This window comes from Oncorhynchus gorbuscha, unplaced genomic scaffold (assembly GCF_021184085.1).
Source record: "Oncorhynchus gorbuscha isolate QuinsamMale2020 ecotype Even-year unplaced genomic scaffold, OgorEven_v1.0 Un_scaffold_2978, whole genome shotgun sequence".
Taxonomy (NCBI): domain Eukaryota; kingdom Metazoa; phylum Chordata; class Actinopteri; order Salmoniformes; family Salmonidae; genus Oncorhynchus; species Oncorhynchus gorbuscha.
Window position 1 is genome coordinate 1 of NW_025747348.1, and position 59,773 is coordinate 59,773.

The window sequence follows — 59,773 nt, forward strand, 5'->3', positions numbered from 1 at the left end:
AGCTGACAGGGGGAAAGAGAAGAACTGACAGGGGGAAGAGAAGAACTGGGGAAAGAGAAGAACTGACAGGGGGGAAAGAGAAGAGCTGACAAGGGGAAAGAGAAGAGCTGACAGGGGGAAAGAGAAGAGCTGACAGGGGGAAAGAAGAAAAGCTGACAGGGGGAAAGAGAAGAGCTGACAGGGGGGAAAGCTGGAAGAACTGACAGGGGGAAAGAGAAGTGCTGACAGGGGGAAAGCGAAGAGCTGACAGGGGGAAAGAGAAGAAGAAGAGCTGACAGGGGGAAGAACAGGGGGAAAGAGAAGAACTGACAGGGGGAAAGAGAAGAGCTGACAAGGGGAAAGAGAAGAGCTGACAGGGGGAAAGAGAAGAACTGACAGGGGAAAGAGAAGTGCTGACAGGGGAAAGAAGAGCTGACAGGGGAAAGAGAAGAGCTGACAGGGGGAAAGAGAAGAACTGACAGGGGGGAGAAGTGCTGACAGGGGAAAGCAAAGAGCTGACAGGGGGAAAGAGAAGAACTGACAGGGGGAAAGAGAGAACTGACAGGGGGAAAGAGAAGAGCTGACAAGGGGAAAGAGAAGAGCTGACAGGGGGAAAGAGAAGAGCTGACAGGGGGAAAGCGAAAAGCTGACAGGGGGAAAGAGAAGAGCTGACAGGGGGAAAAGAGAATAATTAGACAGAGGGAAGTTGGAGAATAAGAGAGAACAGAAAGAGAGGAGAGGGGAAAGATCGAGAGAAAGAAAGATCAGAGTGGAAACAGGGGGTTTGTGTATATGTATGTGTCTACAACTTCTATTTGGGAGAGCTGCTTACAGAAGCACAAATCTAATGACACTAAGAAACATGGCCGACCCACTGACATAACAAAGAAGTTATCAGAGAGATTTACTGCTTTGATGACAGACTGATTTATGTCATTACATTAGACTAGAATAATGCCCAGGTAACATTCTCGTAACGTTATTAGAATGTTTGTTTGGTCAATGACCAGAGTCTTTGGGCACTTGGACTTTAGCTAAGGGCAAACCCAGATATAGTCCTAACCATGAGGGACAGTCTAGAAATGTAAGCTGATGCAGAAGTCATTGGGTTTAAGAGCTAAGTTAAGAGCTACGAGCTAAGGGATCAGTGACTTGACACTGCAAATTTGTATTTAAGTTTGGATGCACTGCAAGCTCAAGGCAGAAAGAGATGAGAGACAAGAAGAAGGAGAGAAAGAGAGAGAGAAGACGTGTCTAAGACTTGACAGTTCATGCAGCAGTATTTTGATCATACAGTTCTGATCATGGAATTCATGCATCTACTGTACACCTACATTTAAGGTGTACATTTAAGGTGTACACCTACATACACCTACCTTGTCCACTGTCACACCCTTACCTTAGAGAGCCTTTTTTATGTCTCTTTTTGGTTTGGTCAGGGTGTGATTTGGGTGGGCATTCTACTATGTCCTTTATTTCTATGATTTGTGTTTCTATGTGTTGGCCGGTTATGGTTCTCAATCAGGGACAGCTGTCTATCGTTGTCTCTGATTGGGAATCATATTTAGGTAGCCCTTTTTCCCTCCTTTCAGTGTGGGTAGTTGACTTTTGTTAGTGGAACTATAGCTCTGTAAGCTTCACGGTCGTTTCTTTGTTGGCGACATTTACCTAAATAAACAGAAATGTACGCTCACCACGCTGCACTTTGGTCCACTTCTTACGACGCCCGTGACATCCACAGTGGTGTGTCCGGATTCCCTTTCAACGCTATATTCAAATGCTAGTATGCATTCTATAAACATTGAAATAGGCAAAATATGATAACACAACAACTGATTGCAGTAGCTAACTAACTGTAGAGAACTAGCCAGCTAAAGTCTGTAGCTAGCCAGCAAGCTAGCAAGCAACGCTAAAAGGATTGCAAACGGGTTAGCATTATTTTTCTAAATATTAGCTAGCTGGCTAGCATTTATGTGGCCAGTAAACAAGTTCCTTACTCGGTAGGAAGGTATTTCCACCAACATTATAATGAAAAGGTGCCTCTCGGGCACAAAACACACGCTTTCTGGAAACTTGTGGGATGAGTGCTGATGACATCGTCCACTGTATGTGTTTTCGGTGGCCTGATGGCATCCAGCCTGAGGAGAAAACCCGTACACAATGCATCCCTGACCACCTCCTGAAGTGGTCAGACAGATCTGAACACAATCACACCACATTAGAGGTTGACCGATGCTGATACAGATACCGATTAATCGGACGATTTTTATATATTCGTAATAATGAGAATTACAACAATACTGAATGAACACTTATTTTAAGTTAATATAATACATCAATAAAATCAATTTAGTCTCAAATAAATAATGAAACATGTTCCATTTGGTTTAAATAATGCAAAAACAAAGCGTTGAAGAAGAAAGTATAAGTGCAATTATGTGCCATGTATAAAAGCTCACGTTTGAGTTTCTTGCTCAGAACATGAGAACATATGAAAGCTGGTGGTTCCTTTTAACATGAGTCTTCAATATTACCAGGTAAGAAGTTTTAGGTTGTAGTTATTATAGGACTATTTCTCTCTATACCATTTATATTTCATATACCTTTGACTATTGGATGTTCTAATAGGTACTTTGGTATTGCCAGCCTAATCTCGGGAGTTGATAGGCTTGAAGTCATAAACAGCGCAATGCTTGAAGCACAGCGAAGAGCTGCTGGCAAATGCAGGAAAGTACTGTTTGAATAAATGCTTATGAGCCTGCTGCTGCCTACCACCGCTCAGTCAGACTGCTCTATCAAATCATAGACTTAATTGTAATATAATAACACACAGAAATAAGAGCCGTAGGTCATTAATATGGTCAAATCCGGAAACTATCTATACTAAACTAAACTATACTCTAGAAAATATAATGTTTATTCTTTCAGTGAAATACAGAACCGTTCTGTATTTTATCTAATGGGTGGCATCCATCAGTCTAAATATTGCTGTTACATTGCACAACCATCAATGTTATGTCATATTATGTACAATTCTGGCAAATTAAATGGTCTTCACACAGTTCGAAACGAGCCAGGCGGCCCAAACTGCTGCATATACCCTGACTCTGTTGCACAGAACGCAAGAGAAGAGACACAATTTCCCTAGTTAAAATAAATTCATGTTAGCAGGCAATATTAAGTAAATATACAGGTTTAAAAATATATGCTTGTGTGTTTATTTTAAGAAAGGCATTGATGTTTATGGTTAGGTACACATTGGTGCAACGAAGGTGCTTTTTTCGCGAATTTGCTTGTTAAATCACCCGTTTGGCGAAGTAGGCTGTGATTCAATGATAAATTAACAGGCACAGCATTGATTATATGCAACACAGGACAAGCTAGATAAACTAGTAATATCATCAACCATGTGTAGTTAAGAGATTTATTGGTTTTTCTAAGATAAGTTTAATTCTAGCTAGCACCTTACCTTGGCTCCTTGCTGCACTCGCATAACAGGTAGTCAGCCTGCCAAGCAGTCTCCTCGTGGAGTGCAATGTAATCGGCCATAATCTGTGTCCAAAAATGGCAATTACTGATTGTTTTGAAAACATGAGTTCTGCCCTAATTGATCGGCCATTCCGATTAATCGGTCGACCTCTACATCACATAGCCACTTTAGTGCGTCTAGACCCGCCTTTTCAATGCGATTTTCGTATTCTGACAGCAGAAGTCAGAGGTGTAGACACGACCAGAGAGAGATAGAGACAGGGAAGGGGGGGATGCAGGAATGAGAAAAAGAAGGCCCTGCATTATGGGAAAGAATGTGAGCATGACAGGGAGCGAGAGAAAGTGAGGAGGAAGACAGAAAGAGGCAAAGAGCCATGAGGTGAGCCCTGCACACGTACAGCTGGTGCTCATGCCCTCAGGGTGCCTGCACAGTCACAGCGGCATCTGGCACACCATCAGATACCCTGCCAATGTCTGCCAAACAAGCAGACCAGAAAGAGAGAGCTAGAGAGAGAGAGAGAGAGAACGCAAAAAAGGAAAGAAGCGGAAACTGAAAAAGGGAGACAGCAGAGAAGGAGAGATGGAAAGAGAGGAAGTGAGAATATCCAGCCTCTCTCCACCACACCCTGTCCTCCTCATTATATAGCCCTAATTAATGATCAGTGATCTCATCTCAGTCTCCCTCTGTGAGAGTAGGGGAAGCAGGGCGTGTGTGTGTGTGTGTGTGTGTGTGTGTGTGTGTGTGTGTGTGTGTGTGTGTGTGTGTGTGTGTGTGTGTGTGTGTGTGTGTGTGTGTGTGTGTGTGTGTGTGTGTGTGTGTGTGTGTGTGTGTGTGTGTGTGTGTGTGTGTGTGTGTGTGTGTGTGTGTGTGTGTGTGTCTAAAAGTGTCGTAGTATGTGTTTTTAAAAGTGTGAGTGTGTATGCGTGTGCATTTGGGTGTGCATGTGTGTGTGTGTGTTTCCAAAACAGTTGCTCCATCTTCACTTACCCCTTACTACAGGAAGGAAACCCTGTCTATTGCCAACCTCTCCATCTTGACCATCCTCTGTATCACATCACAACAGACCCTGTTATCTCCACATTATCTCTACCTTCACCATCCTCTGTATCACACCACAACAGACCCTGTTATCTCCACCATCCTCTGTATCACACCACAACAGACCCTGTTATCTCCACCATCCTCTATACTTTCACCATCCTCTATATCACACCACAACAGACCCTGTTATCTCCACCATCCTCTCTACCTTCACCATCCTCTGTATCACACCACAACAGACCCTGTTATCTCCACATCCTCTCTACCTTCACCATCCTCCCTACCTCCACCATCCCCCCTACCTCCATCATCCTCTGTATCACACCACAACAGACCCTGTTATCTCCACATCCTCTCTACCTTCACCATCCTCTGTATCACACCACAACAGACCCTGTTATCTCCACCATCCTCTGTATCACACCACAACAGACCCTGTTATCTCCACCATCCTCTGTATCACACCACAACAGACCATGTTATCTCCACCATCCTCTGTATCACACCACAACAGACCCTGTTATCTCCACCATCCTCTGTATCACACCACAACAGACCCTGTTATCTCCACCATCCTCTGTATCACACCACAACAGACCCTGTTATCTCCACCATCCTCTGTATCTCCACCATCCTCTGTATCTTCACCATCCTCTGTATCACACCACAACAGACCCTGTTATCTCCACATCCTCTCTACCTTCACCATCCTCTGTATCACACCACAACAGACCCTGTTATCTCCACCATCCTCTGTATCACACCACAACAGACCCTGTTATCTCCACATCCTCTCTACCTTCACCATCCTCTGTATCACATCACAACAGACCCTGTTATCTCCACCATCCTCTCTATCTTCACCATCCTCTGTATCACATCACAACAGACCCTGTTATCTCCACCATCCTCTCTACCTTCACCATCCTCTGTATCACATCACAACAGACCCTGTTATCTCCACCATCCTCTCTACCTTCACCATCCTCTGTATCACATCACAACAGACCCTGTTATCTCCACCATCCTCTCTACCTTCACCATCCTCTGTATCACATCACAACAGACCCTGTTATCTCCACCATCCTCTCTACCTTCACCATCCTCTGTATCACACCACAACAGACCCTGTTATCTCCACCATCCTCTGTATCACACCACAACAGACCCTGTTATCTCCACCATCCTCTGTATCGCACCACAACAGACCCTGTTATCTCCACCATCCTCCCTACCTCCACCATCCTCTGTATCACACCACAACAGACCCTGTTATCTCCACCATCCTCTGTATCGCACCACAACAGACCCTGTTATCTCCACCATCCTCCCTACCTCCACCATCCTCTGTATCACACCACAACAGACCCTGTCATCTCCACCATCCTCTCTTTGACACCACAACAGACTAGGAAAACGACTTTCCTGAAGCGGATCCTCTGTTTTGCCCTCCACCCAGGACAATGGATCGGATCCCAGCCGGCGAACCAAAACAACGACGCCGTAAAAGGGCCAGACGAAGCGGCTTTCTGGTCAGGCTCCAGAGACGAGCACATCGCGCACCGCTCCCGAGCACACTACTCGCCAATGTCCAGTCTCATGATAACAAGGTTGATGAAATCCGAGCAAGGGTTGCCTTCCAGAGAGACATAAGAGAATGTAACGTTCTTTGCTTCACAGAAACATGGCTCACTCGAGAGACGCTATCGAAGTCGGTACAGCCAGCTGGTTTCCTCACGCAGAAACTAGCATATTGCTCTGGTAAGAAGAGGTGGGGGTATGCCTTATGATTAACGAGACGTGGTGTGATCATATCAACATACATGAATTCAAGTCCTTCTGTTCACCTGACTTAGAATTCCTCACAATCAAATGTGGCTGACATTGAGTGGCCAACATTGACTCAACTCCAGCCACTTTAATATTGGAAAAATAGATGTAAAAAATGTTTCACTAGCCACTTTAAACAATGCCACTTAATATAATGTTTACATACCCTACATTACTCATCTCATATGTATATACTGTCTTCCATACCATCTACTGCATCTTGCCTATGCCATTCTGTACCATCACTCATTCATATATCTTTATGTACATATTCTTCATCCCTTTACACTTGTGTGTATAAGGTAGCTGTTGTGAAATTGTTAGGTTAGATTACTCGTTGGTTATTACTGCATTGTCGAACTAGAAGCACAAGCCAGCATTAACATCTGCTAACCATGTGTATGTGACAAATAAAAAGTGATTTGATTTGAGCATCAAGAGTTGCCACTGAATCAGACTGAAAGAACAGACAAGCATCACATCAACCTGCTCCTAACCCAAAATGGCTGCTTATTAAGTTAATGACAGCAGCCAACATTTTAATTGAATTGTGCCGGCTCGACAATCACATTCGCTCCTCGCGCCTAGCCACCAGAGACGGCTACCATAGTAACAAAAGGGAAATGCCTCTATCAGTTTCTCAGACATCTGGGAAAGGAACAGAATACATCGGGGTGCAAAGATGTACAGAACAGGTTGATCTTTTGGGCACCTAGTCAGTTGCACAACTGAATGCAATCAACTGAAATGTGCCTTCCACATTTAACCCAACCCCTTTGAAACAGGTGTGGGGGCTGCCTAAATCGACGTCATCAGTGCCCGTGGAGCAGTCCTTGCTCAAGGGCAGAACAGCAGATTTTTCCACCTTGCTGGCTCGGGGATGTGAACAAGCAACCTTGCGGTTACTGTCCCAACGCTCTAACTGTTAGGCTACCTGCAGCCTAGTGTGACAGAGAAGAAATGTACTACTGTGCATATCGGACTAAGAGGATAATTCAGTGGGGTCTTCCTTCGAGAAAGTTACATGATGCATTTTTATCTGAACACTCAAAGGTTGCACCTTTCTGAATAAGTTAAGTGATAAGAATAGACTCTACATTTTTCCGGAAATGTGGTTATCAGAGGACATTGTTTTAAATGAATTCAGTTGTACCTTGCCACATTGCACACTATCACATCTAATATGACTAGCTAGCATTGTTGCCATGGCAGCATTGCAAAACATGACCTCTCAAAAGAAACAAACCTAAATGTATTAGATGATACAGAATAACAGCTGAAATGAATTGACTTTCCGTTTCTTCTTTAACAAGTAACACGGACATCCTGTTTTCTTTCCTATGTTCTGTGGTATAGTGTGTAGCAGGCCATTGTGTTGATGGAAGTCTTTGTTACTAGTCTTTCTGCTCTTGAATTGAAGCTTGAGAGAGCTAGCTTGTTCATATTGGAGTATTTGAAGGTAGAGAAGGGAGAGAGACTGTTATAGTGAGAGAGCTAGAGAGAGAGCTAGAGAGAGAGAGCTGTTGAATGGGCCCAAATAGGAACCTGGTGTTGTGAGAGGAGAGTGGTCCTGGATGAATAGTGTAATAGGGCCTGGTGTTGTGAGAGGAGAGTGGTCCTGGTTGAATAGTGTAATAGGAGCCTGGTGTTGTGAGAGGAGAGTGGTCCTGGTTGAATAGTGTAATAGGAGCCTGGTGTTGTGAGAGGAGAGTGGTCCTGGTTGAATAGTGTAATAGGAGCCTGGTGTTGTGAGAGGAGAGTGGTCCTGGTTGAATAGTGTAATAGGAGCCTGGTGTTGTGAGAGGAGAGTGGTCCTGGTTGAATAGTGTAATAGGAGCCTGGTGTTGTGAGAGGAGAGTGGTTCTGGTTGAATAGTGTAGTAGGAGCCTGGTGTTGTGAGAGGAGAGTGGTCCTGGTTGAATAGTGTAATAGGAGCCTGGTGTTGTGAGTGGTCCTGGTTGAATAGTGTAATAGGAGCCTGGTGTTGTGAGAGGAGAGTGGTCCTGGTTGAATAGTGTAGTAGGAGCCTGGTGTTGTGAGAGGAGAGTGGTCCTGGTTGAATAGTGTAATAGGAGCCTGGTGTTGTGAGAGGAGAGTGGTCCTGGTTGAATAGTGTAATAGGAGCCTGGTGTTGTGAGAGGAGAGTGGTCCTGGTTGAATAGTGTAATAGGAGCCTGGTGTTGTGAGAGGAGAGTGGTCCTGGTTGAATAGTGTAATAGGAGCCTGGTGTTGTGAGAGGAGAGTGGTCCTGGTTGAATAGTGTAATAGGAGCCTGGTGTTGTGAGAGGAGAGTGGTCCTGGTTGAATAGTGTAATAGGAGCCTGGTGTTGTGAGAGGAGAGTGGTCCTGGTTGAATAGTGTAATAGGAGCCTGGTGTTGTTGTGAGAGGAGAGTGGTCCTGGTTGAATAGTGTAATAGGAGCCTGAGAGGAGAGTGGTGATAGAATGGTCTGAATAGTGTAATAGGAGCCTGGTGTTGTGAGAGGAGAGTGGTCCTGGTTGAATAGTGTAATTGGGCCTGGTGTTGTTTTCTCACTAAGGGGCCTAATGGATGATAGAATGGTCTGGAACACTACTGTCATGGCCCACACACACAAACAGGAACACATGCAGGTGCACACACTCACAGATGGACAGGCACGTGCATGTACACACAAACACACTCAGTCATCCCTCTCTTTCTGTGAGTAATTATCACACACGCTCAACGCCCTCTCTTTCTCCCACGGTCAGCTCACACTGTGGACCAGGCATCCTAAATCCCCCTTAATGTAGTCTAACTATTGGCAAGTCTACAGTGTACATCTCTAAAACAGTCAGGTCTACATATTGATCTTCAGTCAGGTCTCTATCTATCTACAGTTAGGTCTCTCTCTCTATATACAGTCAGGTCTCTCTATCTATCTACAGTCAGGTCTCTATATCTATCTACAGTCAGGTCTCTCTCTCTATCTACAGTCAGGTCTCTCTATCTATCTACAGTCAGGTCTCTCTATCTATCTACAGTTAGGTCTCTCTCTATCTACAGTCAGGTCTCTCTATCTATCTACAGTCAGGTCTCTCTCTATCTACAGTCAGGTCTCTCTATCTATCTACAGTCAGGTCTCTATATCTATCTACAGTCAGGTCTCTCTCTCTATCTACAGTCAGGTCTCTCTATCTATCTACAGTCAGGTCTCTCTATCTATCTATAGTCAGGTCTCTCTATCTATCTACAGTCAGGTCTCTCTATCTATCTACAGTCAGGTCTCTCTCTCTATCTACAGGCAAGTCTCTCTATATACAGTCAGGTCTCTCTATCTACAGTCAGGTCTCTCTATCTATCTACAGTCAGGTCTCTCTATCTACAGTCAGGTCTCTCTATCTATCTACAGTCAGGTCTCTCTTTCTACAGTCAGGTCTCTCTATCTACAGTCAGGTCTCACTATCTATCTACAGTCAGGTCTCTCTATCTATCTACAGTCAGGTCTCTATATCTATCTACAGGCAGGTCTCTCTATCTATCTACAGTCAGGTCTCTATATCTATCTACAGTCAGGTCTCTCTATCTATCTACAGTCAGGTCTCTATATCTATCTACAGTCAGGTCTCTCTATCTATCTACAGTCAGGTCTCTCTATCTATCTACAGTCAGGTCTCTATATCTATCTACAGTCAGGTCTCTATATCTATCTACAGTCAGGTCTCTATATCTATCTACAGTCAGGTCTCTCTATCTACAGTCAGGTCTCTCTATCTACAGTCAGGTCTCTATATCTATCTACAGTCATATCTCTATATTTATCTACAGTCAGGTCTCTATATCTATCTACAGTCATATCTCTATATCTTTCTACAGTCAGGTCTCTCTATCTATCTACAGTCAGGTCTCTATATCTATCTACAGCCAGGACTCTCTATCTATCTACAGTCAGGTCTCTCTATCTATCTACAGTCAGGTCTCTCTATCTATCTACAGTCAGGTCTCTCTATCTATCTACAGTCAGGTCTCTATATCTATCTACAGTCAGGTCTCTATATCTATCTTACAGTCAGGTCTCTATATCTATCTACAGTCAGGTCTCTCTATCTACAGTCAGGTCTCTCTATCTACAGTCAGGTCTCTATATCTATCTACAGTCATATCTCTATATTTATCTACAGTCAGGTCTCTATATCTATCTACAGTCATATCTCTATATCTTTCTACAGTCAGGTCTCTCTATCTATCTACAGTCAGGTCTCTATATCTATCTACAGTCAGGTCTCTCTATCTATCTACAGTCAGGTCTCTATATCTATCTACAGTCAGGTCTCTCTATCTATCTACAGTCAGGTCTCTATATCTATCTACAGTCAGGTCTCTCTATCTATCTACAGTCAGGTCTCTCTATCTATCTACAGTCAGGTCTCTATATCTATCTACAGTCAGGTCTCTATATCTATCTACAGTCAGGTCTCTCTATCTATCTACAGTCAGGTCTCTCTATCTATCTACAGTCAGGTCTCTATATCTATCTACAGTCAGGTCTCTATATCTATCTTACAGTCAGGTCTCTATATCTATCTACAGTCAGGTCTCTCTATCTACAGTCAGGTCTCTCTATCTACAGTCAGGTCTCTATATCTATCTACAGTCATATCTCTATATTTATCTACAGTCAGGTCTCTATATCTATCTACAGTCATATCTCTATATCTTTCTACAGTCAGGTCTCTCTATCTATCTACAGTCAGGTCTCTATATCTATCTACAGTCAGGTCTCTCTATCTACAGTCAGGTCTCTATATCTTTCTACAGTCAGGTCTCTATATCTATCTACAGTCAGGTCTCTATATCTATCTACAGTCAGGTCTCTATATCTATCTACAGTCAGGTCTATCTCTCTGTCAATCACTATAAGCAGATTCAGTTCCGCCTCATTACCCTGAGGGCCACTGGCAGGTCAGTCTGCTCATTAAGCCTCCATGCTAACACTCCACTGGCTGTTGTTCATCGCCCAACCTGCCTCTCGCCACTTGCCAGGAACTTCATTATAAATAAGAATTTGTTCTTAACCGACTCTCTTGCTTAAATAGAGGTTAAAAAAATAAAATCAGCTGCATGTGTTTATTAATAATGTCTTCTAGTCAAAGTACCTTCAGCCACCCCCCCTTTCTCTCCCTCCATCCCCCTCTTTCTCCATTCCTCTCTTTCTCTCCCTCCATCCCCCCTCCAACCATCTCTCCCACCCTACATCCCTCTCTTTCTCCATCCCTCTCTTTCTCCATTCCTCTCTTTCTCTCCCTCCATCCCCCTCCAACCATCTCTCCAACCCTACATCCCTCTCTTTCTCCATCCCTCTCTTTCTCCATTCCTCTCTTTCTCTCCCTCCATCCCCCTCCAACCATCTCTCCCACCCTACATCCCTCTCTTTCTCCATCCCTCTCTTTCTCCATTCCTCTCTTTCTCTCCCTCCATCCCCCCTCCAACCATGTATCCCACCCTACATCCCTCTCTTTCTCCATTCCTCTCTTCTTATTCCACACATCACTCTCCCCCTTCTCTCTCCTTCCCTCCCTCAATCCACACGTCCAGTGAAGAGTTAAACATTCAGAACTGAACACCCTCTGTGACGCGTGCAGGTGAAACCTGACAGATGGTGTTTATCAGAGCTCAGAACAAATGTTGCATTACATCTCTATCTATCTCCATCTATTTACCCCATTACCTAATCTATCAGCAGTGTGTGTGTGTGTTTAACAGTGTGTGTCAGCATTGTATTTTTATCACAATGCGAAACAAAGAAAACAACTATCTCGTTAAAACCTGACTGCAATTATTGTGATGTGAGAAAAACAAAGGGGCTGATGACTGACAGGGTAATTAACACCTGCTACCACGGCAACCCATAGACTTAATTGAATTCTGGCCCAAGCCAGATCGATCCTGATTGATCGAGACAAACAATGCCAGGGGACTTTAATTGACTTTACTCAGGTGGTGGTAGGAGAAAGTTATGTGAATGGGGATAGGTGTTATACAGAGGGCATCAGGACACAGCGAGGAGAACTTTAAGTCTGACATTGTCTAGTCATAAAGGAAAAGATGGCACTATGATATTTGTTAACCACAAATGGGATTTGCCCCCTTTCGCCCTAAATCAAGTGCGAGTGAGAAACAAAAACCTGCAGACACTGCAGCCCTCCAGGAGATGAGTTTCATACCCTTCTTTCTTGGTATTAAGGTGTGTGTGTGACTTTGTCTGCATCTGTGTGTGTGTGTGACTTTGTCTGCATCTGTGTGTGTGTGTGACTTTGTCTGCATCTGTGTGTGTGTGTGACTTTGTCTGCATCTGTGTGTGTGTGTGTGTGTGTGTGTGTGTGTGTGTGTGTGTGTGTGTGTGTGTGTGTGTGTGTGTGTGTGTGTGTGTGTGTGTGTGTGTGTGTGTGTGTGTGTGTGTGTGTGTGTGTGTGTGTGAAACTGTGTGTGTGTGTGTGTGTGTGTGTGACTTTGTGTGCATCTGTGTGTGTGCGTGTGTGTGTGTGTGTGTGTGTGTGTGTGTGTGTGTGTGTGCGTGTGTGTGTGTGTGTATGGACTGCTATGAACTGGTACTCACCTTGAGAGCACGAGAACGGTTGGCCAGGAGATTCTCAATGTTCCCTGCTGCATTAGCCACCAGCTGGCTGGCATCGTTGGACCCCACACTGAAGTACTTCCTGTGGCTCTGGAAGATCTGCACCAATCAGGAGATAGAGCGTCAAAGGTGACAGTGAAGCAATCAAGAGAGAGAAACAAGGGTCAAAGGTGACACAGGAGAGAGTGATACTTTGATAAAATATTGACATGGTGTATCTTAGAATTGTACCTATGAGGATAGTCACAATAAATGTACTTGATTACATTTATTTGCAGGGACAATGAACACAATAATCCAAATGTATGTAAATATGTGTCAGATGTGTCAAATGTGTCAAATCATGATGTCACCACTGTGTGTACAATGCCAGTGTAAATCAAGCAACATTATGCCACATTGGAGCACAACGGCAAACACCATTTACTGAATATGGAATATGTTTCAGAAAGAGGAATTAAACAATAAAAAAACAGAAATGCCAAACAGCCAATTATACAGCAGCCGGAGGGGCTTTCTAGGTCCGACATTAAAACCACAGGCTTGTAGTGTGTGAATGTGTGTGCGGGCACGCGCGTGTGTGTGTGTGTGCGTGTGTGTGTCTAAGTCTGTGTATCGAAGTGTGTGTTTACTTAGCTAACCTCTGTGGGGCTGTGCTATGTGTTTCTGCTTGTCCATGAGTAATGATACTGATGGTTATTCTCCACATGCTCTTTCTGCTTACAAGCAAACACAATCCCCTCCCCTGTGTAGTAAACAAAGCAGCCATGCTGCCAGAGGTCTCAATGAAGGAAACCTACATTTATTCTACTGCAACAGGACAAAGGAATGTACAGTTGACCATTGATGTTATCCCACTCTCTATCTATATATATGCTATAGGGTCAAGATTAGGTCATAAAGTCTAGCTATTTTCCCTCACCCCATGAGCATCAAATGATGCCTGCGACAGGAAATTAGCTCCAAACGTGGTATAACACCGTCATGGTAAAGATGTCTGCTTTTCTTTTTCTTCTAAATGTCTGTGATGACAAGCAGGGCAAGAGGCAGCCCTGATATGGTGTCTGTTAAGGGTATGTTCCTGAGAATACTGTGTTGCTCAAGGGAAATCATGCCTGTGTGTTGTCCCTGGGACGTCATGCATTGTGTGCGTGTGTGTCTGAAAAATGTCATCCAAAAGGAATCTGAAATCGATCGACAATTACTGTGATGATTATTGTGCATTTCATATTTCTTAATTATTTCTTCTTTTTTTGTTTTCTGGTTATACATTGTTATTGATTATTGCATTGTTGGGCTATAGGTTTGCAAGAAAGACATTTTCACTGTACTTGTGCATGTGACATTTAAACGAGACATAATTACAGAGGCTCCATATCAGGCCTGGCTCGGCAAGAGGAGGAGAGTTGTCATAGGGTTATAGCAATCAACACAAGGGATGTGTCCCAAAAGGCACCCTATTCCCCATATAGTGCACTACTTATGACCAGAGCCCCCTGCATAGGGAATAGGGTGCCATTTGGGATGCAGCCAGAGTAACAGCTCCTCCTCACTGTCCATATCATGTAAGCTTGTTAGGGAAGTGGATAGGGATGTGGTGTTTGGAGTTGACACTGATAGTCCTTGAGTGTGGACATTCCCCTAGCAGAATACTGTAAGCAGATGTCCCACATATCACTAATGAGATGGCACTTTGTAAAGTCCAGATCTGTTGTGACAACCATCATTGTATTGGATGTGACACACATCAAACAGGAGAGGTCAGGAGTATGTGTGCGCATGTGTGTGTGCACGTGTGTGTGTGTGTGTGTGTGTGTGTGTGTGTGTGTGTGTGTGTGTGTGTGTGTGTGTGTGCGCGTATATGTGTGTGCGCGTGTGTATATTGATTGTTGAAATCCAGAGTTGTGGATGTGTGACTATGGGGTTGCAAGCTTCCTGTGCGTTTGAGAGGAGTGTGGTGTTGTGGTATATGCACGTTTGTGCACGTCTGTGTTCCTATGTTTACAAGGTGTTCCTGTGTGTCCCACCTGTATGAGGTTCTGCACTCCGCTGGCTGTGTCCGTCAGTGTGACCAGCTCCTGTTGCATCTGCTCCACCCATTCCTTTATCCTGAGGAAACAATGAAAGCACCAATCAAAATCATTCAAATTCATTTACTTCCTGTAACTCATCGAATCCGATGATGAAATGGTTTTACTTATCCAATCACATTGATATCTCTGAACTGCTGTTTTCAGGATCATTGGTACCAAACAAAAGACAATGGACTGAAACAGGGAGGGAAATACTTTACTGTTCAGTAAGAAACGTTTTTGTTTTTCTGTTGCAAAACAGTTTGCTTCAGTGTGCAATAATAAATAAGACCCTGAAGGTGCAGAACGATCCAATAGAAATACATGTCTGTCAAATAGAATAAGGAATCAAGTTAGCTCTATGTTACATTTCCATCTGCAAAGCTGTGAATGTTCCGCCTCACTGCATAAATAATCTTGACTTACTTGGATTCGCCAATCACCTTGCAGTAGATACTACATGACCACACATTAACAGAGCAGTTGAGTCAGGCAGTAACAGTACTGCTGACTATCACTTTATGCAAAACATATCTCGCCATGCAGGTTAATCAATTCAGTGGTCTATAAAATAGTCATGTTTACCCTGAGTATATGTGTTTTGACTCCCCATTAACTGTGCATTAGAGTATATATAGATATAGAGAGAGTAGAGGATATATTCATGGTTGTCAGTGGGTGAGTAACAAGGACAGGGGTGAGATAGTAGGTCATGTATGCAGGGATAGTAGAGGGAGAAATTAGTTACCCTATACAGAAACGGAACACTAGTTAACTGGCTCAATAAACTGTATTTGTAAGTCGCTCTGGATAAGAGCGTCTGCTAAATGACTTAAATGTAAATGTAAATGTAATGTACCCTATACAGAAACGGAACACTAGTTAACTGGCTCAATAAACGGTCTGTACCCTATACAGAAACAGAACAATATTTAACTGCCTGGCCGGTTCCCCTCTCTCCACTGGGATTCTCTGCCTCTAACCCCATTACAGGGGCTGAGTCATTGGCTTACTGGTGCTCTTCCATGCCGTCCCTAGGAGGAGTGCGTCACTTGAGTAGGTTGAGTCACTGACGTGGTCTTCCTGTCTGGGTTGGCGCAACCCCTTGGGTTGTGCCGTGGCGGAGATCTTTGTGGGCTATATTCGGCCTTGTCTCAGGATGGTAAGTTGCTGGTGGAAGATATCCCTCTAGTGGTGTGGGGGCTGTGCTTTAGCAAAGTGGGTGGGGTTATAGCCTGCCTCTTTGGCCCTGTCCGGGGGTATCATCGGACGGGGCCACAGTGTCTCCTGACCCCTCCTGTCTCAGCCTCCAGTATTTATGCTGCAGTAGTTTATGTGTCGGGGGGCTCGGGTCAGTCTGTTATATCTGGAGTATTTCTCCTGTCTTATCCGGTGTCCAGTGTGAATTTAAGTATGCTCTCTCTAATTCTCTCTTTCTCTCTCTCGGAGGACCTGAGCCCTAGGACCATGCCTCAGGACTACATGCTATGATGACTCCTTGTTGTCCCCAGTCCACCTGGCTGTGCTGCTGCTTCACCTGGCTAATCTGCCTGCAGCAATGGAACCCTGACCTGTTCACTGTGATTACTATTATTTGACCATGCTTGTCATTAATGAACATTTGAACATCTTGGCCATGTTCTGTTATAATCTCCACCCGACACAGCCAGAAGAGGACTGGCCACACCTCATGGCCTGGTTCCTCTCTAGGTTTCTTCCTAGGTTTTGGCCTTTCTAGGGAATTTTTCCTAGCCACTGTGCTTCTACACCTGCATTGCTTGCTGTTTGGGGTTTTAGGCTGGGTTTCTGTACAGCACTTTGATATATCAGCTGATTTAAGAAGGGCTATAGAAATACATTTGATTTGATTTGATCTGCCTCAATAAACTGTCTGTACCCTATCCAGAAACTGAACAATAGTTAATAGGCTCAACGGTGTATACAATATGGATTAAGTAAACACTGAAAGTGTGTCAAGTTCACAGTGAGAGTGAGTGGTTCCTTCATTGTTCTGAGGAGAAAAGGTCCATATGTAACCATAAGACCAAATGTGTTATAAATAAATGGATTGAGACACATTGAATAACCAGCATAGCTGCCATTTTGAACACATTTTTGTCCTCTGTTGAAAATGTTTTGCTACAGCGTGCCCTATTGAACACGAATCTGGTCACATACAATAGCGATGAAATTGACGCATTGTTGACGTGGGGATTGTGGACTGCATTGGCTCATTCATTACACTAGCAGTAGGGAATAGTCTAGAAGTGGGTGAATGGTCCATCCACAGGTAAACACAGTGATTGAGTGTGCAAATTTCCAAACAGCAGGTAAATACATCTACTTGAAACACCTAAATGCAGACCCAGAGGAGACGTGCTGTGTCCAAAATCGCACCCTATTCCTTATATATAGAGAATAGGGTGCCATTTGAGACTCATCCCTGGTTTGAAGGACACCATAGCAGTACATGAACACTCAACATAGTTAGGGGAGGAAGTATGAATTCATATCCATGAACTCATCAAGTGTCAAACACCTAGATGAATCTTATTACTTGACAAGTGAGACGTGGTACAGGCTCATCTTCTAGGAGAAAAACACACACACACACACACACACACACACACACACACACACACACACACACACACACACACACACACACACACACACACACACACACACACACACACACACACACACACACACACACACACACACACACACACACACACACACACACACATGAATAAAAACATGCAGGCAGGCACGCAACTTGCCCCCCCTCTACCAACACACAGAAACGTGTTAAAAATCCTTGTCAATAACCATTAAAATGCATGACTGGGGGTCATAAGGGAAATGAACTATTTTCCCCCAGGTATGTTTTAACCCATTCCACTATACAGAAGTGCATTCGCCCTTGACTTTGGATGCGTGTCATGTTATCCTGTCTAATAACCCACACTGCAATGTGACTAGGGCTCGTGCTGTAAAACGTACACAACCAGTCAAATGTTTGGACACACCTACTCATTCCAGGGATTTTCGTTATTTTTACTATATTCTACATTGTAGAATAACAGTGAAGACATCAAAACAATGAAATAACACATATGGAATCATGTTCTAACCAAAAAAGTGTAAAACAAATCAAAATATATTTTATAATTGATATTCTTCAAAGTATATACAGCTCAGAGAAGCAGCTGTATGGGGGCAAGGCTGGAGTACTATCAGCACATTTCTGATCTCACACACACACACACACACACACACACACACACACACACACACACACACACACACACACACACACACACACACACACACACACACACACACACACACACACACACACACACACACACACACACACACACACACACACACACACACACACACACACACACGGCTGCGCACTCATTCACACTCACACACATACTCACACACACACGCTAACAAACCTTTCATCCTAACCCCTCCATGAAGATATTAGTGCATGACACACCCTTGAGCCATCACCACTGAGTCAGCACCACTGAGCCAGCACCACTGAGCCAGCACCACTGAGCCAGCACCACTGAGCCAGCACCACTGAGCCAGCACCACTGAGCCAGCACCACTGAGTCAGCACCACTGACACACCGCTGCTCAAAGCCCTTAGCTCACAGCAGGAATAGCTTCTAGGGGTCACAGTAAGGTCCTAGCCTGCAGAGTCAGCTTTTATCTGCTATGTGCAACAGGGTGGGCCCTGGAAATGTGTCCCATGGTCCTATCCAACAGCCTAGGCAGATGCAACAGGTGCCCTCGGCAATGAGGTCCTCTGTTAAAATGTAAATGTGTTGCCACTGCACTTAGAATAGCATTTTTACAGGAGATGCAGAGAGAAACATGAATAGACTTCATATTCTCTATGATGAGGCTCTACGACTGAACATATGGGCTGGCTATTTTGAATCCTTCTCTGAATACTGACCTTATGTTCTAGCTTTTATGCCGTGTTCCCTCAGGTAACCAACAACAGGTGGAAGAGCTTAATAAATCTGGCCAAAAGCCAACCCTGCTTCACGATTAAACAATGATTAGTTCTTACAGTATCCAATACTGTATAATAACTACAGACAGACGGTACAGCCTACAGCCAATTTGTTCTGTGTGTGTGTGTGTTCAGCCCCATAACTTGTTTGAAACAGGAGAGGCAGCCGGTAATGAGGAGAGGGGAGCAACAATAAACCTTGTCCCATGGAGGGCCACCGTTTCTGACTAAAGATCCTGTAGCCTGTTGGTTAAAAAATGACACCACATTACTATTGGTACACAGTGAACTAACAACTATGATAAAAGCATTGCGAAAAAGCTTGTTTCATCTGAAGTCAAGGACAAGAAAAGCATTATTATTTGTCTCTAAACAAATAAGGGTTCTTGTATTGTTTAAAAAGACAAGCTCTACCTCAACACATAATGTAAAAAGTGTGATGTTACCACAAAGGAGGAAAAGCAATGCTTTTCTCTCAATGACAAACCATGAAGTAATGTCTAAAAAAGAGGTTTCAACACTTAAAGAGCTCAACAAAGCCCTCTGAGAGGATGGAAACTTGGAGCGGGTCATGGAAAAACGAGATAACATCGCCCTACCCCCTCCCCCTCTCATTTCTCCCTCTCACTCTCCCTAGCGAAGGGGAAACAGAGAGAGGGGGGTGGGCTTTGAGGCGGGGAAAACCTAAAATGGCTGGTGAGCCAGAGAGAGAGAGAGAGAGCCGAGCAATACAGCCAGTTGCACACTCCGGGGCTGGGACTGAGTGGATCCTTGTGAAACTCAGCCAAGTGTAAAGAGAGAGACCCATAACCCCCTAGAGCCTTTTCTCTCGCTGTCTTGCTGCTTGTGTTCTTAACATCCCCCACTTACACAACAGACTGTGCACATTTAGAAAACGGCGGCCGTTTTTCATTTTCTCTTTCTTGCCATCCTCCTCTTGCACAATGTAATGTTTGGGTTTGTTTTGCTCCGTGGAGAGAGCAGAGCGCAGATCAACATGGGTACACTGCCGGAGGTGCGCCCGAGGAGAGAGAAGACTGGTTTTTATTTTGGATGAATATATAATCTGATATGCAGAGGGAAAGCCTCCACTTTAAAATAAATGACATGGACCTCCCACAAGGTTTCTTGCCGAGACATTTCAATTTAAATGCGTGTCTGTGAATTCCAAATGGAGAGGTGGTGATTTTTTAAATATGACTACATGGGAATAAATTTGTATAGGACAGATGGTTACTATTGAATCCGTTAAGACGTGACCTGCTTCGTGCAGTATGGCACTCAGTTATTTTATCAAAGACATATGATATGAGTGTTTTTATTCATTTTCACAATATCAGTAAGCCATCCAAATACACCCCACCACATACAGGTGATTAGATAAAGATATTTAAATTGTTCAGAGAGTTCATTGGAGAGTTCCCCACTACTGGCAATGAGGATCTTTTGGTTAATCTTTTGATTCAATCTTTCAATTGCATCTTAGCCTCACAGAATTAGTCTCTCATATATTTAACCTATTAACCTTGTACAGTAGCTGGTGATTAGACAAATATTTTTCTCTCTCTGTAACAGAAGACGCCTCCCCAGACCAGCTGTCACCTGTGTGTATCGGAAAACATTGAAACCAGAGCACTGGGGCCTTCAGAGGACATAATGGGGTTCAAAGGTGAAGGGGTAAGGTGCTCCTCTTAGCCTAATCTCTGTGCACGAGAGCGAGCGCACGCGTGTGGAGGGTCTGTATTATGTATAGTAACTCATCAACTGAAGTGCTATATTGGGGGTGTGATGAAGCATAAAATAGGACAAATGTTTCCCTGAGTGTTCCCCGAGAGTTCTGAGAGGTCCCCGAACGTTTCCTGACTGTTCCCTGAGTGTTCCCCGAGAGTTCAGAGAGTTCCCAGAGCGTTCCCTGACTGTTCCCTGAGTGTTAGAGTAGGATCTGACCCCAAGTGCCCTAGAAACATAGTATTTAACAGTACTATCCCCAACCAGGCCACCTCTCTGAAAGACTTGGAAACACAACACCATATGTTACAGTATAGCACTAACGAACAATAAAACAAATATATGTTCTGCATGCTATATCATTATTATCACTTAGTAGCTGTGAACTGTGCTGTTTTACAGGGTCAGCCATAGTAGTACAGCGCCCCTGGAGCCAATTAAAGTTAAGTGCCTTGCTCAAGGGCCATAGTGAACAAGTTGCCCAAGAATAACATGTTTAGCCAATAACCACGCACAACACAGAGTGGAGCGTCCAATCCCAGAGCCCGTTACAGAAGAGTGGGAAGCCCAGAATAGCTTGTCTGACTCAGACTGAGAGCATCATTGTCTGACCTCTGGCTGGATTAGCCCTCGGGTTACTTTAGACTACTGAGGCCACTTCTGTTCTCTCCTCTCCATTTCACCCAGCTTCTTTTTCAAAATGATGCAGCCATTTCACTTGGCTTTATGTAGCTACTAACTGAAGCAATGGTTACTTTCCAATATCCAGATAACCATTTAGAATACACACCAGAAGGTAATTGAACCATTCTCCTACACTCTTAGAAAGAAAAGTGCTATCTAGAACCTTTAAGGGTTCTTCGGCTGTCAAAGAGGGTTCTACATGGAACCCGAAAGGGTTCTACAAAGAACCAAGAAGGGTTCTCCTGTGGGGACAGTCAAAAAAACCTTTAAGAACCCTTTTTTTCTAAGAGTGTAGATGTTTAAAATTCAATTTGTACTGCTACAGTGGTAAATCAAAAAATAAAAGCATATTCCAAAAGAAACCAACAGCCCCAACTCTGTGTCATGGTTTAAACTATTTCCCCCCTCATTTGGCTGCACTTGACAGTCCCATATTTCAACAACGTTTCAGGTGTCTCAACTATGTTTCTTCCTACCTTGCTGACAAAAAGGTATTTCCATTGATTAATGGTGCCATTGCACAGTGCACTGTTTGGATGCAGGATTTATTGTGGAGTTGACCAACATGCGCAGGTAGCCTACGTTTTCAAGTGATTTGCTTGACAATAAGATGAAGACATCATGACTGGTCGTGTTCATACCGAAGGTAAAAGGTGATACATTTCTTACCGTTAAATGACATGTCTTTACTGTCGGGCTCAACAACAAAAATAGAAAAATACATGAAAAAAGAAAGAAGACCATCCAAAATGTCACGTGTATTCTGATACACACTTCAATTAGTGTTACAATGCACTAATGTATCATAAGGCCTTATAAATGAACTTATGAGGCATTTTCTGGGTGCCTAATAGAGTGTGTTTGCTTCATGCAAAGTATGCTAGGCTACTGTAAATATGTTTTGATTAGAAAAGTTTTGTTTTATTTCTCTTAGTTGTAAAGGCATTGTACAATATGCTAACTGGCACATGTCGCTGGGTTCGGCTGGAGCTGGCAAGCAGGCAGTAAAGATGAGGGTTGTCCACCGCTGGGTCAATCTTTCTCACAAAAAGATCCCGAGAGTTTTGTCTGGAAAGTCTCCCTTGAAGGATTCCTCTGAACTTAAAATGACTTCCTTCACCTATACCAATAAAGAATTGTATTCCAACCCTCTCTCTTTTCTAAAACCTATTCTCCACAGCCACCGTATGCCCTCCACATAGGCCTTATTCATGACCACTTTTTCTCCATGTTTTCATTTCCACCTGCTCTTCTTTCCTCTGCTTCATTGCTCTGATCTGAATGAACTGACCAGGTGAAATCCAGCCTGATGATGAGCTTCCACCACATGGTTTCCACCTGTGAAGTCTTCTCCAATCATTGCAGACAAGGTGAGAACAGATTCCCAGTGTGAAAGAGCCAAGACTCGCTTCTACAAGAACCCATTTAAACAGCAGAAAGTGATGACTACTCTTCAAGGAGACTTTCTTTCAGAAGTGTTGTGCCATTGTCGTCAGATACTGTTTCGTTTCTATGTCAAGTTAGACGTTTAATTCAGGGTTTGGATCTAAAGACGGTAAGACATCTCACGGAATCTCACCTCTCATTTCAACCTTTCAGTAGTGATCCTCACACTTCTCCTCATTGCCAAGGAAACAGTTCTCAATTAGTACACAGGTAGCCTATAACAGTTACAATGACCCAGAGTAACCACACAGCCACAAGCCATTTCATTTGTATAAAAACACTGAAGTGGCTTCCAACAGAGGCAGCATTCAGTCAAGCCTAACATGTCCAATGTAATGTTTGGACTCCACAGCTGTACTGTTTTTATATTAGTTTACTTGTGTTACTTCTGTTTGTATCAGAGGGCAGAACCTGACACCATGTAAACACCACTAGCCAGTAGAGAGCTCCATCCATTGCAAAGTCAAAAGCCCCATCATTCCTGAGCACTATCATAGAGTAGAAACAGATCGACAAAGAGGTCAAGGCCCCATCCTGAAACAACCCTGAAACAGGCCCCATCCCCGCAGTACTTAATGTAGATCTGAAAGATTTGGATAGGTATGGTAGTAGTTTCATCTTATCCCTGATAGGCTGGGTGTAGATTTTGCCATATCGCTCACACCTATCCAATCTTTTCACATAATCAGATCTAGGGGGTAGGATGTGTTTCTGGACAGGACACAAACCTAGGATTAGCAGTTACATCTCACATGTAACTGAGATAATCAGTGACCTAACTACCGGTGACCAGTAATTTTCAATGAAAGGAGGAGATGAGACACGAGGACATACACAGCGACTTAACGGTCCCAAGGAGAGCTAGCAACCAAAATTCAACATTACCCAAGTTTATGCTAATTGTAGCGACACACCTGCACAGCAGCCAGTTAGACTAAATACACCACTTTCTGAGTCTCTCCTTTCCACCACTCTCTCCTCTTCATTCCTCTCTCTGCTGTTAACACAGGGCTGTTTTGACACTCACACTTTGTCAGCGGAGCCACACTTGATCTCTAAATACTGTCAAACTGTCAGGGAGAAGAAGCACGGCAGCAGGCAGTAACTGCCTGACAGACAGATGCAGACTGGAACGGGGGTGTTTAAAAAAAAAAAAAATTAATATAACATGAGTTATTTATCGGTCTCATACACTGAGTTAGTCTCTGTCCTCAACCCCTTATTAGTGGTGATTTTTCCTTCTGATCTACTCTTAGAGGGATATACCAGTGATATAGGTGTGAGGAGGCGGGAGAGTGCGAGAGAGAGGGAGAGAGAGGCTATAATTTAGCCATCAGATACCAAATAAAAGCTGGTACTGTGGAGCAGCAGGCTTTAATAACCAACCTGACAGAACAATGGCGAAGACAAACAGTCTCTCTCTCTCTTTGGTATCTTTTTCCTCACTGTTTACCTTGCTCTCTCTCTTTTCTCTGTTGCTTCATCTCTCCTTGTTTTTCTATCACTCTTTATCTCTCCTTTGCTCCCCTTGCTTTCCCTCCCTCTCCCTCTTTCTCATTTGACCTCTAACCTCCTCTCTCTCCTTCAGTCTGTTTCACTTTAACCATCTCCTTTGCTCTCTATCACTCTTTTCCCCTCCCCCCTCCCTCCCTCCCTCCCCTCCCTCCCTCCCTCCCTCCCTCCCTCCCTCCCTCCCTCCCTCCCCCTCCCTCCCTCCCTCCCTCCCTCCCTCCCTCCCTGAGAGGCAAAACAGGCAGATAAAGGATAATATCCTCCTTATTTATTGAGATCAATCACACAGTAATTGTAGGCTTTGTAGCTAGCTGTCTTCCGTTCTCATTATCCTGGGCAGCGAGAGATTATTGATGTTCTTCTCTCTTTCACTCTTCTCCCACCATCATTTTCCTGTTAAGAAGTCAGAGTACCGGAACACGGAACCCCTGCTTTGATCTGAGGTGGCTGGTTATGTGGGAACCCATGGCAACCGTGCTTGTTGCACTCCAATGGGTACTTATGGTATAAATAACAACAGAGAGTATATGAGGAGAGGAGAGAATGTCCACTGTTGTCCATGCATGTTCATTTCCCCTACAGTGGAATCTCAATGACATCACAAAATGACGATCATACACGAACAAATACCTTTACTATATCTCACTATACTGCAATACAAGGATTCCTGACACACACACACACACACACACACACACACACACACACACACACACACACACACACACACACACACACACACACACACACACACACACACACACACACACACACACACACACACACACACACACACACACACACACACACACACACACACACACACACACACACAGGGTTCCTGTGGTGGACAGGGCATCGGTCCAAACAGCTGTTAACCATTCCCATTCCCAACGTCTGCTGGGCAACGTCTCGGAACGCAATGGAACATTCTGGGAAGTACCATGTGCCACAGGTGGCAGGGGACGACGTAGCCTAGGTTAGTTTAGCGTTAGCATCGCGCTGGGTGATTACTTCTACTTCCAGTCTTCCCAGTGTACACACATCAGGCCAGGCAAAGTAGTATTTCATTCTTCCCAGAGGCCTGAACCGGAGGAGGGGGTGGAGGAGACACCAGACATTAAAACAACAAACAGGAGGCTGCACATAAAGTGTGGATCCCCCAAGCCTTCAGTGGTGGAACGTGGGGGAGAATTATGGGGTATGGGGGGAACGAGTTAGCGCGGTACAAAGATATCCCAGACCAGTACAACCCACAGGTCTGAGTCAGAGTCAGGACACTCACCCCCTACCCTAGAGGCTAGAGAGATCAAATATAGCCTGTGAGAGAGAGAGAGGGAGGGGGGGAGAGGAGAGTGAGAGCAGAGCAAGAGACAGAGAGAGAGCAGAGAGACAGAGAGAGAGGGGGAGTGAGAGCAGAGAGAGAAAGAGAGAACAAGAGAGAGAGCAGAGACGGAGAGATCAGAGAGAGAGAGAGAGATCAAAGAGAGAGAGTGCAGCAGAGTTTGCTGTGGGCCCAGACCGTGTGCCCTGGTGTCTGGGTAGCTGGGTAACAGATATAGCCTTTAGCAGCTTACGCAGATGGGCGGTGGGCATTCCTCCTGAAATATACCTGCTAACACCAGCTCTCTGATGGGGAGCGGAGTCATACACAGACATACAACCCGAGTTGGCTTCAAACACCTTTCTAAAATATAACACCGTTAATATGGTCCTAAGTAGACTCTTTTTACCTCTGACAGTTGAAAGTTAAAATATTTAGGCAGAATAAGAAACCCATGCGGGATATTAACCCACAACCATGGTGTTAGATGCGCCACACTCCAACCCACTGAGTCAGTGGAACCTCCTAGTCAACAACTCAGCCTCTGAATACACCGTCGACAAACACCATTGTGTTCTAGTCCTTATGCACGGACACAGACAGCTTCTTTAACTCTTTATTAACCGTTGCCTCTGTGAGTGCAGAGAGTGTGGGTGGAGCGGCATTCACATTATGCCAGCAGATCAGTGGAGACAGGGTTGGGAACACGAAAAGGCATATCTATTTAGCTGGTTGAGCATGAAATCTAATTATGCTTTAAAACTGAGAGAGAAACCCGGCGAGGAGGGTGATGGGAACCATGGAAATGGAGGAGAGGGGAGGAGAGAGAGTGGGACACGGAGGAGAGGAGAGAAGGGAGGAGGGGGGAGGGAGAGAGGTGGAGGGAGAGTGGGAGAGGGAGAGAGATGAAGGGAGAGTGGGACACGGAGGAGAGGAGAGAAGGGAGGAGGGGGGAGGAGAGAGAGTGGGACACGGAGGAGAGGAGAGAAGGGATGAGGGGGAGAGGGAGAGAGATGGAGGGAGAGAGATGAGGGGAGAGTGGGAGAGGAAAGGGAGAGAGATGGAGGGAGAGAGATGGAGGGAGAGAGATGAAGGGAGAGTGGGACACGGAGGAGAGGAGAGAAGGGAGGAGGGGGGAGGAGAGAGAGTGGGACACGGAGGAGAGGAGAGAAGGGAGGAGGGGGAGAGGGAGAGAGATGGAGGGAGAGAGATGAGGGGAGAGTGGGAGAGGAAAGGGAGAGAGAGGGGGCAGAGCCTGAGTCAAAAGCAAGACGAATGCGATCACAGGCTTGACTGTAACCAGATAACATGACATGCACCCATCAGGCCAAAATACCATTTATATATAGATAGGGTGAAGCTTTATTTAAACGGGGGTCAATAAAATGCTTATAAAGCACTATTTAATAGCTCATTACTCATGAACAACCGGTTTGTAAATAATTCATTCATCATTCATTTGTGTATTTTGTAGCAAATATATTTTCTAATCATGTATTTTGTAGAAAATACATTTCGTAATCATGTAACCAAGTCACTCAAAGGCCTTATACATGCATTTAAACATATGTATTGATAAATAACTACATTATGATGTTTACTAACTGACTGACTGACTGACTGACTGACTGACTGACTGACTGACTGACTGACTGACTGACTGACTGGTTTACTAACTAAATGACTGGATGACTGACTGACTGGTTTACTAACTAAATGACTGACTGACTAACTGACTGGATGACTGTGACTAACTGACTGGATGACTAACTGACTAACTGACTGGATGACTAATGACTAACTGACTGGATGACTAACTGAATGACTGGATGACTAACTGAATGACTGACTGTGACTAACTGACTGGATGACTAACTGACTGACTGACTAACTGACTGGATGACTAACTGAATGACTGGATGACTAACTGACTAACTGACTGGATGACTAACTGACTGGATGACTAACTGACTAACTGACTGACTAACTGACTGGATGACTAACTGACTGACTAACTGACTGGATGACTAACTGACTGACTAACTGACTGGATGACTAACTGACTGACTAACTGACTGGATGACTAACTGACTGACTAACTGACTGGATGACTAACTGACTGGATGACTAACTGACTGGATGACTAACTGACTAACTGACTGGATGACTAACTGACTGGATGACTAACTGACTAACTGACTGGATGACTAACTGACTAACTGACTGGATGACTAACTGACTAGATGACTAACTGACTGGATGACTAACTGACTGGATGACTAACTGAATGACTGGATGACTAACTGGATGATTGACTGGATGACTAACTGACTGACTGACTAACTGACTGGATGACTAGCTGAATGACTGACTGACTAACTGACAGAATGACTAACTGAATGACTGGCTATCTAACTGACTGGACGACTAGCTGACTGACTAACTGAATGACTGACTAACTAGATGATTAACTGAATAACTGACTGACCAGCTGACTGATTGGATGACTAACTGGATGGCTAACTGAATGGCTGACTAACTGACTGGATGACTAGCTGACTGACTAACTGAATGACTGACTGACTAACTGACTGGATGACAAACTGACTGACTGACTGACTGACTGACTGACTGACTGGATGACAAACTGACTGGATGACTAACTGAATGACTGACTGACTAGATGACTGACTGACTAACTGACTGGATGACTAACTGACTGACTAACTGAATGACTGACTAACTAGATGACTAACTGAATGACTGACTGACTAACTAACTGGATGACTAACTGACTGACTAACTAACTGGATGACTAGCTGAATTACTGACTTGCTGACTGACTGGATTACTGACTGACTGACTAGATGACTGACTGACTGATCGACTGACTGACTAGCTGACTGACAGGTTGACTAACTGACTGACTGGATGACTAACTGGATGACTGACTGACTGACTAGATGACTGACTAACTGACTGGATGACTAACTGGACGACTAACTAACTGACTGATCGACTGACTGACTAGCTGACTGACTAGATGACTAACTAACTGACTGGACGACTAACTGGATGACTGACTGACTGACTAGATGACTGACTAATCGACTGACTGACTAGCTGACTGACTAGATGACTAACTAACTGACTGGATGACTAACTGACTAGATGACTGACTGACTAGATGACTGACTGACTAGATGACTGACTGACTGACTGGATGACTAACTGGATGACTAACTAACTGACTGATCGACTAACTGACTAGATGACTGACTGACTAGATGACTGACTGACTAGATGACTGACTGACTGACTGATCGACTGACTGACTAGCTGACTGACTAGATGACTAACTAACTGACTGGATGACTAACTGGACGACTAACTAACTGACTGGATGACTAACTGGATGACTAACTAACTGACTGGATGACTAACTGGACGACTGACTAACTGACTGGATGACTAACTGGATGACTGACTAACTGACTGGATGACTAACTGGACGACTAACTAACTGACTGGATGACTAACTGGACGACTAACTAACTGACTGGATGACTAACTGGACGACTGACTAACTGACTGGATGACTGACTAACTGAATGACTAACTGATAGACTGACTGACTAACTGACTGGATGACTAACTGTCTGACTGACTAACTAACTAACTGCATGACTAACTGACTAACTGAATAACTGACGGAATGACTGAATGATTGACTGACTGACTAACTAGTTGACTGGATGACTGACTAACTAGCTGAATGACTGACTGACAGGATGACTGACTGACTGGATGACTAGCTGAATTACTGACTTGCTGACTGACTGACTAGCTGACTAACTGACTGACTGGATGACTGAATGGATAACTGACTGACTGACTGGATGAATGACTGACTGACTAGCTGACTGACTGACTGAATGACTAGCTGACTGACTGACTGACTGGATGACTGACTGGATGACTGACTAGATGACTGACTGACTGGATGACTGACTGACTGGATGGCTGACTGATCGACTGACTAACTAGCTGACTGACAGGATGACTAACTGACTGACTGGATGACTGACTGACTGGATGATTGACTAGCTGACTTACTGACTGACTAGCTGACTGACTAACTGACTAACTGACTGGATGACTGACTGACTGACTAACTGACTGGATGACTGACTGACTAACTGACTGGATGACTGACTAGATGACTGGCTAGATGACTGACTAGATGACTGACTGACTGACTGACTGACTGACTGACTAACTGACTGACTGACTGGACGACTGACTAGATGACTGACTAGCTGACTGACTGGATGACTTGCTTACTCACTGACTGACTGAATGACTGACTGATTAGCTGACTGACAGCATGACTGACTGACTAGCTGACTGACAGGATGACTGACTGACTGGATGACTGACTGACTGACAAGCTGACTGACTGACTGGATGACTGACTAGAAGACTGACTGACTGACTAGCTGACTGACTGGCTAGCTGACTGATTGATTACCTGACTGACTGGATGACTGACTAACTGACTGACTAGCTGACTGACTGACTGGATGACTAGCTGAAATTCTGACTTGCTGACTGACTGGATTACTGACTGACTGACAGGATGACTGACTGACTGCCTAGCTGACTGACAGGATGACTAACTGACTGACTGGATGACTGACTGACTGGATGACTGATTGGATGACTGACTAACTGACTGACATGATGACTGACTAGCTGACTGACTAGATGACTGACTGACTGACTGACTAGCTGACTGACTGACTAGCTGACTGACGAGCTGACTGACAGGATGACTGACTGACTGAATGACTGACAGGATGACTGACTGACTAACTGGCTGACTGGATGACTGACTAACTGACTAGCTGATCTGTTTGACTGACTAACTGACTGACTAACTGACTAGCTGACTGACAGGATGACTGACTGACTGGACGACTGACTAACAGGCTGACTGGAGTGACTGACTAGCTAGCTATCTGACTAACTGACTAGCTGACTGACAGACTAGCTGACTGACTGACTAGCTGACTGACTAGATGACTGACTGACTAGCTGACTGACAGGATGACTGGATGACTGACTGACTAACTGACTGACAGGATGACTGACTGACTGACTAGCTATCTGACTGACTAACTGGCTGACTGACAGACTAGCTGACTGACTAGCTAATGGACTGACCTGCTGACTGACTGGATGACTGACTGATTGACTGACTGGCTGCCTAAATAACTGACTGACTAGCTGACTGACTGGTTAAATAACTGACTGGATGACTGACTAACTAACTAGTTGCCTGAATGACTGACTGACTAGCTGAATGACTGACTGACAAGATGACTGACTGACTGGATGACTAGCTGAAATTCTGACTTGCTGACTGACTGGATTACTGACTGACTGACAGGATGACTGACTGAGCTGACTGACAGGATGACTAACTGACTGACTGGATGACTGACTGACTGGATGACTGATTGGATGACTGACTAACTGACTGACATGATGACTGACTAGCTGACTGACTAGATGACTGACTGACTGACTGACTAGCTGACTGACTGACTAGCTGACTGACGAGCTGACTGACAGGATGACTGACTGAATGACTGACAGGATGACTGACTGACTAACTGGCTGACTGGATGACTGACTAACTGACTAGATCTGTTTGACTGACTAACTGACTGACTAACTGACTAGCTGACTGACAGGATGACTGACTGACTGGACGACTGACTAACAGGCTGACTGAGTGACTGACTAGCTAGCTATCTGACTAACTGACTAGCTGACTGACAGACTAGCTGACTGACTGACTAGCTGACTGACTAGATGACTGACTGACTAGCTGACTGACAGGATGACTGGATGACTGACTGACTAACTGACTGACAGGATGACTGACTGACTGACTAGCTATCTGACTGACTAACTGGCTGACTGACAGACTAGCTGACTGACTAGCTAATGGACTGACCTGCTGACTGACTGGATGACTGACTGATTGACTGACTGGCTGCCTAAATAACTGACTGACTAGCTGACTGACTGGTTAAATAACTGACTGGATGACTGACTAACTAACTAGTTGCCTGAATGACTGACTGACTAGCTGAATGACTGACTGACAAGATGACTGACTGACTGGATGACTAGCTGAAATTCTGACTTGCTGACTGACTGGATTACTGACTGACTGACTAGATGACTGACTGATCGACTGACTGACTAGCTGACTAACTGGATGACTGAATGGATGACTGACTGACTGGATGAATGACTGACTGACTAGCTGACTGACTGACTGACTAGCTGACTGACTGACTGGATGACTGACTGGATGACTGACTGGATGACTGACTGGATGGCTGACTGGATGGCTGACTGATCGACTGACTGACTAGCTGACTGACAGGATGACTAACTGACTGACTGGATGACTGACTAGCTGACTTACTGACTGACTAGCTGACTGACTAACTGACTAACTGACTGGATGAATGACTGACTAACTGACTGGATGACTGACTAGATGACTGGCTAGATGACTGACTGACTGACTAACTGACTGACTGACTGGATGACTGACTAGATGACTGACTAGATGACTGACTGACTGACTAGCTGACTGACTGGATGACTTGCTTACTCACTGACTGACTGATTAGCTGACTGACAGCATGACTGACTGACTAGCTGACTGACAGGATGACTGACTGACTGGATGACTGACTGACTGACAAGCTGACTGACTGACTGGATGACTGACTAGATGACTGACTGACTGACTAGCTGACTGACTAACTGACTGGATGACTGACTGACTAGCTGACTGACTGGATGACTTGCTTACTCGCTGACTGACTGAATGACTGACTGACTAGCTGACTGACAGCATGACTGACTGACTGACTGACTAGCTGGCTGACTGACTAGCTGACTGGATGACTGACTGACTAGCTGACTGACTGGCCGACTGGCTGACTGAATAACTGACTGGCTGGATGACTGGCTGACTGATTGACTGGCTGGCACTGGGCCTCTCTGGGGGCACAATCTGTGACATCAGACTTTGCATTTCAGATTCGATGATGTTAATCATCTGCCTCGAAGCCACGGAGCAGCCTAGGAGACATGTTCCATCTCAAGGAGAGAGAGAGAGAGAGAGAGAGAGAGAGAGAGAGAGAGAGAGAGAGAGAGAGAGAGAGAGAGAGAGAGAGAGAGAGAGAGAGAGAGAGAAGAGTGGCTGCAGAAAATCTGAGGCAGACAGACACTGGCATGTGAGGTTAGCGCTGGAGCACAGAGATGCAGTCACGCACTGTGACAGAGAGAGGGATAGAAAGATGGAGAGGGAGGGGGATGAGAGATGGGAGCAATATGAAAAGAGAGGAAAAGTAAGAGAGAAACAATAAGAGAAAGCAAGAGAATGAGAGCGAGAGGCAGGGAGAAAGCAAGAGAGAGAGGAAGGCAAGGGGAAAGAGAGGCGAGGAGAAAGAGCGAGAGAGCGAGCGAGAGAGAGAGGAAGGCAAGGGGAAAGAGCGAGAGAGCGAGAAAGGGAGAAAGAGAGAGGGAGAGAGGCAGGGAGAAAAAGAGAACAGCAGGAAGAGAGATAGAGGCAAGGAGAAAGAGAGAGAGAGCGGCAGAGAGAGACAGGGAGAGAGAGAGGCCGGAAGAAAGAGATGCAGAGAGAAATAAAGATACAGGGAATGGGGAAAGAGAGGCGGGGAGAAAGAGCAAGAGAGCGAGAAAGGGAAAAAGGGAGAGACGTAGGGAGAAAGAGAGGCAGGGAGAAAGAGACAGGGAGAGAGAGATAGAGAGAGGCAGGGACTGTAGAAAGAGTGAGGCAGGGAGAGAGAGAGAGAGAGAGAGAGAGAGAGAGAGAGGCTGAGAGAGAGAGAGAGAGAGAGAGAGAGAGAGAGAGAGAGAGAGAGAGAGAGAGAGAGAGAGAGAGAGAGAGAGGCAGGCAGGCAGGCAGAAAGAGAGAGGCATGAAAAAAGAGAGATAGAGGGGCAAGGGGAAAGAGAGAGAGAGGTAGGCAGAATGAGAGAGAGAGAGGGGCAAGGGGAAAGAGAGAGAGAGGTAGGCAGAATGAGAGAGAGAGAGGGCAAGGGGAAAGAGAGAGAGAGGTAGGCAGAATGAGAGAGAGAGAGGGGCAAGGGGAAAGAGAGAGAGAGATAGGCAGAATGAGAGAGATAGAGGGGCAAGGGGAGAGAGAGAGAGAGGTAGGCAGAATGAGAGAGAGGGGCAAGGGGAAAGAGAGAGAGAGGTAGGCAGAATGAGAGAGATAGAGGGGCAAGGGGAAAGAGAGAGAGAGGTAGGCAGAATGAGAGAGAGAGAGGGGCAAGGGGAAAGAGAGAGAGAGGTAGGCAGAATGAGAGAGAGAGAGGGGCAAGGGGAAAGAGAGAGAGAGATAGGCAGAATGAGAGAGATAGAGGGGCAAGGGGAAGAGAGATAGAGGTAGGCAGAATGAGAGAGAGAGAGGGGCAAGGGGAAAGAGAGAGAGAGATAGGCAGAATGAGAGAGAGAGAGGGGCAAGGGGAAAGAGAGATAGAGGTAGGCAGAATGAGAGAGAGAGAGGGGCAAGGGGAAAGAGAGAGAGAGATAGGCAGAATGAGAGAGAGAGAGGGGCAAGGGGAAAGAGAGAGAGAGATAGGCAGAATGAGAGAGAGAGAGGGGCAAGGGGAAAGAGAGAGAGATAGGCAGAATGAGAGAGAGAGAGGGGCAAGGGGAAAGAGAGAGAGAGATAGGCAGAATGAGAGAGAGAGAGGGGCAAGGGGAAAGAGCAGAGAGATGCAGAATGAGAGAGAGAGAGGGGCAAGGGGAAAGAGAGAGAGAGATAAGAATGAGAGAGAGAGAGGGGCAAGGGGAAGAGAGATAGAGGTAGGCAGAATGAGAGAGAGAGAGGGGAGGGGAAAGAGAGAGAGAGGTAGGCAGAATGAGAGAGAGAGAGGGGCAAGGGGAAAGAGAGAGAGAGATAGGCAGAATGAGAGAGAGAGGGGGCAAGGGGAAGAGAGAGATAGAGGTAGGCAGAATGAGAGAGAGAGGGGCAAGGGGAAAGAGAGAGAGAGATAGGCAGAATGAGAGAGAGAGAGGGGCAAGGGGAAAGAGAGATAGAGGTAGGCAGAATGAGAGAGAGAGGAGGGGCAAGGGGAAGAGAGAGAGATAGGCAGAATGAGAGAGAGAGAGGGGCAAGGGGAAAGAGAGAGAGAGATAGGCAGAATGAGAGAGAGAGAGGGCAAGGGGAGAGAGAGAGAGATAGGCAGAATGAGAGAGAGAGAGGGGCAAGGGGAAAGAGAGAGAGAGATAGGCAGAATGAGAGAGAGAGAGGGCAAGGGGAAAGAGAGAGAGAGATAGGCAGAATGAGAGAGAGAGAGGGGCAAGGGGAAAGAGAGAGAGAGATAGGCAGAATGAGAGAGAGAGGGGCAAGGGGAAAGAGAGAGAGAGATAGGCAGAATGAGAGAGAGAGAGGGGCAAGGGGAAAGAGAGATAGAGGTAGGCAGAATGAGAGAGAGAGAGGGGCAAGGGGGAGAGAGAGAGATAGGCAGAATGGGAGAGAGAGAGGCAAGGGGAAAGAGAGAAGAGGTAGGCAGAATGAGAGAGAGAGAGGGGCAAGGGGAAAGAGAGAGGAGATAGGCAGAATGAGAGAGAGAGAGGGGCAAGGGGAAAGAGAGAGAGAGATAGGCAGAATGAGAGAGAGAGAGGGGCAAGGGGAAAGAGAGATAGAGGTAGGCAGAATGAGAGAGAGAGAGGGGCAAGGGGAAAGAGAGAGAGAGATAGGCAGAATGAGAGAGAGAGAGGGGCAAGGGGAAAGAGAGAGAGAGATAGGCAGAATGAGAGAGAGAGAGAGAGGTAGGCAGAATGAGAGAGAGAGAGGGGCAAGGGGAAGGAGAGAGAGAGGGGCAGGGAGAAAAGTGAGTGAGAGAGAGAGGCAAGGGGAAAGAGAGATAGAGGTAGGCAGAATGAGAGAGAGAGAGGGGCAAGGGGAAAGAGAGATAGAGGTAGGCAGAAGAGAGAGAGAGGGGCAAGGGGAAAGAGAGATAGAGGTAGGCAGAATGAGAGAGAGAGAGGGGCAAGGGGAAAGAGAGATAGAGGTAGGCAGAATGAGAGAGAGAGAGGGGCAAGGGGAAAGAGAGATAGAGGTAGGCAGAATGAGAGAGAGAGAGGGGCAAGGGGAAAGAGAGATAGAGGTAGGCAGAATGAGAGAGAGAGGGGCAAGGGGAAAGAGAGATAGAGGTAGGCAGAATGAGAGAGAGAGAGGGGCAAGGGGAAAGAGAGAGAGAGGTAGGCAGAATGAGAGAGAGAGAGGGGCAAGGGGAAAGAGAGATAGAGGTAGGCAGAGAGAGAGAGAGAGAGGGGCAAGGGGAAAGAGAGATAGAGGTAGGCAGAATGAGAGAGAGAGAGGGGCAAGGGGAAAGAGAGATAGAGGTAGGCAGAATGAGAGAGAGAGAGAGGGGCAAGGGGAAAGAGAGATAGAGGTAGGCAGAATGAGAGAGAGAGAGGGGCAAGGGGAAAGAGAGATAGAGGTAGGCAGAAGAGAGAGAGAGAGGGGCAAGGGAAAGAGAGATAGAGGTAGGCAGAATGAGAGAGAGAGAGGGGCAAGGGGAAAGAGAGATAGAGGTAGGCAGAATGAGAGAGAGAGAGGGGCAAGGGGAAAGAGAGATAGAGGTAGACAGAATGAGAGAGAGAGAGGGACAAGGGGAAAGAGAGATAGAGGTAGGCAGAATGAGAGAGAGAGAGGGGCAAGGGGAAAGAGAGATAGAGGTAGGCAGAATGAGAGAGAGAGAGGGGCAAGGGGAAAGAGAGATAGAGGTAGGCGGAATGAGAGAGAGAGAGGGGCAAGGGGAAGGAGAGAGAGAGGGGCAGGGAGAAAAGTGAGTGAGAGAGAGAGGCAAGGGGAAAGAGAGATAGAGGTAGGCAGAATGAGAGAGAGAGAGGGGCAAGGGGAAAGAGAGATAGAGGTAGGCAGAATGAGAGAGAGAGAGGGGCAAGGGGAAAGAGAGAGAGGTAGGCAGAATGAGAGAGAGAGAGGGGCAAGGGGAAAGAGAGATAGAGGTAGGCAGAATGAGAGAGAGAGAGGGGCAAGGGGAAAGAGAAAGAGGTAGGCAGAATGAGAGAGAGAGAGGGGCAAGGGGAAAGAGAGATAGAGGTAGGCAGAATGAGAGAGAGAGAGGGGCAAGGGGAAAGAGAGATAGAGGTAGACAGAATGAGAGAGAGAGAGGGACAAGGGGAAAGAGAGATAGAGGTAGGCAGAATGAGAGAGAGAGAGGGGATGAAGGTAGGCAGAAAAGAGAGAGAGAGGGGAAAGAGAGATAGAGGGGCAGGGGAAAGTGAGTGAGTAGGAGAGAAGAGAGAGAGAGGCAGACAGACAGGCAGAAAGAGAGAGAGGCAGAGAGAGATAAAGAATGAGACAGAGATGAAGGGAAATAAGAAGAGAAGATAGGGAGGTAGGGAGAAAGAGAGAGAGAGGCAGACAGACAGGCAGAAAGGAGAGAGGCAGAGAGAGATAAAGAATGAGACAGAAGAACAATCTCTAAAGCCAAGATGTTAATTGTGTCTTACCCCTGTCTTACAACTATAGGAGCACTTCAGACAATTTCCAGAGCTCAACAGCCTGTCAACAGTGTGTGTGTGTGTGTGTGTGTGTGTGTGTGTGTGTGTGTGTGTGTGTGTGTGTGTGTGTGTGCGTGCGTGTGTGTGTGTGTGTGTGTGTGTGTGTGTGTGTGTGTGTGTGTGTGTGTGTGTGTGTGTGTGTTCATTCTTTTATTCAACACCTCCATTGTAATAGTCACTCAAAATCACTGTCAAAGTAGTAAAATGAGCAGTATGGTTACACTGCCAACCCGAGGACGGCCAACTGCTGCAGCTCTGATCACGGCAATAGTGAGAAAAAGAGAAACCCAGTCAGCTTTATATGGTAGTCAAGCAGTGGAGGCTCCTCAGAGGAGGAAGGGAGGGCCATCTTCCTCAGTGAATTTCGTTAAAAAAACAATTGTAAAACATCGAAAAATGTATATTTTTGGGATAAAACTATACTAAATATATTCACAAGTCACCAAATAATTTATTAAAACACACTGTTTTGCATTGAAGGTCTACAGTAGCCACAACATCCCTCTGTAGGGTAGCACAATGGTGTAACCGGAGGAGAACTAGCTTCCATCCTCCTCTTGGCACACTGACTTCAATGCAAAACCTAGGAGGCTCATGGTTCTCACCCCCTTCAATAGACTTACACAGTAATTAAGACAACATCTGGAGGACGTCCTCCAACCTGTCAGAACTTATGCAGCATGAACTGACATCTTGTCCACCCAAATCAAAGGATCAAATAACGAAGGGAGAAGGTGAGAGTAGGAGAGTATATAGAGGCTAGAATGAATACAGCGTGGCTGTTTATGAGTGATCAGGGGTGTATTCATTCCATCGATTCTGCTGAAAAATATTTCTTAAATGGAAGCAAATGAAACCGGGATAACATACCTGAATTTGTCCAATAGAAACTCTCATTTGGAACTGTTGGACTAATGATTACACCCTAGATCACCTAGATGCAGGCAAGAGTGTACAAGGCGGTATTGAATGTGTCACTGTCATCTCAACATTTTCTCTCGACCTGTGTGCACCTACATTGTAAACTTTCATTCATAGGCTAGGTTGCAGCAGCCTCATGATGGGTACAGGGAAGATTTGAGTATCATGTAGTAGCCTAAACCTACCAATGTTACATTGAACTGGGTGAATGGAATATGAATGACAGTTATCCAACATGCTGTAATAGAAATAAGGCCTTTTGATTATGAAAAGATGTATTGTCCTCCCTCACGTTAAACGGCACTGACCACCACTGTACATTACATTACATTTAAGTCATTTAGTCAAGTATTATAGCTAACCGGGATGCCAGTCTGTTTATGCCAAGGTTAATACAGTCCTGTGGTGGGTAGAAGACCAGGTTTAAATCCCATCATTCACACTACTTCCTCAACGTCTAAGGAACCAATTGAATACTAGATGCCAGTGCGCGTCAGAAACTCGTCATTCGGCCAGCCCAAAAGGCATTTGAAAGAATTTTGGATTTCTCAATCATTGCCAGTTTAAAAGTCCTTTTTCATAGGGAATAATGTGTCAGTCAATCAACATTTTTAGTCTTTAAAACTCCACGACTACCATCAACCACTCAGTGTCTATAAAATCTCTCTCTATAACACTCAGTGTCTATACATCCTCAATGCCTATGGCTGGACTACTCTGCCAGTATGACATCATCCTCTGGTCGGTGCCATTAGTATGAGAGCCAAATGGATCACTTGATCTCCAGGGAAACAGACCAAAAGAACAGAACATAGTTCAGGCAGTGATGTCACCCTCCCTCACAGGATGCTGCTGAGGGGATGACGGCTCATTATAATGGATGGAATGGAGTGAATGGAACGCTATTAATGCTATTAAATGAATGCCATTGTTATGAGCCCATCCTCCCCAATTAATGTACCACTGGCCACCTGTGCCCTCCATCCATGAGACCTGGGGTGAGGTGATGAGGTGAAACTGTCATAACGTTGCAGATAGAAATGTAACACATAGAACCAACAGGATTCCAAACCTATACCTACCTGATAGACAAACATAGGTCATCTAATCTATACAATACATTCCTATCTGAATGTTCTGTAAAGTTGCACCCTCCTAAACAGACCCCTGAAGTTAGGCAGAACCAGATCGCCCGGAGCTGAGTGGGGTGTCATTTGATTACTAGCTGCATTTGAAGAACAGCTAGTGAGAATAGCAGTGTGGGCATTAATAAACACATAGACAGGTTGGTTTACTGAACCACTGCACCTGCTAGACATGTGAAAGTGAATGGGCATGTCTTCTGTTCTGAGCATGGCAGCTAGACATGTGAAAGTGAATGGGCATGTCTTCTGTTCTGAGAATCTAACTAGACATATTTAGAAATTTGCAGGGATCTAACTTATTTATATTATTATATTATAACTACGTTTTGAATTTTTTAGTAGTCACTGTTCCACCATTACATGCAAGGTATTCAAGGAAAATGGCATGGGTGGGTAGGGATGTACTGCCTAACTCATATTGGGAAGAAGCCTATCCTTCCTAAAGTAATAAATGCCATGTCTTCTGTAGCTCAGTTGGTAGAGCATGGCGCTTCCAGGGTAGTGGGTTTGATCCCGGGACCAAAGTAGAATGTATGCACACATGACTGTAAGTCGCTTTGGATAAAAGCGTCTGCTAAATGGCATATATTATGTCGCCATTGACAATATGATGCCGACAATGAAAGGGTTGGCGTACTGATTTTTCAGTGTAAATGGAATTGCGTGTGTAGAGCATTCTATGGGGGGGGGGCTGAGAATATTTGGTCATTCATTGCTTTGCCTTGTCACTGCACTGAGATGAAAGATTCAAGTTGTCCAATTCATTGAGTTGGACATGATTTACCTGAAGATACGTCAGGGGCGTTGCCAGAAGGGTGCTGAAATATGATTGTCCACACTTAGTGCCCCCCCCCCATCTCTCAATCTGGCTCCGTAATATTTGTTTTGCCTGTTTAGCGGTATTACAGAGGCTGGCTTGGGGACCATGCGGACGGCTCAGAGTTGGCGGGAAGGCTGGTTGATTGGTTGACAAGCGTTTGGACTATGGAAGATGGCTAAACATGATCTCAGAGCATTGAATATTGCAATTCGTACAATACACAACAAATTTGCAAAAAGTATGTTATTTTATTAATTCAAATGCATTGTTGCTAACATGGCTAGGTGGCTAAGGTTAACGTTAGCTAGCAGGCTATGGGTTAGTTGTTAGGGTTAAGGTTAGGAGTTAGGTTATTAAAGAGTTAGGGAAGGGTTAGCTAACATGCTAAGTAGTTGCAAAGTAGCTAAAAGTAGTTAGCAGTTGCAAATTTGCTAAAATTGTCTATGATGTTATTCGAACACAACCTTTGGATTGCTAGGCGTTAGCGTTATATTTTTGCGACAATTAACCTTCTGTCTTATGTAACCATACCAAATGTAACATATCATACTAATTTGAGTGTTGCGGATTTACATGTTCTATGTTACGTCTAGACCAGGCTGGATGGCTAGGTGGCTAGGTATGTTCTATGTTACGTCTAGACCAGGCTGGATGGCTAGGTGGCTAGGTATGTTCTATGTTACGTCTAGACCAGGCTGGATGGCTAGGTTAGGTATGTTCTATGTTACGTCTAGACCAGGCTGGATGGCTAGGTGGCTAGGTATGTTCTATGTTACGTCTAGACCACCAGGCTGGATAGACCAGGCTGGATGGTAGGTGGCTAGGTATGTTCTATGTTACGTCTAGACCAGGCTGGATGGCTAGGTGGCTAGGTATGTTCTATGTTACATCTAGACCAGACTGGATGGCTAGGTGGCTAGGTATGTTCTATGTTACGTCTAGACCAGGCTAGGTGGCTAGGTATGTTCTATGTTACATCTAGACCAGACTGGATGGCTAGGTGGCTAGGTATGTTCTATGTTACGTCTAGACCAGGCTAGGTGGCTAGGTATGTTCTATGTTACGTCTAGACCAGGCTAGGTGGCTAGGTATGTTCTATGTTACGTCTAGACCAGACTGGATGGCTAGGTGGCTAGGTATGTTCTAGACCAGGCTGGATGGCTAGGTGGCTAGGTATGTTCTATGTTACGTCTAGACCAGGCTAGGTGGCTAGGTATGTTCTATGTTACGTCTAGACCAGGCTGGATGGCTAGGTGGCTAGGTATGTTCTATGTTACGTCTAGACCAGGCTGGATGGCTAGGTGGCTAGGTATGTTCTATGTTACGTCTAGACCAGGCTGGATGGCTAGGTGGCTAGGTATGTTCTATGTTACGTCTAGACCAGGCTAGGTGGCTAGGTATGTTCTATGTTACGTCTAGACCAGGCTGGATGGCTAGGTGGCTAGGTATGTTCTATGTTACGTCTAGACCAGGCTAGGTGGCTAGGTATGTTCTATGTTACGTCTAGACCAGGCTAGGTGGCTAGGTAACTCCTGTTTGACTTGGCAGGTGCTGAGCTAGTGTGTAGTTGCTAGCGTGTAGTAGCACATTTCTGTAGGCTATGGCATGTATTTGTTCTAGAATGTTATGCACTACTGAGGTGAATGAAGCTACAACAGCCAAGTTGATAATGGCTGAAGTCATTTTTGACTGTTTTTGTTGTTCTCCAAATATAATTTTTAGAGCTTTTAAATTGTGTAAATCCAGTAAATCAGCTTCCACTTTCAAAAAATGTGTATTGGAGGGGGAGTTACCACTGAACATCTATGAGTATCTAACTTGAATATGGATCACTTCAAATGTATTTATTGAATAAATTAGGGCAGATACAAATTAACAGTTGAAACAGTGATTCAATACAATGCATCATAGTTTAAAGACATTTTCAAAGCTATTTGTGATGTGATTTGCTGATTTCCCATGACCCCCCCCCCCATAGAATCACCCGGGGTAGCCTATGTAATGACAATAGCCTATGTGTAAAGTGTGTTTAATCAAACTAAGTCGGCTATTAACTACAGGCTAAATTCAGCAAGATCCAGAAGCACAATTCAAACACACAGTTTGTCACAGTTTTCGAAGAAGTTATGCATTTCCATTGACTGTTAGTTTTCATAAACCGATGGGTAACCGTTTGCAATGCAAGTTTTTCCAAAAATGTTGTAGGCTATTATTGGGCTATTTGTAAACATAACAACATGGTCAAATAGGCTTATTATAATGATATACTTATTATATTATAATAATATAAATAAAAACTATCCTACATCACAATAGCCATAAATGTATTTTATGAATTTATTGTATTTTGCTTTAGGATTGGGAAAGCAAACAGGCTGTCATCGGAGGACAGGCTGTCATCACAGGACAGGCTGTCTGGTAAGGCTACTTACAGAAGTGGCGACGGGAACTGCACGGTTGACACACTATTTAACGAAGCCAGAAGTAAAAGTAGAGCGGTGAAGGAGCTGTAGGTATCCATGATTGAACGGAGTTCCCAACACACGATAATAAAAAACGACTCAAGACAGGGAAAGAGATGCGTGAAGCAGTCCAAATCCGGGAACCGTGTGCGTCTTCTTGCGCGTTCAGTGGACCTGTCACGCAGCCATCGGGGGACAGTTTGAAAACAAATCTCAGCTGGTTCGTCTCCCCCTGATGAGTTTGTGTTTGTATGTCTTTTTGAAAGAGTGTGTGTCAGATCTCCGGCGGTAACCTTACAAGAAGCGCCCAGTGTGTTTTTAGAAGAGTGGAGAGGGAGGACGCCCGGTTCTCATATCTCCCCCGCTCGTCAGCACGGAACAGTGTGTGTAGGAAATGTGTGTGAGAGAGCCCTCCCGAGCGGATCGGTTTCCGAGCCCCCAACTCCACTTTACCCCCACCCCTTGCCTGAGAACGATCATCATCACGCGTTGCTCTCCATACAAGGCACTCACTCCTCACTGGGGCTGGGCAACGAACGGCCACCGCCTAGCGAGCACACAACACCAGCCAGTCAGACTCAAACTCACTGGCAGACAAAAACTGCATCCCTTTTATTTTAAATGTACATTATATCACATGTGTATGATATTGATGATATTGCTATCGGGACAAAGGAAAGTGTGTTCTAAAATTGTGACTGCATGGCCTATATCAAATAGCAGTTATTTTTTTAAAGGTAACAGATCATTAACAGCCTGACCCCTGCCCCTTTGCTTGCTAAACTGAAGAATTGGGCTGGGGATATATAACCACTCTTATATTTGCATCTATCTATCTATATATCTATCTATCTATCTGGCATTAATACATTTTATACAACGGGTGGGTCTAATGCTGATTGGTTAAAACCGCATTCCAGCTGGTGTCTATTCCACAAGTTACCATCTGCTAAATCTATGACTTTAAAATTACTATTTACTATGTTCTATCTGACTGCGCAATCCACTGTCTCATCAGCCCAGCCAAGCAATTTATCAACTTTATCTCCACTATAAAAAGCATCTAGACATTATCTCACATTTGTTTTTGACTAGCATTTCGTTTTCAACAGCGGAGATTTGTTTAATACTTACTGTCTGTCTCTCCGACATTTGCAACATTGTTTCAATATTCAAATTCAATCTAAAACTGGTCATGCACATGTAATGAACATGCCGGGAGTTGGGACGAGACAGACAGGCGTTTCTCAGCCAGTTGAAATCATGAATCAGCTGGCATAGTTTTTTGGGATATATACAAATAAATGCAATCTTTCCAGCTTCAGTTTGAAGTGATTGTGTTAGCTGTGTTGTTGGCTAGCTCTTCTGAACAACAATATCCTGACAAGTGAGCACATTTTCTTTGCCAGGTGAACTCGCACCTCATTAGCTCATTGTTAAGGATGTATCAAAATAAAAGTCTCTAGAAACTGCTCAAACAAATGCTATTGCAGCTACTTTGCTGGTATTCTGGCTGCACTTTTTTGATGTGACTGTAAGTTAGCCGTAGTTGTCTAGCTGGCAAGCAAACGATAAGAACGTCGACAGCCAGTATGACAATGGAACATTAAGAACGAACGACTGGGCCGCGTCTATAGATACAGAACAAGAAGACTGAATGACTGGGTCACGTCTCTTGCAACCGAACCGATAGAACGAATGACCAGCCGGCTTGGGTAGCAACCCTAGATTTGTGTTGAGACTATATCTTGTGGAAAGATGCAATAGTATGAACAAATGAATCAAAATAATGTTTTTAATGAAAATATGTCAATCGTTATTTGTGACTCGTTTCAGGAAACCAGGGGTATTTTACGAGTCACTACTTCACAGGAGAGCCATTTGAACACAAACATTTTCTTATCAAAAGGTGTTCTTTTGCAGAAATGCCCTCTGGAACATGTGAACTTTCATGTGCCTTAATAAAAAAAACTTGTATGCCATCTGTAAATACAATTGTTAAATTATGAGCCTAGTTGGTTTAGCCACGGAAAAAGTCAGCAACCTTCCCGCTAACCATGATTGGATGAGATAATGAGTGGGATGGACATGCCGAGAGATGTGTTCGGATTGGTCTGCCATGTAGCATGCTTCTGTCTATAGCATGAGCTGGTCAGTATGTGTAGGTAATCCTTTCTACCACAACTATTTTGAAAGATATCATGTAGTGAACTGCATAAATGTTGCTGTCCACCTTGTGGAGGACTAAGGTTTGAAATCACTGGAATTAGAGTATGATAGCTAATGAGATGGAGAATATTCTGGTGTTTGATTGCAAATATGCAGAGAGAGTCGAAAGGGAACACAACAGATGGCTGTTGTATAAAACACCTGTCTCCGGATTACATCTTCAAACTAAGGGCAACCATGGCATCCATGAAAGAGCGGGAGAACTGTTACCCATGTATACGGGTAAGATAGTCTAGCTAGCTACATTTTCAGATGTTACACATTTGTAATTTTGTCAGAAAGTCATTTTCATTTCAAGTTAAAGTGTACTGTTAGCTAGCTAGCTAACGTTAGCTGGCTGGCTCGCTAGCTAACGTTACATGTATAATCTGTGTAGTAATATTATTTGTATCTCAGAGCCATTTGCATTGTTAGTTATAGCCTAATGTTAGCTTGCTAATATTGAACCTGGTTGGTTAGCTACCTGCAGATTCATGCAGGGTAGTAATGTTATGAGTTGGGATTTTGGTTCATTGTTTAGCTAGCCTGCTAGCTACATGTCTAATCAAAAGGCTCCACTGTCTTTTGCAAGTAACCATTTCAATAGAATGTTCATGATGTCACTGCAACAACTGTCTGTAGACATATGAGGTAAATTCACTCTGGCTATCTACTCCGATTTCAGAGCGATTTCGTCTGAGTAACTCACAAATACCTGACAAATGTACAAACGCTCAACACCCGTTGAATATTTCCGGTGTCAGTAAACGTTGGCAAAAGAACGTAACTCAATTGTTGCTAGCAGCTTAGTTGCAGTCACCAATGCTCTGGATAACATAAAAACAGCATAACCAGCTCTGCTACGTCGAGTAAAATGGTTAGCGTGAGCTGTTTTCTCATTTGGAGTCAACATGGGCCAGCATCCCTGTGGAACGCTTTTGAACACCTTGTAGCATCCATGCGCTGATGAATTAAGGCTGTTCTGAGGGCAAAAGGGTTGCAACTCAATATTAGGAAGGTTTATGACTAGAGTTTAAGAGCCTGTGTGAGTGATATAAACCCAGATGGCTGGTTAATCTATGAATAGCTCATAGTTCAAGGCACATCATGATTATTACCCGTCATAGCTATCATTCCTGTGCCATCTGTAGGCCTAGATGTGCAGTGTTTGCCATACAGGGCTGTGGCGGGGAGAGTGGAGCGATCTGAGCGTTCCTCTGCCCCTATTATACCAATCAGAGATATATTTACTGTGCAAATAAGTGGCGTGCTCCTCAGCTCTGCAAATATCAGGTTCCACCAGCAGCCATATTGAATAGTTGTGTAAAGGGACCTCTTCCCAGGGTCCTGGTTCATGAGAGTATTTACCATGCACCACCACCAGACTGTACTGGACATACAGTGCCTTTGGAAGGTATTCAGACCCCTTGACTTTTTCCACATTTTGTTACGTTACAGCCTTATTCTAAAATTGATTCAATCAAAAAAAATCCTCAGGAATCTACACACAATACCCAATAATGACAAAGAGAAAACTGTTTTATTTTATTTTAAATGTTTGCAAATGTATTGAAAACAGAAATACCTTATTTACATAAGTATTCAGACCCTTTTCTATCAAAATTGAGCTCAGGTGCATCCTGTTTCCATTGATCATCCTTGAGATGTTTTAACAAATTGATTGGAGTCCACCTGTGGTAAATTCAATTGATTGGACATGATTTGGAAAGGCACACACCTGTTTATATAAGGTCCCACAGTTGACAGTGCAACCAAGCCATGAGGTAGAAGGAATTGTCCATAGAGCTCAGAGACAGGATTGTGTCGATGCACAGATCTGGGGAAGGGTACTAAAAATGTCTACAGCTTTGAAGGTCCCCAAGAACACAGTGCCTCCATCATTCTTAAATGGAATAAGTTTGGAACCAGCAAGAGTCATCCTGGAGCTGGCTATCTGGCTATACTGAGCAAATGGGGGGAGGGCCTTAGTCAGGTAGGTGACCAAGAACCCAATGGTCACTCAGACAAAGCTCTAGAGTTCCTTTGTGGAGGTCAGAGAACCTTCCAGAAGGACAACCATTTCTGCAGAACTCCACCAATTAGGCCTTTATGGTAGAGTGGTCAGACGGAAGCCACTAGTCAGTATCAAGGCAAAGATGAACGAAGCAAAGTACAGAGAGATCCTTGATGAAAACCTGCTCCAGAGCACTCAGGACCTTAGACTGGGGCAAAGGTTCACCTTCCAACAGGACAAAACCCTAAGCACAAAGCCAAGACAATGCAGGAGTGGTTTCAGGACAAGTCTCTGAATGTCCTTGAGTGGCCCAGCCAGAGCCTGGAATTGAACCCGATCAAACATCTCTGGAGAGACCTAAAAATAGCTGTGCTACAAAACTCTCCATCCAACCTGACAGAGCTTGAGAGGATCTGCAGAGAAGAATGGGAGAAACTCCCCAAATACAGGTGTTCCAAGCTTGTAGCATCATACCCAAGAAGACTTGGTGCTGTAATCGTTGCCATAGGTGCTTCAACAAGTACTGTGTAAAGGGTCTGAATACTTAATTAAATGTCAAAATGGTTGCTTTGTTCTTATGGGGTATTGTGTGTAGATTGATGAGGGAAAAAAACAATTTAATACATTTTAGAATAAGGCTGTAATGTAACAAAATGTGGAAAAGGTCAAGGGGTCTGAAGATTTTCTGAAGGTACTGTAGTTGAAGGGTAGACACATGAGGGCATGCATGCCTGCCCAAATAAATCCTCATTATAGTAATTAACCAATTACATCAGAGCATTTCACAGTATCACATAATGTACAGTTGTCAAGAAGGAATTACTGGAAATGAGTGTCTCACACACACACACAAGCACACACACACAGCTCATTCTTCATGTGTTTAGTCTGTCTTAAACAGCAAGGCAAACAGAAGGCCCCCTTTAACAGGATTACACTGGATTAAATCAGGATTATGTGTTATTACTAAAGCCTTAACTCAACAGCAGCCAGCTGAATTCCCAAAGACATCACATTTGGCAAAGGTACAGCTGATGGATATGCATGTCTTCAATATATTTGAATGATGATATGAGACTGATGATATAATAATTGTTTGATATAATAATTCCTGCTATCAGTGTCAGCTGATAGCATGAAACCTAGAGAACCACCAAGACCTACCATTTACTACGGCAAAAAATACTTCAGGGAATAAACCTCTAGCACTCATAAACCAGTACACAGGTTACTACAGTTCTGAACACGTCTCTGAACATGTCTGTCTCTGTCAGCTTGAAATAAAACAGTTTGTCTATTGATAAAGAGTCAGATCTGAAAGTAAACACTGTCTCTGTGAAATGTACATCCCACCAGTCTTACAGTATTCCTATCAAATATCTAGGAGCAGAGCAATGTATATATAGAGCACTGGATAGGACCTGCTACTGAGAATGCATGTCTATATTGGTGGATATGCACAGTTGGCCTGTGGCATTGTCGCTAATATAACAGAAAGCCAGCTGAACTCAACCACACGTCTATCTGGTCCCTGGTGGGCGAGAGAGAGAGAGAGATAGAGGGAGGATAATGAAGAGAGAGGAGATTGGAAGAGTGAGCGAGAGGAGAGAGAGAGTGGAAGAGTAAGAGGGAGGACTGTTCCGAACTGAATTAGCGACTGCTGGGTGCAGGTGGGGCCACTCTCTCACGACCAGCCCCCTGTCACCCTGTGATTCCACCCTAGCAGCCATTGCCTAGCAACGCCACACCGTCTCACAACGAGCGGCTTCTTCCAAACGAGCGCATGGTGAGGATGGGGGTGTTGCGGCTGAGTGTGGGAGGGAGGTGTGTGTGCCAGGGTTTCGAGTGGCACTCACAGCACTTACGACTCCATTACAGGTTATTTAAGGTTAGTGAAAGCTCAGCAGCCCTCATCTTCAGTTCAAGAATAAACAAACGACAAAAAAAGTTATACTTAATACTGTTTCATTTCCCAAACATGCGGCAGCTCATTAAAATATATTTGCAGGGCAAAGAGTCTTTGCATTTTATTTAAATTACTTTTGAATCCCTTTGGGTCAAAATCATCCTCTGGCCTTTTTCAGATCACATTAAACGTGTAGTGTAATAAAGCACACACACAGTCTCTTCACTCATCACTGGCTTTGTGGCTTTCATTAGTTAAGGCTATTTTAGGGATGTTGACATTGACGACAGTTGGGCAGATTCGTGCATATACAGTTCCGTATCCCAAATGAAAACAACATGCGATATGAAGGTTCAATGCAGCGGTTCTTTAAAAAAAATCTCAATATCTAATCAACACTGGGTCAGAATTAAGTCACTTACTGTGATGGTTTTCAATTAAAATTGTAAAAAAGAAACAAAAATAGTTCATTCGCAAAGAGAAATTTCTCAAGCAACAATTTTGCTGGGACTGTCACGGGGGAGTGGTCCAATATTATTGGCAGAGAGATTTGGAACTCTTTCTTATTGGTCTATTAACTAATTTATGATGTCACCAGGCAGGCCAAAACTCCATTCCACCAAAACAGGCTGAAATTCACATCTGAAAAACACTTCTTACACTAAAAGGGCACTATCATAATTTTCACAATTTCACAGTATTATTCCAATCTCATAGTGTGGACACATATATAAAACACAGAACTGGGCTTTTAATGCAACTAGGCCCATAATGCAACTAGGCCCAGCATTTGGAAACCTCTGCAAAATAGTGCAAAACACAAATGTCATCAAAGAATCTGTTCAGAATAGTAACTCATGTTTCAATAGCTATATTAATTCATGTTTAAGTTAGTAATGAGATTGTGCATCAGGGCTGTATTCATTTATGATTTTTTTTTAAATTGAACCTTTATTTAACCTTATTTTACAATGACGGCCTACCTCGGCCAAACCCTCCCCTAACCCGGACGACGCTGGGTGCACCGCCCTATGGGACTCCCGATCACGGCCTGTTGTGATACTGCCCAGAATCGAACCAAGGTCTGTAGTGAGCCCTCTAGCACTGAGAGGCAGTGCCTTAGACTGCCGGGCCACTCGGGAGCCTCATACAGTCTCATACAGAGACTCAGAGAAAGGAGTGCTGATCTAGGATCAGTTTTGCCTTTTAAAACCCCTTATGGTCGATGTCCGCAACCCCGTGCAAATCTAATTAGCATAATCTAAAATCCCCATTCAAATCTGTCAGTTTAAACTAGAGATCTGTTATCTGTTTTTTGTCTCTGGATGTCTCAATCCACCGCATCTGCCTGTAACACTTCCACATCTGCAGTGAAAGGTGACAGAGCTAGAGCGGTGTTTGTCAGAGCATGAGACATCCTGAAAATCAGTCTTCTCACAAAATGGTCTGTAGCATCCCAACAGTTTGGACTACACACTAACAGTTTGGACTACACACTAACAGTTTGGACTACACACTATCAGTTTGGACTACACACTATCAGTTTGCGCTATACACTATCAGTTTGCGCTACACACTATCAGCTTGGGCTACACACTATCAGTTTGGGCTACACACTATCAGTTTGGGCTACACACTATCAGTTTGCGCTACACACTATCAGTTTGGGCTAAACACTATCAGTTTGGGCTACACCCTCTGTGTAAAGGTAGCCAGTTTGGGCTACACCCTCTGTGTAAAGGTAGCCAGTTTGGGCTACACCCTCTGTGTAAAGGTAGCCAGTTTGGGCTACACCCTCTGTGTAAAGGTAGCCAGTTTGGGCTACACCCTCTGTGTAAAGGTAGCCAGTTTGGGCTACACCCTCTGTGTAAAGGTAGCCAGTTTGGGCTACACCCTCTGTGTAAAGGTAGCCAGTTTGGGCTACACCCTCTCTGTAAAGGTAGCCAGTTTGGGCTACACCCTCTGTGTAAAGGTAGCCAGTTTGGGCTACACCCTCTGTGTAAAGGTAGCCAGTTTGGGCTACACCCTCTGTGTAAAGGTAGCCAGTTTGGGCTACACCCTCTGTGTAAAGGTAGCCAGTTTGGGCTACACCCTTTGGCACACCTTCTGTGTAAAGGTGAGACTTACGAACACATACAGATACACATATCGGTTGTTTTGGCCTCACAAGACTCCTCTGAAGGTCTCCTGGTACCAGTTTAAAAAATGAACACAAGTGTATACATAGAGACTGTTAAGTGACAAAATGAGGGTTTAAATATATGTAAAAACAAATGTTTCCTGATCTTTCTTATATCTCTTAGATATAGGATAGATACTTCAGAACAAACTTCCTTTAGATGTATTTTTTGGGACTATCTGTTGTTCCGTGTAGTGAATCTGTTATTCACTGTGTTTCTATGGGATAATAGCAGTAAGGCCAAACAATATATTTCATCAAATATTTTTTTTTAATTGATACTACAAGGGTTCTTAAAATGCTAAATCAAATAGCAAAATTATCCTTGGTATGATTAAAACAATTCCATACAGTTTTGTAGCCCCCCCTGGCTTAGACAGGGCTTAGACTCTTATGGGTTATGACTACAATTATGTGGACAGGAGGGACCTAGTCCCAGATCAGCCCTATTATTCTGAGACGCTTTATGAATACGGGTCGTGGTTTACCCCTATTTCCCTTTTTTTAATACTTATTGTTATTCTGGATGACAGCGGGACTCTGGAAACGACACTTATGCAACAAATACATTCTCTTGTGGGCCTGCCAAGCGGAATTTATTTAGGAATTAGTCAGTGAGGCGATATTTCATGTCAATGGTCAATGTTAAATTGGTATCCCCTCCACCCCCTCTCCTCCCGTCTTGGGATATTGACAGTATACCCTCACGTGAGATGACACTGATACATTATAGGGTGTGTGATCTGACAATTCCATTGAGATGCACATAGAGACAGAAGGAGACAGAGGGAGGGCATAGGGCCATCTACGATTATCATAAGGGCGTACCCTATGGTGTATCACTGTGATATACAGTAGTCATACTATGTACTATCATTTGTCATCCTAGCATTTTGTCTTGTGTTACTTCAGGTGGGTCAAACCCGATGAGTGTCAGACCATGCAATCTTTCACCTCCTTTATAGACACTGAGTGTACAAAACATTAAGAACACTTGCTCCTTCCTTGACATAGACTGACCAGGTGAATCCAGGTGAAAGCTATGATTCATTATTGATGCCACTTGATAAATCCACTTCAGTCAGTGTAGATGAAGGGGAGGAGATAGGTTAAAGAAGGACTTTTAAGGCTTGAGACAATTGAGACATGGGTTGTGTACGTGTGCAATTCAGAGGGTGAATGGGCAAGACAAAATATTTAAGTGTCTTTGAACAGGGTATAGTAGTAGGTGCCAGGAGTTTTTCACGTTCAACAGTTTCCCGTGCGTATCGAGAATGGTGCACCACCCAAAGGACATCCAGCCAACTTGACACAACTGTGGGAAGCATTGAGTGAACATGGACCAGCATCCATGTGGAACGCTTTCAAGACCTTGTAGAGTCCATGCCCCATCGAATTGAGGCTAGTCTGAGGTCAAAAGGGGAGGCAACTCAGTATTAAGAAGGTGTTCCTAATGTTTTGTGCACTCAGTGTAGATTCCTAATGATTTAAGCTCATAGATAACAGCAAACATATTCCCTTTCATACCATGAGTTATGAATAACAGCACAACGATGTGGTCACTATATTTACATACAAAATGAACAATTTAAAACACTGAAATTCATCATTCCAGGGGATTAGCTTCCTTCTAGAAGAATAATTCAACTTTACTTGGTAAGAACTCAACAAGAGGGGTACATTTTAAAAATTAAAGTAGGTGTATTTGGAGTCAATATATTTTTTGTCTTTTTTGATCATTTTTTCTTTTTTGTCTTTTTTTTGTATAGATTTCAATATATTTTCATTCTCTTTTACATTTTTAAAATGAAATATACTTTCCGGTAACCCGCCTCACCCAATTTGATACAGATCCACTATTTTTAGACCTTTTAGCTAGAACCTCCATCAGAAGCTAGCCATCAGAAGCTAACCAGCTGATTAGCTACTAGCTATTTAGTCATTGTCAGCCACTGCTAGTGGCCTTTACCTTTGGCACAGACTCCAGCCGCTTTTAGCCTGGATCACACTTGCCAGCCTACCAGTATCGGACTGTTTTCTCCACTACAACGCCGGATTCCTGCCGTAAGCCCTGGACCATTACTCCTGATCATCACAGCTAGCTAGCTGCCACCTAGTGCCGTAACCTCATCCTACTCCTCCTCTGTTCCTCGGGTGATGTGGCGGTTAACCCAGGCCCTCTCATTTGTTGACTTCTGTAACCGAAAAAGCCTTGGTTTCATGCATGTTAACATCATAAGCCTCCTCCCTAAGTTTGTTTTACTTACTGCTTTAGCACACTCCGCCAACCCTGATGTCCTTGCATGTCTGAATCCTGGCGGATGGAAATTCTGAGATTTCCATCCCCAACAACAACATGTTCCATCAAGATAGAACTGACAAAGGGGGAGGAGTTGCAATCTACTGCAGAGATAGCTTGCAAAGTTCTGTCATACTTTCCAGGTCTATGCCCAAACAGTTTGAGTTTCTAATTAAAAAAATTAATCTCTCCAGAAATAAGTCTCTCACTGTTGCCGCCTGTTATAGAGCCCCCTCAGCTCCCAGCTGTGCCCTGGACACCATATGTGAATTGATTGTCCCTCATCTATCTTCAGAGTTCATTCAGTTAGGTGACCAAAACTGGGATATGCTTAACATCCCAACAGTCCTACAATCTAAGCTAGATGCCCTCCATCTCACACAAATCATCAAGGAACCCACCAGGTACAACCCAAAATCCGTAAACATGGGCACCCTCATAGATATTATCCTGAACAACTTGCCCTCCAAATACAATTCTGCTGTTTTCAATCAGGATCTCAGCGATCACTGCCTCATTGCCTGCATCTGCTATGGGTCTGGAGTCAAATGACTACCCCTCACCACTGTCAAAAGCTCCCTAAAACACTTCTGCTAGCAGGCCTTTATAATCAACCTGACCCGGGTATCCTGGAAGGATATTGATCTCATCCCGTCAGTCGAGGATGCCTGGTCATTCTTTAAAAGTAATTTCCTCAACATCTTAAATAAGCATGCCCCTTTCAAAAAATGTAGAACTAAGGACAGATATAGCCCTTGGTTCACTCCAGACCTGATTGCCCTCGACCAGCACAAAAACATCTAGTGGCGGACTGCAATAGCATTGAATAGTCGCCTCGATATGCAACTGTTCAGGGAATTAAGGAACCATTACAAGCAGTCAGTCATTACAAGCAAAGGATAGCTTTATCAAATTTGCATCCTGTAGCTCTAACTCCATAAAGTTTTGGGACACTGTAAAGTCCATGGAGAACAAGAGCACCTCCTCCCAGCTGCTCACTGCACTGAGGCTAGGTAACACGGTCACCACCGATAAATCCACAATAATAGAGAATTTCAAGAAACATTTCTCTACGACTGGTCATGCTTTCCTCCTGGCTATCCCAAACCCGGCCAACAGCTCCGCACCCTCCGCAGCTACCTGCCCATGCCTCCCAAGCTTCTCCTTCACCCAAATCCAGATAGCAGATGTTCTGAAAGTGCTGCAAAAGCTAGACCCGTTCAAATGAGCTGGGCTAGACAATCTGGACCCTGTCTTTCTAAATGTATCCACCGCCATTGTTGCAACTCCTGTTACCAGTCTGTTCAACCTCTCTTTTGTATCGTCCGAGATCCTTAAAGATTGGAAAGCTGCCGCGGTCATCCCCCTCATCAAAGGTGGAGACACTCTAGACCCAAACTGTTATAGACCTATATCCATCCTGCCCTGCCTTTCTAAAGTCTTCGAAAGCCAAGTTAATAAACAGATCACTGACCATTTTCTAATCCCACCGTACCTTCTCCGCTGTGCAATCCGGGTTTCCGAGCTGGTCATGGGTGCACCTCAGCCACGCTCAAGGTACTAAACGATATCATAACCGCCATCAATAAAATATTGTACTGTGCAGCCGTCTTCATCGACCTGGCCAAGGCTTTCGACTCTGTCAATCACAGTATTCTTATCGGCAGACTCAAAAGCCTTGGTTTCTCAAATGACTGCCTTGTCTGGTTCACCAACTACTACTCAGACAGAGTTTAGTGTGTTAAATCGGAGGGCTGACTCTTTTCTCTGTATATATCAACGATGTCGCTCTTGCTGCAGGTGATTCCCTGATCCACCTCTACGCAGACGACACCATTCTGTATACATCTGGCCCTTCTTTGGACACTGTGTTAACAAACCTCTAAACGAGCTTCAATGCCATACAACACTCCTTCCGTGGCCTCCAAACTGTTCTTAACCTCTAGTAAAACTAAATGCATGCTTTTCAACCGTTCGCTGCCCACACCCGCCCGACTTGCATCACTACTCTGGATGGTTCGGACAACTACAAACACCTAGGTGTCTGGCTAGACTGTAAACTCTCCTTCCAGACTCATTTTAAACATCTCCAATCCAAAATTAAATATAGAATCAACTTTCTATTCCGCAACAAAGCCTCCTTCACTCACGTTGCCAAACATTCACTAGTAAAACTGACTATCCTACCGATCCTCGACTTCGGCAATGTCATTTACAAAATAGCCTCCAACAATCTACTCAGCAAACTGGGTGCAGTCTATCACAGTGCCATCCGTTTTGTCACCAAAGCCCAATATACCACCCATCATTGCGACCTGTATGCTCTAATCGGCTGCTCCTCGCTACATATTCATTGCCTGACCCACTGGCTTCAGGTCATCTATAAGTCTTTGCTAGGTAAAGCTCCGCCTTATCTCAGCTCACTGGTCACGATAACAACACCCACCCGTACCCACCCGTAGCACGCAGGTATATCTCACTGGTCACCCCCAAAGCCAACACACCCTTTGGCCGCCTTTCCTTCCCGTTCTCTGTTGCCAATGACTGGAACGAATTGCAAAAGTCTCTGAAGCTGAAGACTTATATTTCCTCACTAACTTTAAACATCAGCTATCCGAGCAGCTAAATCACTGCAGCTGTACATAGCCCATCTGTAAGAAGCCCATCCAGTCTACCTACCTCATCCCCATTTTGTTTTTATTTACTTTTCTGCTCTTTTGCACACCAGTATTTCTACTTGCACATCTATCACTCCCAGTGTTAATCTGCTAAATTATAATTACTTGCTACTATGGCCTATGTATTTCTTTACCTCCTCACGTGATTTTCACACGCTGTATATAGATTTTCTTTTTTTTTCTATTGTGTTATTGACTGTACGCTTGTTTATTCCATGTGTAACTCTGTGTTGTTGTTTGTATCACACTGCTTTACTTTATCTTGGCCAGGACACAGTTGTAAATGAAAACTAGCCTCAACTTGCATACCTGGTTAAATAAAGTTGAAAAAAATGCTAAATGTATCTATATAGAATGCAGAAAAGTGGATAGTATAGAGGATATGTTTTGGATATTGAATCAGATCGTGAAACTTTGGGTCGTGCCAATTCATGTACATCTCCAATAGTGTAAGTCCATTGTCTGTTATGATGTTCCACATATTTCAGCATCGTACAATTCCCATAGCTGCCATTAAAATATCATATCCAGGGAGACGTAGTCGCATGGAGGTCACTGCGCCAACCAAATCTATCTCCGTAACCGACCGTCCCAAGTGACAACCGGGGTCGGATATGCTTTGCTGGCTCTCTGAGGGGAACGGATGGTGACTGTCTGGGATATGATGTTTGAGGAATACGACAGTGGTGAATGTCATTCAAGTGACTGTTGGCATTATCATTTTGGAAGGCTTTGCTATAGGAGGGGAACTCGAGGAAGGACAGATACGCCTTTTGGGTATCCGGAGGAGACGGTAGGTTAAGGGAAGAGGTTCCACAGAGACAGATGATGGGAAAAACAAAGATGCTCATTGTCAAATCAACCCCTAGCTCCTAACCCTTAGATCAGGTCTCTCAAACCCTGTTCCTAGAGAGCTATCTTCCTGTAGCTTTTCCCTCCAACCCCAGTTGTAACTAACCTGACTCCTCTTAGCAACCAGGTAATTATTAGAATCAGGTTCGCTAGATTTGGGTTTGAGTGAAAACCTACCGGACAATAGCTCTTCAGGAACAGGGTTGGAGAGCCCTGCCCTAGACACTGAAAGGTTTGGATAGGTTTAAACAATATGGTGAACATTCATTCTAGTCTATCATGGAGCAAGGTAGCGCTACTCCCCTGTTGTTGACACCTGTCCTATCCTTTCCAATCTCGTGACTAGATCTACATGGAATCGGCTAAGAGAAGGCAGTGTTCACCAATAAGTAATTCCCTCATGGAAGAAAGGGAGGAAGGGACAAATTTGATCATTTTAATCTATTTAATCAATTAAAGATCCCAATTGAATCACCACCAATGAGCCAAACGGGCAGATCATGGGTGATTCAGCAATAAACCAGATCAAGTTGGTGCTTCTGTTTCTTGTGTCAGGCCATTAAGAATTATTATACAAGTCATAACTGCCCGGGATGCTGATTAAACTTTAACATTGACCGTTGCCATGGAAACATTGCCTGGCTCTGGAAGAATGACAAAACAAATTCCACTTGGCAGGCCCATAAGAGAATGAAAGAATGCATTATTTGTTGCATGAATGTAATTTCCCATAGTCCGCTGTGTTCCGGAATGTCAGAAGGACATTAAAGTAGAAAAAGAGAAATGGGGGTAAACCAGGACCCGTATGTATTAAGCATCTCAGAATAGTGCTGATCTAGGACCAGGTCTCCCCTGTCTTGAAAGGCAAAGCTAATCGTAGATGAGTACAGCCCTGATGCACAACTTCATTGCTTATTTAAACATTCATTCATGTTAATATCCTTATTTGTATACATACACTAATTTAAATCCAGGCAATCTGAGATCATCACATCATGTAATTCATCTCACGTTGGCTATTTTATGTCTGGGACATTAGTCTCAGGTATAAGTGACAGCTCCTCCCTGGCTGTCTGGCAGCCGGACCTGATCAGGTGGTTCAGTATAAATATAGTGGCGCAGGAAAAAGGGCCAGTCATTCAATTATAGTCCAGATGGACCCCGCCTCTTTATCCAGCAACCCGACAGGTCCCCTGTGTAATTATATTACCCTGTCTAATGGCTTCTATCATGCCGCTTATCTCCAGTCTGGAGGGAGGGATGGATTGAAGGAGAGATGGAGAGTGAGGGAGAGATGGAAAGAGAAGGGATGGAAGAGACAGGAGATGGCATGAGGAGAGAGGGAGAGAGTGATGGAGAGATGGAGATAGAAGGAGTGGAAGAGACAGGAGACGCCATGAGGAGAGAGGGAGAGAGTGAGGGAGAGCGTGATGGAGAGAATGAGGGAGAGATGGAGAGTGGAAGAGACAGGAGATACCATGAGGAGAGAGGGAGAGAGTGAGGGAGAGAGTGAAGGAGAGATGGAGGGGGAGGGAGAGATGGAGATAGAAGGAATGGAAGAGACAGGAGACGCCATGAGGAGAGAGTGAGGGAGAGCGTGATGGAGATAATGAGGGAGAGATGGAGATAGAAGGAGTGGAAGAGACAGGAGACACCATGAGGAGAGAGGGAGAGAGTGAGGGAGAGAGAGTGAAGGAGAGATGGAGGGGGAGGGAGAGATGGAGATAGAAGGAATGGAAGAGACAGGAGACGCCATGAGGAGAGAGGGAGAGAGTGAGGGAGAGATGGAGATAGAAGGAATGGAAGAGACAGGAGACGCCATGAGGAGAGAGGGAGAGATGATCCAGGAGGTTATATAACAAGACGGGGGGGCATTTTGATACACCACAGAACCCTCTCTGCACCCATTAACAGGTCAGGGGCCTCAATCTGGCAGCTGTGGTAGTATATGTATGTCCTAACATGGTGGCGAGAACAGAGGATGATTGGTGAAAGCCAAGTTATGACACACTACTGCCCACTGTAACCCATGGCACAACATGGCATTTGGTACTTTCTATTGAATAGAATGACAATGGTAATAGGTTAGTTCACAGTCACGTCCATGCAATCGTGAAGCCATAGTACCATTCCACTCATACACTGAGTATAATGCCTTTTTATTGAGGACGTTTCTAGTTATGACACCCTACAGTCCATTGTAACACATGGCCATTTGGCACATACAGCATTTGCTGTTGAATAGAATAACCAAAGGTCGCAATCCTTTTTCAGATCAGTGCAGATGAAGCACACAAGGCAAACAGAAGATGGCACAACATTAGATAATTGACACATAGCTACAGTAGGTAGATCAAACCCTTCAACTCAGTTTAGGACCAGAAAGTCCTTCACTGTTTACCCTGGCTTCAACCATGTTGGGTCGATGTCCCTGGCCTGAACTTTACAAGAGGATGAACCGTGTATAGAAGGCCTCTCCAGATGACAGTCAGTTTGATCATGCTCAACACAGTGAAAATGTGAGGCACACAATGACAGTTGAATAACCAGGCTTTGTTGATGTGACTCGTCTTTGAAGGCACAGAGGCACAAACAGATCTTTAGAAGTGCAGGATCTGAGAGACCCGGACGGAGAGAAAAGAGAGAGAGAGAGAGAGAGAGACAATGTTGATGAAAGAGAGAGCTCAATCAGCAAAAGAAAGACAGCTGTGTGCTAATCAAAGCTGCGGTGAGATCAAATGGAAACATGTACTAAGTCGGCAAACCAATGTCCTTCAACGATCGCCCTTCAAAGTCAATTGCCAGCTTCCAGCCCCCTACCATGGCTATATGTATGCTCAGCAAACATGAAACAGTATCAAATAACCAGTATTTAAACTAACTAACTA

The 59,773-nt window shown here is 44.5% G+C and overlaps 1 protein-coding gene across 1 annotated transcript; it reads right to left on the minus strand.

The window, feature by feature from the left end:
* Nucleotides 1-12,917: 12,917 nt before the first annotated feature.
* Nucleotides 12,918-43,273, minus strand: LOC124027185 (voltage-dependent calcium channel subunit alpha-2/delta-1-like; the record flags this gene model as incomplete). The annotated part of the gene is made up of 3 exons (XM_046339651.1): nt 42,720-43,273; nt 14,963-15,044; nt 12,918-13,034 (listed from the first exon to the last, which is right to left on the minus strand). Coding segments are annotated over exons 1-3 (288 nt in total), but the record flags the coding sequence as incomplete, so codon positions are not given.
* Nucleotides 43,274-59,773: the final 16,500 nt, after the last annotated feature.